The 72089-nt window shown below is 41.4% G+C and overlaps 1 protein-coding gene and 1 long non-coding RNA gene across 2 annotated transcripts; one reads left to right on the forward strand and one right to left on the reverse strand.

The window, feature by feature from the left end:
- Positions 1 to 23178: 23178 nt before the first annotated feature.
- LOC147903383 (uncharacterized) lies at positions 23179 to 25183 on the reverse strand. Its single transcript, XR_015540788.1, has 3 exons — positions 24863 to 25183; positions 24351 to 24436; positions 23179 to 24240 (listed from the first exon to the last, which is right to left on the reverse strand). It is a non-coding gene; the product is annotated as an uncharacterized LOC147903383 (long non-coding RNA).
- A 12808-nt stretch (positions 25184 to 37991) lies between these two features.
- Positions 37992 to 39899, forward strand: LOC147903384 (putative glucan endo-1,3-beta-glucosidase A6). The gene is made up of 3 exons (XM_087372872.1): positions 37992 to 38068; positions 38226 to 39533; positions 39742 to 39899. The coding sequence occupies exons 1-3, from the start codon at positions 38011 to 38013 to the stop codon at positions 39777 to 39779; spliced, it is 1404 nt and encodes a 467-aa protein (XP_087228998.1). The 5' UTR covers positions 37992 to 38010; the 3' UTR covers positions 39780 to 39899.
- The last annotated feature ends 32190 nt before the right edge of the window (positions 39900 to 72089 follow it).

A 72089-nucleotide genomic window follows, 5' to 3' on the forward strand; every position in this document is an offset into this window, starting at 1 on the left:
TGCCAAGCGTGTGGAAGGCATATGGAGGAGTGTGGAGTCAAGAGAAATCCTTCTAGAATTCCTATGTGGAATAAGGAGGATGTGGACATATGGAAAAGAGAGGGTCCCTATGGGCTCCATGTGGGGAGAATCTTGACTTTCTCAATATTTTAAGAGCTTTGAGCATCTTTTGATGGGACACATGGCAAGAGTAGCCAAAAAGGACATGGATGGTGATGGGCTTATGTGATTGATGGGAAAAAGAATCTATAGGCAACAATTGTAAATGGGTGAAAAAGGGTGACAAAATCTCTATAAAAGAAGCCCTCCTCTCCCTTGTTCATCATCCCTTCCACCATTAAGCCTCATGTTGCTATAGCTCTAGTCTCCTCAAGCCTCTTCTATGAGCCTTCTCTCCCTCTTGTAGATATTCTCTTATGTAGACTCTTGAGTCCATCTCTCTCTAGTTTTTTCTCTCTATATGAGTAGTCTTGGAGCTTCCGCTTCCTCTTGTACGTATGAAACCTCTTCTTCTCCCTTGTGTTTGTAGTATTTTGAGTGCATTTGAGTGGAGTCTTACTCTCATGGCAATGAAAGTCACTTCTTATCATTTTCCTTGAGTGTCCATTTCTTTTCTCCATTCCTATGTTCTTTTCTCTCTCTATTTAGGTCTCTAAAGCAGTTCTTGTTCGGCCGCTCACTGTGCACACATGGTCCATCCGTTTCCCGAGCCACCATGCAAGCTTCTTCCTCTCTTTTAGATGAATTCTAAGGGTATTGGATCATTGATAATTGTGGAGCCTTGAGGGAGTAGTTTGCTCAAGCGAAATTAGCATGGGTGGAGGACAGGTTTTTATGACAGTTTGACCCCTGTTAGTGTTTTGCTCATAACTTTTTGTTCGATAGTCCGATTTTGATGAAACTTATATCAGCGCAAAGCTCTCTTCAAGACACATGTTTTTATGTGATTAGATCTTGAATCAGATATACTACTGTAAAAAGTTAGGAGTCTTTGTGTTTGATAGTCTGTTTTCATGACAGTGTTTACTCCCTTTCAGTAAACTGTCCATATCTTTTCAACTCGTTAAATGTTTTCAACAAAACTTATATCAGTACGAAGCTCACTTCAAGGCACATCCTTGTATGTACTTTAATTTTTGATATCAGTTTTCTAGTGGAAGTTATAGAACTCTGTGTTTTCTAGCAGTTTGTAGAATGATTTTAACCATTTTTAGAGGCTTCTGTGAAGGAGGTGCCATGTTTCCCTAAGATTTACCCATCCAGCCAAATCAGCCCCTTCAAGCCCCTAGATATATATCAGTTTATGTCATATTGAGCCAAAAGATCTTCTTCTAACAACGCATCGCTCTTCTCTTTGGCGCCGACCGGCTTAGTGAGATAATGGTCTCTGCGGATCCTTTTCTTCTCCCGATGCTGGACTACAATGTCACTTGGGATGTTACCATATTCATTCTCCTCTAAGGGAAGCAAGGTTGTATATTTTATAGATAGAAGTAGAGTTGAATTGTAAAAATAGATCATTTAAGAATGTCTTAGTTATATTTATGTGTATTTGTGACAAAAACAATGTACATTTTGAAAGAGGTATATATGTATTACATTTCAAATAATTCAATGGTTGCATACAATAAGACAATAAGTGCTATCTTCTTATGCATGAAAGAGCCAAGTCATTGTTCATTGCAAACATTTTTTTGTTACATTAAATGACAACTATTGAGGAAAAATATTTAGCACTTAGCTTCTATCTACCCATTTTTTGGTTTACAAATATCTTTGAGTGCCTCCACTAAGCATGTCTCTCTGTTGCATTTAAGTTCTCCAAAATCTGCCTCCTTCTTTCCTTTTGAGCCAATCTAAAAGCTATCTTGACCTATGATGTATTGACTTTCTTCTTGGCTTGAAGCCTTTGTAGTATGCCTTGATAGAACAACTGAAAAACCTCTTTTAAAATATTGGCTTTGGCATTTATATTTTTTTACAAATAAAGTAAAGTGATTGTAGATTATATGCTATTTTTATACATAGGCAAGTGGGCATTAGAAATACACAAAAATATTATTGTTTGCTTTAAAAAATGCATGCACAAAAACAAGATATTGTTCTTACCATATAGTGAGTTATGCTACATGTTGTCCAAGCCTCTTTCATGCCTTTCCAAAAATCTTTACCACTTCTTCAAATGCTTGTTGATCATTCTTGCTCTAAGTAGCTTGGTCACAAAAAACAAAAAGCTTGTCTAAGCATTTTCACACTTAGAAGCCTTGACATCTCTTGCCAATCCGTCTGCTTGATTATCGTTGACAGTATTTTGTACTTTTCTCCACAAGTTATACTTTATCCTTGATAGATATGTTGTTTTACTGGCATTTATTTTTCTTTTCTCTGGATGAGATAAAAATCTTCTAGCCTTTATACCACCAATAGATGGCTTGATAAGGACATCTTTTCCATTTGTAGATTTTAAAAGATCCTTTGTAACATGTACATCTCCTCCATGGAGACCAATTTCCGATAGCACTAATTCTAATGATTGTAGTGTCTCTTTTCTTCTGCTCTCGAGGTGAAGTTTCCATGCAAATCCAATATATATGAAAACTAGTTTCTCAATGATCCTACATAATACATGCACTATACAAATGTGAACATTGCATAATGGGATCTCAACAACTGCTTTGAAATTTTATCTACTTTATCTCGATTGGGTGCTCTTTTCCACCATTTAGAATCTAAGACATGTGTTGCTTTGTTTGCAGTACAAGCAAGGAGACTTTGAGCTACCCCCTTTTGCTTATATTGAACATACACTTCAGTGTCTTCAGGTCACCTTCCATATGCCATTCAATTTAAAAATCACCCTTCCTTGGCACATGAAGATGACATTCTTGACCTTGACTCTTTATAATTGATGGTATTTCTATTTGATGAAATACCCAGTAAAGTATTTCATGGTCCTCAATCTTCACTTGTCATTTAAAACCATAGGTTTGTAAGACATGTTATATAAAATTTATAACATCTTGATCAAATACTAATTTGGAAGCCGATAGTTTACATACCTCAAATGAGTCCAACCACCATACATGCTTTTCCAAATGGACATTGAAGTACTTCGAGCTAGACTTTATGATCGATTGATCAAGTACTCGATTCATCAAAGTGATAGAAACTCTCTCTATCTTTTTTACCTTGACAATTTCACACTCATCTAGCTTCACAACAAACTTCAAAACTCCTTTACATTCTTCAAATGTGATACTGTAAAACTCAACGATTAGTCTCTGTAGCTATTCAAGATCTACAAAAAAATTATTCCAAGCATTATATGTAGTGCTTCCCTTTTCACTTTCATATATACTTTTGATATGAAAGTACTGTCCAATGAACTTATCAATTTCTTACTTGAGAAGACCTCGTTTCTTCCACACTTGTGCTAGTGTTGGTAACAGCACATGTTTTATCCATTGATTTTTAATGTAGATGACACAACTTGAAAAATTGAAGCATATCCTTTTCTACTCACTCCGCTCACTTCAAGAGCCTCTTGAATTTTAGTGACATCAGCTCTACTTTTCGGTACAAATTCTTCAAGAACTTCACGTTTTACCTTCTAAATGTTTTTCCTTGATCATGTTCTTTGCAACAACAGTGGAGACTAAACCCTTCATTTGTTTGATAGGAATTAAATTAGGATCAATGTTTTCTTTCTGAGGTCTCAAAATTTCCATGCAACAAGTACACTTTGCAATATCATAAATTTTCTTGCAAGAAAGATAGACATATACAAATACAATGGCTAAACAAGATGTGCTCTTACCTTGCTTTCTGTACTCTGCACTGACATCCTCCAATGCTACTTTCAACTCCACAATGTTTCAAATTCTCTTGCTTCGTTATTTGTCTCCAAGAACCATTCTCTTCATTCTTGCTCTTCGTAGCTCATTCTTTATCTCTGAATGCTCTTCGATTTTCCTCTGCAGTTGCTCTTTCAAGCCTGAATTTATCAACATTTCTTGCGCCTTCTCCATTATTTCTTGGACATACGATGTCTTGTACATTTATGCAATTGAATGTTGAGTCGAAATGTAGCCATACAATCCATTGTTCCCGTCACCCACAAACCTCAATAGTGTTGTCAGATTTGAAAATGGAGGGCTCGAATTTCTCAATGAGCATTTTGGGTAAATCTGCCCGTTGCACCATAAGTCGATATGCTAGGAGCCTGCTCTTCTCATATTTTCCTTTTGATCAACATTTACAAGCAGACCCTTTCTTCTATAGTGGTGCAGATTGTTCTTCCAAATCAATGTGCAAATGGTGTAGTCTCTTCTTTTGAGGTTCTTCTTTAGCAGTATGGTTGCACGTAACCATTTCTTGAGGTTTGGTTCTTCATCTCATCTACTTTTATAAAACTCATCATTAATCTTTCATGGTAACCATTCAAGTATTTGAAAAAATAGATTAGTTATGGGTTCTTTATGAGAGGCCGCTAGCATGCCATCTAAAGAGATGTAGAATCTTTATGGAGAGAGAATGTATATGGAGAGTTTAATGCAGCGTCTTCTCAGTTATTTAAAAGGACTTCTTTATTCCTTCCTAGACTGACACAATTGTAGTCTTGAACTGACATCTATCCGTATTTTATTGCTTTCTCCACATTTTAAAGAAGAGATAAAAGAGAAAATAGTGAATTTCTTACAGGGCCCCAAAATGAGCTCCCTTTTTTCCTAATGAGATTGATCTCTTGATCAATAGCTTTTTGAGACATTTGAGGGAAGTAAATGTGGAGGGATACATTGTATGTGTGGGTTCTATAGTCAACATTGATACTGTGACATGAAGTTGGAGGTAATGAAACTTCATGCACCTCTTAGCTTCCTACTCTTCTCAATCTTAATAATAGAGACCCTTATCTTGCAAAGAGAGATGAAGAAAATATTTTCATGCAAAGTTCTGGCTGGCGAATCTTCTGCTCGTACCGATCGCATCTGCAAAACTGTAACATTTGTGCTCCCTCTGAGTTCCTGCGCGCGCATTCGCACGTCTACTGTGTACACCCATGCGCATCGTGGACAGATCGCGATGATTTTTTGGGCTTCTGCGTCTTCTGGTCGCGAACAGTTTTTTTTTGTAAAATTGTAACAGATCTTGCGTCCCCCCTCTCTTCTCTTCTTCTTCTCCTTTCCTTTCTCTTTCTCTTATCCTTCTCCTCTCCTCTCCTCTCCTCTCCTCTCTTTTTATTAAAGAGTGGGATTTGAACCCAAGACCTCCCTCTTCACAAAAGGAAGACTTATCATTGGGACAGAAGATAAGTAATTAAAAATGTAATGATTTTTGCTTATATATTGAAATCTCGAGAACTGTAACTCTCTAACCATGGGGAGTTTTCACATGCAGTAAAAAGTAAAAGTACTTCACTTCATGTGCTCTACTCATATCTCCTACTAGATCGTAGATTCTAAACTTTTTCAAGTTCACTTCACGGACGCATGCTACACGATGAGGGTGGATATTTATGTCACTTCTCGACGAGTTCAAGAATTTGGTGCCTGGTCCTCCGCACCTTACGGCTACCAATGGACGAGAACTCTTTCTTGATCTTCATATCGATCTTCAACAACTAATTGTACAGTGCATTGCTCAAGGAGACGACGGGTGGGATGATATACCGTGGATGATTCAAGGTGAAGAACTAGTGATACACTGGGAGAACTTTAATTTCAATTCTACTTATTGTGCGGTGATCGAGCTACTTGCTGCTTCAGAGGTAATTAAAAGAGTATCCTTTGAAGAGTGGCGGGAGATTTGACGCATCTACTTATTAATTCTTGTGGATAAGCTCGTCTTGAATGGTTTATTCTCAATCTCACTACAAAGGTTTCTAGGACTCAGCTATGGTTGGTAATGTTTCGACCAAGGAATCCCTTTGTACCTAATCAACCCTTTGTGCCTCATTTTGAGCTTCAAGTTATAATTCTTTTTTGTCTAAAGATAAACTATCAACAAAGGATTGTAAGTTTATTTAGTGCTGAACGTTTGACTCAAGTATCAAATTCTCCCCACCTCTCCTACCTATCTTGGATTACCGAGAAACTTGGGATGTCCGGATTTTAGTCTTGGTATGATGACATCTTGGATCCTTCAATTTGATGGAGCTTACAAACCTTTGACCAAGGCTGCTGGCGTGGGTGTGAAGCTCACTTCACCGAGTGGTGAGGAGTATTGTTATAGCAAGTCTGCACCTATAAGTACTTGCAACCAAGCTGAGTACTCCGCACTCATTTTTTGGCTACAAAAAACACAAGAACATCACGTCAAGAAACTTGAGGTGCAAGGAGATTCTCAACTAGGGTGTGAACAAGTTAGTAGAAGGTTGAAGGTGGAAGGTGCGGAGCAAAGGCTTGGTTCCACGACATCAACAAGCATTGAAACTTTGCAACCAATTTGAAGAGGTAAAAATCCAGCAGATCCCTCGAGCTCAGAATCTAGTTACTGATTTCTTAGCACGTGAAGTTTGTATTTCAATCACGCATGACGCGAGTGGAAGCACCATCCCAATAAATCTGCAAGCCACAAAGGAGGGTGATCATTTGAGAGGAATGCAAAGGTTGTGGTCATCATGAAACTCAGTGTTGGGCATATTTGATATGAGTTTACCAACTTCGAAAGATCATCAGAAAGATTCTTAAGGACATTGCTCAAAAAAAGGATGCCAGATCGCATACCCCTTGAAGAAATAGCATGGCGATTACAAGAACTGGAAGAAGCTGAAGGTGATGTGCAAGCTCTCCAACTATTGACATTTGTCATGACATTCTTGTTTGCCTTGATGAACAACCTCATGCAACGCCGTGTCTCTAATCCTCACTTGTAAAGATGGATGTGATATCATGAGGATTGGTGCTTTTAAGATTGTCTGTGTGCTATTCTATGCTGAAGATTCTTCCCGTGTAGTATTTCACAATACACCAGTCACACCCTACCCTGCCTACGTGTGCTTTGTGGATGCATCTTCACCCAATTTTCAGTTCAAGCTTCCTCTTTCTATTGTTTGTTAATAGATAAGCCTCATTTCACCTCTCTTTTTCATTTTTCAAGCATGACAGACATTCCCGTGTTCTGTGGTTGGGTTGAAGAAAATCCAAATGAGTATCTTGTGGCCTTCAAGAGCCGTTGTGTTTCTCTCAACTTCTTACTAAAGATAGATGGCTGTTGGTTCTTCCCACATTTCTAAAAGATTTGACTCAAGTGTGGTATGAGAAGCAGCGTTCGCCAAAGCTGACCAAGGTTGACCACAGCGATGATTGAGTATTTCGACAAAGAAGAGGAGTTGAAAAATGTGTACCTACATGTGACAAACTTGAAGCAGTTAGAAGGTGAGACGGCGCGTCGATATGTGGATCCAGCGATCGTGCTCCTAAACCGTTTAATTGCCACGTAAGAGAACAATGTCGGATTTCAAGTTGGAATGACTCAGCATGTGCTGGGCTACCTTGTAGCAAGAGCAAGTGACGAATTCCGCCTCAAGCTTAAATAGGAGAATCCATAAACTATAGTGCTAGCACATGAGATTGCTCAAAAGTTTGATAAAGTTCAGTCTGATCTCGCTTCAAAGAAGACGATTATCCCTCCGCAACCCCCTCAATTCTTGCAACAACTTGGGGAGTCTAACTCAAGGGCATACCCCCCCCATCTCTTATCAGGGATGTATCCACCGCCTTCACCTCAAATATATGGTTCTACCTTACATACTTACCCTCAACAAGGAGTATATCCTCAATCTCCGCCTGAAAGATTTTCCCAATCTCGCCCATAAGTCCCCTTCTTTAAAAGATCCAAGAGTGCAAGTTAAATAATGAGAAAAGTAGGATGAGGTGACAAGATTCCTTGTGCCAACCCTCCACTTGTTCTCCTAGAGGTTTAAACGTATTATAAAATTGGGAAGAGACCAAGGGAGTATCAGACTTGAGATATGAAGCTTGCTTTATATGAAAAATGAGATAAAGGATTATCACACACAATTAAGAGTGCATAACCGCCTAGCCCACATGGGAGACTTTTCCACACACACCATGCATGTGAGAGGATGCATTTATTGGGAGAGACTCCCTCTCTTGACTATAAAAGGAGGAAGCTATTCCTTGATGAGACACGCTCATTCTTTGTAAAGCTATCTAACTAGTACTTTGATTTCTCCCTTCCCTTCCTTTGAAATAAAGGATGACCCTCTTCCCTTAATGTCTCCGTCTTTACATTCCTCCTCCCATCATGTACATGCTTCTCTTATCTCTCTCCCTTTCCCCTTGTGCCAGTCTCCCTTTTCATTCCCTCTCCTTCTAATCCCTTTTTTCCTCCCATGATAACGTTTTGCCCTCACGTTCTCGTTTCCTCTATGACCCTTGAGCGTCGCCATGCTTAGTGTCTAGTCTCTTGTCCTGATTTCTTTTCCGACTAACACCATAAATATTCAACCGCAAATAATAAAGACATCGTATGCACATTAAATCATGCTTATTAGAAAAGCATAGGATATGAAAAGCACAATCAAGACTAATGGAAGACATGATGCAATAGAGATGTTGAAGAGCTCTTATATACTAGAACACTTTTGAAGATGATAATCAATCATACAATCCATGTAGTAGTCTAATAAACTGAGCATATTTGATAAGAAATTAATTGCCACAAACATTAAACACCAAACATTGAAGACATTGTATGCACATTAAATCATGCTTATTACAAAACCACATGTATGAACAACCAAGACTAATCGAAGACATGATGCAATGGAGAGATTGAAGACATCTTATACACTAGAATACTTCCGAAGATAATAATCATACAATCCATGTAGTGGAATAAAACTGAGCATAGTTTTAATAAAAGGTTAATTGCCACAAACATTTAACACCAAATATTAAAGACAGCGTATGCACATTAAATCATGCTTATGACAAAACCACCAGATATGAAAAGCACAACCAAGGCTAATGGAAGACATGATGCAATGGAGAGATTAAAGACATCATATATACTAGAACACTTTCGAAGATGATAATCAATCATACAATCCATGTAATGGAATAAAACTGAGCATAGTTGATAAAAATTTAATTGCCACAAACATTCAATACCAAACATTGAAGACATTGTATGCACATTAAATCATGCTTATTACAAAACCATAGGATACGAAGAGCACAACCAAGGCTAATGAAAGACATGATGCAATGGAGAGATTGAAGACATCTTATACACTGAAGCACTTCTGAAGATGATAATCAATCATACAATCCATGTAGTAAAATAAAACTGAGCATATTTGATTTTTTTTTTAAATCCACAAACATTCAACACCAAACATTGAAGACATCGTATGCACATTAAATCATGCTTATTACAAAGCCATAGGATAGGAAAAGCACAATCAAGGCTAATGAAAGACATGATACAATGGAGACATTGAAGATATGTTATACACTAGAACACTTCCAAAGATGATAATCAATCATACAATCCATGTAATGCAAAAAAACTGAGCATATTTGACAAAAAGTTAATTTCCACAAATATTCAATACCAAACACTGAAGACATCATATGGACTAGAACACTTCTCAAAATGATAGTCAATTGTATAATATATATGTAATGAAATGAAACTAAGCATTATTGATAAAAAATTAATTACCACAAAAGCTTCAAGCTATGTCACAAATTAATTTCTATGCCACTTTTGTATTTACAACATAGATTACTAGATAGTACCTTCTCCATGTGAGAAGACTCGACAACTATGTTGTCAAGATCTGGCATGTGCGTAGATTCATGAAGCATCTCCTTCATATTGGAAGGCTCGACCACTCTTATGCTGTCATGATCTTGCATGTGCATAGATTCACGAAGCATCTCCTTCAAATAGATAAATACAAATATCATCTTAAATAAATTTGAGTAAATACAATATCATCTTAAATAATTTTGAGTATATTTGTTGATACATGCAATTAAGGTCTCGGGGAGGTCACTTAGTGTAATATGTCTATCAATGGATGATTTTTTCAACTCAGTTTTGTTAAGAATCTAACCTTTTATATCGACGTCGAAAGTTTGTATGCCCTAATGAAAAGAAATGTTTGAAACATTCACTAGGATTTTAAACTTTTATGCAAAAAAATTTAATGTTTCACCAAGATTTACATTGTTTCCTTCAAAATTCAAAAGAAAATTACTACATTCTACCAATATTGTGAAACTTAACCATGCCAAGGTTGTTCATATCATGTGATCAGTATAGAGACTAGGAGACAACATTCTTCACAAGAACCTCATCAAGGACTTGTATCCTTATCAACTACTCTATGTTACCATAGGCTTTTAAAATTCAAAACATCCACTTCTATTATTCAAAAGACACTCCTCATCATAAAAATCATTATATAGTAGAGCTACACTCTAATACTTCAAAAATAACGCATAAACATCATTGATATATTTGACATCATGTAAACATACATTTTCATCCTAACATAGGGTCAATACCAAATCATCGCATACAAGTATGCTGCATCCAAGATATGAGATCTTAAATTTGGATGATCTAGATCTATGGAGTGCACCTTGATGTCCTTTTCATGTGCAAGCAAGCAATCTCAACAACTCTACAAGATAGAGAACTCATCAATCAAGCTAGGAGAGAGCTCGACGTTCATCAAACACTTGGCATATATATCCACCAACATTGTGGGCAAGCAAACTCCTCTCTAATAATCTTGGTCATTCTTAGCTTCTCTACTACCAACTACCATGTAAACTCTCTTTTTTTTTTTTAACCATGGAAATTTTTCTAAAAGGTCAATTTTTCATGCCCATGAGTCTTCTAGATCCTAATTTATGATTCAATATCTTGAATTGACATTATAAAAGACATCCTACACTTGAGATAATAGAATAAGTTCATTATTACATCAGTAATTTGAGATCTAATAAGCTTACTTGTAATTAGCTTGTTAATGAGATATACTAAATATATTGAATAAAGAAAAATAAATTTTTCTTCCCATCACACCTCAATCCAAGCCCTACATGGTCCCAATAAACACCTTTTCTAGCTCCATTACTGGCAATAATCACATGCAAACAAGTTGTTTCTTTGCTCAATCCAATCACTAGCCTAGGCCCTATACGATGTTAGTCAAAGTCTTTTCTAGCTCTATTACTGGCCAAAATCCCATGCAAAACAAGTCATTTCTTTGCTCCAGGTATTGTACCTCTGTTTTGGATCTGTTCTAGCTTCTGTAATCTCTACCTCCAAGTCCTTGTAGCCTCTTGCAAACCTCTGTACCTACCTGTACACTTGCACTAGCATTCTGTACACTCCCTACAACATCTTGGGATGCTAACACCATGTTCCAAGCCTCCAATCCACTCCATAATATGATGAACTACTACTAATTGACACGTGGATATTTTGTACATTTTGTCCACCAAGGAGACCCAACCTTGCCATGTAATTTCCTAGATGTGCTGCCCACATGATACCCTATATGCTGCCCATGTGGCAACCCCTTTTCTTGTCTTCAACATTTGTTTGTTGCCCACATGACAACCAATGTGCTTTCCATGTGGCAACCCAATTCTACCCTCGTCCACCTCCCCCATGCTCTCCTCATATGGCAGATTACAGAGTGACCATATAATCTCCAATGTCTTTTTAATGGTCTCTAGAACCTATTTGTCAATGGTATCAACAACTGGACCACAAGAAGGACAAAGCCTATTGGTTAGCCTAGTTCCACATTAACTTACCTACAATTTTGCATTAGTTGGTAACCAACAGTGGATGCTTGCAAATGTAGCCCACAAATTGGAGGTATTTATACAGAATATAGATCTTTTTCTACAGAACATCTATTAGATGCCTTAAGTGCCTTCACTTTGTAGCTTTGAGACAGCTTATGCAACAATCCATACATAGATACAATATTGTAAACATAGCAATCGATCTTGTTTCTCATTTTGCACAAAAATTTCATCAAAATCTAAGTCCATTCTTGGTTTGAATGACCACATTGCCAGTTACCAAGTCTTGTTCCTGATAAAAATGTAGGAGACAATTTATATCAAGCACAAAAAATGTTGGAAATGTAGCCTTAAAATCATTCATGTTGCTTTACCTAATAGTAGAAACTTTAAACATGCTCCACCCATTAAAATCAGCCCACAAGCTTCACTTCTTTGATTTCATATAAAAACAATAATTATAAGATTAGTAGATCCAAAAAAACACTCAACACCTATGACCTATTGAATCTACATAATATAAGATAACAATATTGAATGATTTAATATGGGGGCTCACGAGTTAGGAGTTGACCCATTACCGCAACATCCATTGCTACAACTTTACCTGGGGCCAAGTATATAAATGGATTAGGCTCCCCACACTCTGGTGCTACTTGTGCTGGTCTTTGATCAACCATTAGGCAATAGTATGGCCCCATAGCAGACCTCTTTCTAGCCCCATAGTCAGCCTTAACTGTGGGCTCACAATCAGAGCATGATGTTGACAAGGGTGGCTCATCTATTGGAGGTCAACATCTCATGATGTCACCTAGAGAGAGAGGGCTGCTTTTGGGTGTGCCCACCTAGTCAGTGAGGCTAGGGTAGATGAGTGACGGCTTGTGTTGTGGGTTGCCCACCCCCCATGAGCATAGAGTAGGATAGGCTCTCCTAGAGGCCAGTGTTGTGGGTGTGCCCGCACCCTATGAGGGTAGAGTAGGATAGGCTCTTTGGAGGCCTACGTTAGGGCAATAGGTGTCATCTCTTGGAGAGGGGCAATGTAGCCATGGAGCAAGGCCTACGCCTTCATATAGGAGCTGCAACAGCCTTTAGATAGGCCACAAGGGGTCGGCTCATTAGTTGCCAGGTCCGCTGTCTAGGCTCAAAGGGATGCCTCTTGTATGCATGCCTTTTGTTGGCTAGAGGGAACCAGCCATATAGGCCTATTGGGTCAGCCACCTTGAAGGCTAGTTGGATAGCCTGACCTACCCGATTAGTGAGGGTCTAAGAGGCTATATATAGGGGCCCCCTTCAACCATCTTTTCATCACCTGGTGGAGCAGTATAACCAACTCAGTTGAGCAGTTATGGAGCAGCTTTGCCTACCTTGTAGACGAGTTCTAGGGCAGGGTTGTGGAGCAGTTCATCCACTCTTTGTGCCTCCAGTTGGTGAGGTTGTTCAGTTGTCCAGTGGAGCTCTTGAGCAGCCTATTTGCGCAAAGGTTTTCCCCCAATTGTAGTGGGGCTTTTTCCAGAGATCACTTGTAGTTCTTTTCTTCTTTCCTCTCCTTCCCAATGTGGTATGTGTGAGGCATGCTCTCTCTCTCTCTCTCTCTCTCTCTCTCTTTTGTTCATTTCCACTACACTTCTCACATGGTATCAGAGCAATGGTTGGATTGAGACCCGAGGAGCAGAGGGAGTGTTAAGCTGCCATACAGAGAGGAGGTTTAGGGTGCTCTTTGGAGGTGTCTTTCAGGAGGAGCATGTGCGGGTGTCCATTAACTTGGGTGACTAAAGGGTGTATTAGATCAAAGAAGACATGCTACCGAGGGATGAATAGCAAGGTGTGAAGGTACATTGGGTTGTAAGCCCCTTCATCCTCTTCCCTATCCCTCTCCTTTCTTCAACCTTATGTTCCCTTCTATCCCATCCATCTTATCTTTCAGTACAGCTTCCTCTTCACTCCGTCATGGCGACTTTGTCCGAAATGGCAGAAAACAAGACTAGAATTCTAGTGTTGCCCACGTTCTTGATTGATCGGGCAATTGGATGGGCTCAATTATGGTTTCTAGCGGGTGATGATGAAGTCTGTGTTACAGTCGTATGACCTGGCAGATTTCACCTTGATAGGTGTTGCCAGATTGCGGAGGACCTTGGCATCCTAAAGCAACAGGAGGCCATGACCTTGTCTCAGCACTGGGATCGTGTCAATGCACGTTACAATGCTATGACGTATACTCCAACCTTCTAGCAGCACACGGCAAGATGCATTGCTAGCTAACTTTTTGGATCCATCAGGAGGATTGCTGGCTTGTTGGTGGCAGTGATACCTACCAATCAGGTGCAAAGCGTGGGATCATTTGATAAGTTCATGTTAGTGGCTTGTGTGCAAACCCAAGAGCTAAAATCCATGCTTATATCGGTCCATTTACACTAACCAATAGGTGAAACTGCCTAGGTTATCCTCTGCCCTTCATGGACAAAGTTTGTATTGTTTAAAAAATAATCAACGACAGGAATCTCTGGGGCCATGGTTGAGGCATGGTTTATAAACTGACATTTTGGGAGTCCATTAGAGACAGGCTGTCTTCTTTCAGACAATGGATTCTCGATTTCATTTCTTGATGTCAGGCACAATTGTTGAGTTTGTATTCAGTAGGCCCATCCTTGGCCTCCAAGATCTTTGATCAAGGAGGGTTGATACTAGGCCCTCATAAAGGGTTGTGTGTGCCCTTCATATAGGGATGTGTGCCCCATGAGTAGGTGCGTGGGACAGCCACTATGCAGGCTGGTTGGCCAACTTGTTGCACCCGACTAGGGAGGGGCTGGGTGTTTGAGATTAACAGTGAATGGGCCTTGCTTGCGATAGCAGAAAGAAAAAGAATCCACAAGATCACACCCAGATCTAGAAGCTACCCATTATATGTGCACACAAGAAGGTGATAATTCCACGCACAGAACTGAAGTAGACAGCGATGTGTAGCAACCAAGTACATAACTAGAAAGGTTCACAGATAGGACCATGAACTCACAGCCTACACCACATGGACAGCGGATGCTGCTCCACTGGCACAGCATGTACCATAAATAAATTAGCTGAAAAATAACATAAATGGAGGAAATGTCCATGGGAAAACTGAAGATATGTTACAACACAAGAGAGTGCAGCTTTTGTACACAGACTGACCCATTTTGATGCAGTTTACTAGATGGTATTTTGGCTGTCCGATATGATATACATAGTTCTTCAAATCTGCATTTTTGCTTCAAGTTTACTTGCGCATATGTCATCCAATGTACCTGAGCTTTGGTAGAGTTTGGAAAAGTTTCCCACTATAGGGTTTTAACTATAAGAACCTAAATCCCCATTATGCTTAACACTTTTCAAACAATATATGGCAATTATTCGACTAACAAAAAGATGTGCTGGATAAAAGCATGCATAGGGACAACAGAAATAGTCTCTACACTTACTATATGCAATGTAAACCACACATTATATTATCATGTCATCACTCATCTTAATTACAATGACATAAATCATCGTTGATCATTACAGATGTGCATATATGTGATGTGTTGTCATGCTAGTCATTGCGATAAGAATGGATTGGCCTCCTGTTGCAGAATAGGATTAGGTGGGCTAGCGTTCTATCGGAGAATAGGGCAGCACACCTCACTATCCTCGCAGCAAAATATAACTTCCACAGGCCCTTACTGACGCTTAGAATTTTACTCCAAGCATATGCACACAAGTACATAATATAGACCAGAGAATATCTAGAGCAAGATAGGCAAACCAAAATGCATGACCATGCTCCACAAAGGTGTGGACTGGTCAAGGACAAAATTGTCACAAGTAAGCTCCATCCTGGCCTACTTATAACCCCAGATGGCTTCATAAACCGAGCAAACTGAGTGAAGATACCTGCTACTATCATTACGGCGACCCCACAGACCAAACTAGTCTGTCGACGACCAGTATGTGCAATGCACAAACTGCCCTTTGACTGGCCGACCAATCCCTCCTTTATGGCCTATGAATGGCCCATCTCCAGCACACCTTTGCTGAACTGTGCTATCCCAACTCCATTGCCCATATATAGGGCTATATGTTGGGTTTAATCCCAACCTTGACCTCTCCAAACAGGCCAATGAGCAGCCCCAATGAAGGGAAGCTCCATAGCAGTCCTACATGGACTGTTAAGCCCTAAACGGAGGGCCCAATCATATACAAGAAGGTAATAAGTATAGTGCAAACATGGCATCCTATGTTATGCCCTAGTGCTCTCCACATATGTGGGCTTACATGTGGGGACTCGGGGGCCCCCTCCTCCAAGAATGTCTTTAATCTTGTCCCTTGGAAGGGTAGTCAGGATTTATCAAAGGCACCCTTCAAGTCTGGTCCAGGCACCCGTATGTCAAAATCAACTGGATTACATCGGGGGTGGCTTCTTTGATGACGGACATGAGCATTGCAGCCTTCATGCTGCCTACAAAGCCAACGCTTACCTACTCTAGCTGTCTGGCTGGTTATTAACTCCAGTCTCTTCTCTCCCTATTTCGAACCCCAGGCCAACATATACAGCAAAAGCATTCCACTACATTGATAAATAAACAAGTGGCAAGATATACCCGCCTCCAAAGTGCCATCCCTTTCTGCATAGAGTTACTCATTCAGTAGACCCTCAAATCTAACAGTATCTTGACTCCAGATTTACACAGATCTTATTAGAGAACAAGACCTCCATCCTAGCTACCTAGCCCTCCCCCACCTTGACCTTGTGCACACTACCCAAGAGCATTTTGTGTTGGAATATCATGGCTATTGAGAGGCAAAGCCACACTAAAAATGCAAATCCATCACTGAAATGAGTCAAAATACTCATACTCACCTGGAAATAAATTCGTGCATGCCATGCCGCAAGACAGAGGCCCAAGCATTGCAAATGGACTGTTACGCTCTAGCCGAGGTAGCATGACCTCGGAAGAATCAGTCGACATTTCCCTTAAAGGATCTATGTTTGTAATTATTTGTTTGCGCTTCATGTAAATGATCGGGAGGGAATTAATGTCAAGGTCCTGATAGCACCAGACTAGGTGGATCTAAGGCTAAGGGCCTAATGCAAGGAATGTGCCTAGGGGCAAAGGATTTTAATGCATCCCAAGAGAGGGGTGAAATGTTGCGTTAGGAAGGCCCTGTGATGATGACATGTGGCATCTAGATCCATCTAGGGAGATGGGGCTTGTTGAAGCTCGAGAGAGAAGAGAAGGTGAATTTTTTCGTGTATGTTTTTGGATCGGAATTCTCTGTCTGCTCGTGATGCTTCAGCAAGGTTGGCTGGGAGGAAATTAACGGTGTTGCTCCCGTGATCTGTAGTAGGAATAGTTTTAGTGCTTTACATTTGGTATCAGAGCCCAAGGCTAGGACTTAGAGAGGGAACAGAGATACGTATGGAGCGATTCGGCTACTGCTGACCTGCGACGGACGGATTTCGAGCGGTGGTCATCCCGCACTGCCACCACGAAGCTGGACGAACTGGATGAGTAGTGCAGCGTGAGCTCGAGTTGCAGGCCTGGACCGCCCTGGTGGCTGACGACGTGCGGTTAATTCCCTGACAGGATCGACGCTGATTGACGACGGACAGGCGTGGAGCGTAGGTGGCGAGTCGACTACTTGTAACCTACGACGTGTTCGACGAAATCAGAGAGGGGTGATCACGAAATACGACGGAAGGATGGCTGTTGGCGCTGCCCTGATTGCGACGGAAGGTTGGCGCTGCCTGTAGTCTACGATGGAACCAAAGGATTTCGATGATTCGGCGAAGGTGACGTAGAACAGCGTGGAGCGCTAGTCAACGAACAGCTGCCCACGTATTCCGGATTTGGACAGCAAGCGCGTAAGCTGTGACTGCAAACTGGTCGCAGGAGCGCAGGGGCTTGAACAGTGCGGCAGACTGTTGGCGGGATCTGCATGGAACCAAGAAGGCTGTGACGAAATCGTGGATGACCAGGGAGCTCTCTTTGGCCTCCATCAGTTTCGTGTTTTTTTTTCCTTCTCGATTTAGTCGGTTGATGCTCTACTTTCATAGACAGAATCTCGTGAGTGATCAACCTGCATGAGGCTTTGATGTTGTAGCAGGGACAGATTATGCTTATGTGCTACAGTCAGAGTTAGTTTGCAGGAGCTTCCCTAGGATAGGGAAAAGCGCTATTTGGGATATATGCCTGTATCAAATGCCTAGTCAGTGTGCATGTGGGATTGCAGGAATTCCCTAGTATAGGGAATTGTGTCAGAGTGTCAGTACACTGAATTGCGTCAGTTTGTAAATACAGTTTTCTAGCGGTGTTTTAAAAAAAACAAAACACCCATTGGACAAAATGGAAGCAGAAGAAGGGGCTTCCAGGAGGGACCCTGGTGAGTCAGGAGTCCGGCCGACCCAGCAGGGGTCGCGCCCAGTAGCTCATACCTTATCTGGCAAGATTGCATTGCTAGAGGATGCCTTGCAACAGTTGTTAGCGCAGCAATTACAGGCCAATGCAGGGCAGTCTGAACTTAGGAGAGCGATACACAGTATGTCTACTACCAGACCTTCTCGAGAGGAGAAGGGAAAGGCTCCGATGGAACCGGAGTCTAGTGTCCATACGGTTGAGCCTAGGAAGGCTAAAGTGCCAAATATTGCCAATTACAGACCGGAAAAGTATTCTGGTCGGATGACCGACCGTAGCTCCGATGTCATTGAGACCTGGTTACACAAATGGGACGAGGCGTTCACCATTTGTGAAATCGGAAATGACATCAAGAAGATCCGCAAGGCCACCCACATGTTTAGTGAGGCAGCGGATCGATGGTGGATTAAACAACAAAAAGATGGTATAGCATCCACTACTTGGGAGGGGTTTAAAAGAGAGTTCAGGAAACACTTCTTACCTCCTGACGAAGCATCTCGAGCTTGGGATCAATATAGGAACCTTCGTCAGAGAAATTTATCGGTGGCAGAATACACTGATAAGTTTCGAGAGAGTGTAATGAAGGTTGATGAACCCCTGCCTCAATCAATCCAAGTGAAAGATTTTATATTTCAATTGAATGATCGAATAAAAATGGAAGTTCGGGCTAAGTACGCGAACACGTTAGATGATGCAATAGCTATAGCCCTGAACTATGAGGATGCCAAGGGCAGCAGGCCAAGTGGGTTTACACAGGTCGGAACCCAGTAAAGGTATCCGAAGAAATATGGGTTTAAGAAGAAATGGACTAGTAGAGGGAGTGGTTCTCAACCGAGTGGTCAAGCCAAGCAGGCGAAACCGGCTGAAACTCCTAAACCAAGTATCACCATTGGAGTGAAGAGGAAAGTAACCCCAATGGCAGCCCGGCTTGGTCTAAGTCTCCCTTAAACCCAGAGATGGTGATCTCAGAATGCGACGTGGAGATGGAGGGAAGTCCCAGAGCGGAAGAGATGCAGATTCAGCTAGCGGGATCTTCTCAGAGGTTAGTACCTTGTTTGTTATGTGTGTCTCTTGCTAAGCTAGTGACGAATGCACCTGATAACATCCTATCTAAGCCCGCAGCAACGGGGTATACAGCCTTTAATGATACGGAGTTAATTAAAATGAAAGAGCAAGTGGCCAATCATGATGTCATTGTATTGTTTGACTCAGCGTCAACTCACAATGTGATTAACTCCAAGCTCGTGAAGAGGCTGAAATTAAAGACAAGTCCATCTGACTATGCGTATACAGTCAGGATGGCAGATGGAAGTTCAACTGAAGTATGGGACCAAAGGGTTACCCAGTTGGAGCTTCGTATTCAGGACTATGCTGAGAAGCTTGATTTTGAAATGACCAAGCTTACTCATGCAGATATAGCCCTAGGTATGGCGTGGCATTCTAGGAAGAATCCAGCCATTGATTGAAAAAAGCACGTATATCAATTCAAGATGAATGATGTGCTTTATGTCTTGCGAGGTGAGAAAGATATACCTCAGGGCCGTTGGTTTCCGTGATGGAAATCCGAAAAGCTCAAGAAGAGTTTTTATTCCTTTGCACAGCATCGGTAGAGCCGGTTGATGATTCTTCGGCTAGCACTGATGTTACCCAAAGTGGTGAGATGGCCAAGCTGGCTAATCTTATAACAGAGAGGTTCTCTAAATGTTTTAGGGATGAACTACCTTATGAATTACCTCCAGAGCAGAATGTTCAGCATAAGATTGAACTGATTCCGGGGGCAGAACCTGTAAATAGACCTCCCTATAGAATGAGTTTTACTGAAGAGGAAGAGGTGCATAGACAACTGGAAGAATACCTCAAGTTGGGGCAGATTCAACCAAGTTTCTCACCTTTTGCTTCGCCAGTGATATTAAAGAAGAAAAAGGATGATACGTTTCGCCTCTGTATAGATTACAGAGCATTGAATAATATCACTGTTAAGCACAGGTATCCGATGACTCGGATTGATGATTTGCTAGATGCATTACATGGAGCCGTGATTTTCAGCAAGATAGATCTTAAGTGTGGCTACCATCAGATCCAGATTAGAGCCGAGGATGTGCATAAAACCGCTTTCAGAAGCAAGATTGGTCATTATGAGTTTTTGGTAATGCCCTTTGGACTTACCAATGCTCCAGCGACATTCGTCATGCTTATGAACGATTTACTACGTCCGTATATCGGAAAGTTTGTAGTACATTTTATTGACGATATCCTGATATTCAGTAAAAGTATTACTGAGCATCGTGAACACTTAAGAGTAGTGTTCAGTACTTTGAGGAAAGCCAGTCTTTATGTAAATAAAAAGAAAACTATACTGTGTATGGTTAGGCTTGAATATTTAGGATTCATAATTACTCCAGAGGGGGTAGAAATGGATCCAAAGAAAGTGGCTGCGATACTAACTTGGCCAATCCCTCACAGTCTGACCGCTTTGCGATCATTCTTGGGATTTGTCCAATTTTATAGAAGGCATATCAAAGGATATTCCGAAATAGTATCGCCATTGACTGATCTGACCTCAGGTAAAGTACCTTTTATATGGGGACGGAATCAACAAGAAAGTTTTAACACGATAAAACAAGCTGTGGTCACAGGACCGGTGTTAAAAATAGTTGATCCCCAGAAACCGTTGTTCCTGGAAACCGATGCAAGTGGCATTGCGGTAGGAGCAGTTCTCCTTCAAGAGGGAAGGCCAGTAGCCTTTGAAAGCAAGAAGCTTTCTCCCTCTCAAAGGAATTAGCCAACTCATGAATTGGAGTTATATGCTGTTATCCATGCTTTGAAAACATGGAGGCATTATTTATATGGTTCAGAGTTTTATGTGGATGTGGATCATGATACTCTGAAACATTTTTGTAAACAGCCTGACTTGAGGGCCCGCCAAGCTAGGTGGGCTGAGCTCATGCAGGAGTTTAATTTAACGATTCGGTACCGTAGAGGAAAGGATAGTAAGGTTGCTGATGCGTTGTCTCGCATTATGCACAACCTGAGTTTCACGATATTAGAGAGTGCTCTAATGACCGAGATTAGAGAAACTCAAAAAGTGGACGAGTTTGTCCAGAGCTTATGGCCTAAGGCTCATGTGTTAAAACCCGGGGAAAATGAAAAGGATGACCTGGCATCCAGAAAAGGCCAAACTTATGCAAGATATACCGTAAGGGATGGTATGCTAAAAAGAAATGGCAAGGTTGTAGTACCTAGTCAGAATGATCTCAGGCAGAGAGTCGTTAGACAGTGCCATGATAGCCCATGTGCGGGACATCCAGGAGTCGAGAAGACATATGATCTCGTGAAGCGAGATTTCTTTTGGCCAAAGATGAAAAAGCATATTCATGAATATGTGACACGGTGTTTCTCGTGTCAGGTAAGTAAGGCCGAGCGGGTGAAGCCACCCGGACTTTTTTCTGGGAGGGTATGATTCTATCCTTGTGGTGGTTGATCGTCTAACCATGATGGCTCACTTCATTCCGACTAGAGAGTCAGTTAGTGTCCCGCAAGTGGCGGATTTGTTTATTAGACATATATTTCGTCTGCATGGATTACCCAGATCCATAGTGTTAGACAGAGATGTCAAATTTACCGGTCATTTTTGGACAGCGGTATTTGAGGCACTAAGGACTGAGTTGGGAATGAGTAGTGGGGATCATCCTGAAACGGATGGTCAGACGGAGAGAGTCAACCAGATTTTAGAGGATATGCTTAGAGCATATGTGTCATTGAGGCAACATACGTGGGACAAGTGGTTGCCATTGTTAGAGTTTGCCTACAATGATAGAAAACATTCCTCTACGGAGTTTAGTCCGTTTGAATTGAATTATGGTTATAGACCAGCTAATCCAACTATAGTTAGAGTACCTCAGAAAGTGCCTAGTGCCGCGAACTTTGTGGTTCAGATGCGGGAGATGCTAGCACTTGCGAGAGCTAATATCCGCCAGGCTATGGATAGAGCCAAGGTGTATGCGGATGAAAACCGGTCTATAAGAGTATTTAAGAAAGGAGAAAAAGTTTTTCTCAGAGTTCCTTCGCACTCGAAGTCGTTAACTTCAGGAGAGTGTGCTAAGTTATCACCTCGATACTGTGGGCCGTGGTTAATTCTAAAGAGAATAGGCAAGATAGCCTATAAATTAGAATTGCCACAGGGGTGTAAGGTGCATCCGGTTTTTCATGTTTCGCGCTTAAAGAAATTTTTACATACAGGTGACTCACTAATCGAAGGTGTGGTTTTGTTTCAGGAGATAGAGGATATTGCGAGGCGCAAACCAACAAGAATCCTGGACCGAGGAACAATGCAAATACGAAATTGAAAGATACCCACGGTGTTGGTTGCATGGCATGGTCAGCCTCTATCCGAAGCTACCTGGGAATCCGTATACCAATTGCGGAGTGTTCCCAGATTTTATCATCGAGGACGCTGATGTCTGAAGAGGGAAGGAATGTTACGCTCTAGCCGAGGTAGCATGACCTCGGAAGAATCAATCGACATTTCCCTTAAAGGATCTATGTTTGTAATTATTTATTTGTGCTTCATGTAAATGATCGGGAGGGAATTAATATCAAGGTCCTAGGTGAGGATTGATAGCACCAGACTAGGTGGATCTAAGGCTAAGGGCCTAATGCAAGGAATGTGCCTAGGGGCAAAGGATTTTAATGCATCCCAAGAGAGGGGTGAAATGTTGCATTAGGAAGGCCCTGTGATGATGGCATGTGGCATCTAGATCCATCTAGGGAGATGGGGCTTGTTGAAGCTAGAGAGAGAAGAGAAGGTGAATTTTTTCGCGTATGTTTTTGGATCGGAATTCTCTGTCTGCTCTTGATGCTTCAGCAAGGTTGGCTGGGAGGAAATTAACGGTGCTGCTCCCGTGATCTGCAGTAGGAATAGTTTAGTGCTTTACATGGACTTCAAAGATCGGAAGGAATAGGACTACAGGAGTAGAAATGGTAGCCATAGTTATTGCGAATCCACATTGCTCGGCCGTGCACATCCTCGCTGGCATGCAAGCTGAATCCATGTGATCAAAATCTCCCACAAAAATGGACCGACCAATGAAGCAATGCCCTGGAAGAGACTGTCTGAGGCTGCGAGGAATTGATAAGTCGCTACAAGGGGAGAGGCGGGTGATGGCAGGGACTGTTCCAGAAGGCAAAAAAGGAGGGATGGACACGGTTCTGCAGGGTGCAGGAGCTATGCTAGAGCAAATCGGGAGTGAGAGAGGTCGTTGGATAGAGCTGGAAGGGAGGGAGAGGGGGGAGGGCAATGGAGGGGATGGAGGGATTGCCCTCGCGCACCCGAGACCCTGAAATGCTTCCTTTTTGTTATCCCTCCTTCCTTTCTGTCGTACCTGCAATGAGAGATTCTTTAGTTGTCCATGGCTTGGCAATAGGAATCTTGATCGATCGCCTGGCAACATCACCGTCTTGCTCTAGCGGGAGAATGAACGGCACCCATCTTGTATCCTCCTCCAGGATACACTCCAAGATACATTGCTAGAGGAGTGTACCTCTCGTGCATCAAGGGAATTTTTCAAAATGAGGCCTGCAAGCCTTCGACTCTCAGGAGGTTTGTCATTGTTCGCAAGCTCATGTGCCAACGATAGAAGAAATGCAGGCAAGTCCTGCGCTGGAAACTGCTTTAGATTATATTCTACAAGCTTACGAACGGATCCATCTCTTGACTAGGCGTTTAGGAGGATTTGGGTGACCTCCAATGTAGACTTAACAAAGGAAATGAAACACTAGCATTAGAAACTATCGTCAGTGAAAACCGAGTAAAACTATGAGTGAGTTGAAAAATTACATTGGCAAGCTAAGTGTCTCCTTCCATGTACATCTCTAAAATTCTGCTTTTGTTGGGCATTCCTTCTCTTAAGAGGCACATCATGGATTCAGCTTGGTTACCGCTCAGCGAATCGCCAATGAAAACCATCCGTTTATGCCTCAACGCCTCCAACAAAATCGTGGCATTGAATCTACAGAAACATTGCCAAGATTCTGATGACCTGGAAACTGCTTACTGCGAATTGCAGGGAGGGGCAAATAGCAGAAAGACTTCTTTGATCGTCGAGCTGGGGGAGGTTACCTTGGAATCTGGCAGTCCTTGGGTTTCCATCTCCATCTTAAGCACCCCAAATTACGCCTATCATTAGGCTGGTAGTTGTATCATTCCTGCACATACGGACAGGAGCCAGGTTTGTAAAGCGGGTAACCGTCATCGTGTACCCACTTTCCCACAGTGACATCGCAAACTTTGGACAAAACATCTTTTGCAGGGGCGTTTCCATCGCGAATCGTAATTTCAACAGGAAGCTCCCTCATCATATTGCCACCATTTTTGGGCTCGAAGGTTGATCAGTCAAGGAAAAGGTGGAAATCGAGTCGACAAACGAGAAGAGAAAACCTTATGCAACACTCATAGGAGAATCTGAGTCGGCGCAATAGAAGATAGTAAAGATTAGAGCAGGATGGAAGGAGAACTGGGTGATACCTGGGGACGAGAAACGCAGACGAGAGACCCAAAAAGGGAGGGAAAAGAAAGCCCTACCTCGAGAGGAGAAAAAGACGAAGCTTCAAACTGAGAAAAGATGGGAGTACCTAATGAATGTATACTCCTCCAGGAAACAATCCATTGCATGAAAAATTCCTACTCCCCTCCACTCGATCTCCTCGCTCTGCCTCCTCTTTTGCTTGCCACCGCAGCTGCTCTTCCTCACGAGCTCCTCCTTTGCGTCAGTCTATTGAGCGCTTCACCACTTCAGTCCCCCATGTGCTCGTGACGCTTCCACTTGCTGCTCACCAGTGACGCTTCAGTCCCCCAGTGCTTTTCCACTTGCTGTAGATGGTGTAGCTTAAGTATATCGTGTTGGTAAGAGCATCGGAGCAAGAGCTTCCAAGGGGAGAGAAAGAACGTGGTTTTTTGTTCCCAAAATCTATTTCCCCCCACAAACCCAACTTCCACCCCCCCTTACCTCTGCAATCGACTAAAATTAGATTCAAATTAGCGTAGTTTCTCGATTTCCCCCCACCAAACCCCCCCCCCTTTGACTCTACAATCGACTAAGATTAGCTTCAAATTAGTGTAGCTATATGGTAGGTATTGGAACCCCAAGTTATACCCTAGCAGAGTCTACCCTAGTAGTGACATGATATGCTCAGGTTCTCCATCCCATTCAATGAATCTTGAATCCATGGTATGAATCTTCTTTGGGTTGTTAAAAGATTACTTATTATCTAGCCCCACCTAGGAATCTTACTTTCCCAACCATAACATAACAAAACATAGCATATCTATAACTTAACATAACATACGTGCATAGCATAAGCATCACATAACTTCATATACACACACAACAAACATGAATATGCGACAAATATTAATTCGGTGTTTGATGACAAACAAACCGTATACTCTTCTAGTTCCTTAGCACATTTTTCCTTTTCCTTCCTCAATCAAACTTTTTATCATGATGTTTATTCACTGCCTAAACAATTGTTTGCCTTAACATTAGGTTGTGATTGGCTTGAGAAAAATCATGTTGTCCTAGATTTTTGAAATCATACTGTAGTGGTAAGTCCATTCCATGGCAAAGTTGGGGAACATTTGAGTCTATTGTGTGCTCTCAATTAGCCAAAGTTGTGTCTGTATCAATCCGTGTCCAAAAATACGTAACCTTCTAGCCCAGTTTCCTAATGTTGTGGTGGCTGACCGATCAATTCCCTCCCGAACAACTGCTCCTGTACACCATTCAATTTGAATAGAGGCTGCTTTTCCAATCAATGTGGCTCGTCATTCACGTCAATCGCCAAAGCAAATTGAGTGCATTAATAAACCTGTTCAGGAGATGCTCTAGAAGAACGTAATCAGTCCATCTTCCAGCCCTTGGGCAGTTGAGCCTCATCTTACATAGAGAAAGGCATACATAGATAGAAAAGAGCAGATGGAGTGAGTTGTTGGTTGTGTGCATAAGCTATATATATATGTTCTAGCTTTAGAGTTACAACAAAGAGAAAATGATGAATCATGTATAGAAATAACCATATATGTATATATGAGATACTCAAAAGATATATATGATACATGTATAGAATCGTATAGTGTCTCTCAAACCTATTAAACAATTCGAGTCTTCTTTATTAAACATGGTTGATAGTAGATACAAGGCATGTTTTGGTATTTAACTCACAAATTATAATTTAAGCTTTATAGATGAGAGTTGCAAAAGATATATATCCTACGGTTTGCTTTGAGTTACAACAAAGAGCAAGATCCTAATATAACCATTCAAAATCAATTCCACTCAAATTTTAACCAACCATACATTTCATCTACTGTCTTATCATTGACGAGTTCATGTTAGTGGCTTGTGTGCAATGCAAAGGGCGGGATCATTTGAGAAGTTCATGCTAGTGGTTTGTGTGCAAACCAAAGAGTCGGATCATTTGATGAGTTCATGTTAGTGGTTTGTGTGGTTTTTTTGAATTTCCTTCCAAAGTATCAGGTGGATTGGATGTCGTATGTTCCACCAAGAGCAAGAATACACATATTTGTGTGTGGATGCTACATGATCTGAAGGAAAAATGTGCAACGGACATCGAGATTCGTATATCCCACCATCAGATCAGCACCAAACTTTGAAAGGGTCTTAAAACATGTTGTTTTAATGTCCTTGCATAGTGTAAGGTGCATCAGATGCCGAATGTGACACCAGGGAACAAGAATGCCCATATTTGAATGTGGATGCTATGTATGTAAAGGAAAAATGCACAATCGACATCAGCATTTGTATATCCCACCATCGGATCAGCACCAAACTTTGACAGGGTCTTTCAAATTTTCATTTTTAATGTCCTTGCAAAGTATCAGGTGGATCGAATGCCATATGTGCCTCTAGGGAACAAGAAGGCAGATATTCACATGTGGATGCTACATGATATGAAGGAAACAAGTGCAACGCACACTGATATCTATTAATCCCACCGTCGGATCAGCACAAAAATTTTCAAGGGTCTTAAAACAAGTGGTTTTAATGTCCCTGCTACAAAGGATTAGGTTCATTGGATGCTGGATGTGCCACCAAGGAACAAGAATGCTCATATTCGCATGTGGATGCTATGCATGTGAAGGGAACAAGCGCAACGAGCACTGAGATCCATATACCACACTGTCATACCAGCACCAAAATTTGCATGGGTCTTAAAACAAGTTGTTTTAATGTCCTTTCAAAGTGTAAGGTGCATCGGATGCCGGATGTGACACTGAGGAACAAGAATGCCCAGGAGAGAATAAGAGGTACTTGTGGGGAGGTGGAATCCAAGAAAAAAGGATGCGCAAGGACACTCGTTGAGGAAGGCAACACGGAAAGTGAAGGCAAGAGCCAATTGGAGGCAGTATATAAAGGAGGCAAAAAGTTGGACATCACACGTACGTGGGCGGTGGTGCATGCAAAGGAGATACATCGTGAGAAAACTACCAAGACTATGAGGAAAACTGCCAAGACTATGTAAAGTACAAGGTGAGCGGAAAGGCGAGGGCGTGCAAGATCAACGCCAAGCTGTAGGCAAAATACCTGCAAAGAGAACATCAATTTCAACAACGTAAGTAGAAAGGCACACAAGAGGTTGAGGCGAATTGCAAGGGAAAGTCACAGGCCACGAGTGGTTAAACCTAAACTTTAGTACACAGCGTCAAGGTTACGAGTTAAATTTTGAAAATGAAAAAAAGGGGGGTCCCAAGGTTCGGAGTTAACTAGGTTAGGGTGAAAACATTGTATGCAAGATTAGAGAAAAAGAGGGGGTTTAAGGTCGGGAGTTAATTAGGCTAGGGGGATAAAAGTGAATGTGTGTGCGCGCGTGTGTGTAGGAGAAAAGTGGAGAACTTGCAAGATGTTAAGCAAGGGAGGAGGGAGTGCATAGTGGAACTCATTAAGGTGGCAATCATCACTACTTAAAGATAAAGAAAAAGAGGCCTCCAAATGAATTCACTCTACAATGTGTAAGAAATGGTGACATGAAGAGGCTATCAATAGGGAGATCTTTGGCTGTTACACTAGGAGCACAATCCATTTACTTGAAAAACAATGGGTTCTCCCCAAGGAGCAAAGGTGTCTCCTTGTAGACACACGTTGCATGCTGCATGAGGATTTGTAAGACTAAAGCCTTGAAACAAATACTAAGTACAAGATGACCAGATCAACATCCGTATATCTAAGAGAAGGCAAACTTAAACACCGACAATTGCAACCAAGCACCAAAGGGGAACAAAGGTAAGCTTACTAGTTAAGTGCTTTGAGAGAGAAGAAGGTCCGAATAGTTTTTGTTGTACTTGCCTATCTAGGAAGGCCTATGCATATCAGCAGTCATGAATTGAGGTTAAATTAAGGGGTGAGGATAGTTATATTTAGGGGTGTTTGGGAAGTGTTCTTTTGAGGTGGACAAATTAGCTATATATATATATATATATATATATATATATGTTAATAGATTAAGAGGATAGAAATAGGCTATGAGTAGCAAGGGGGTGCTCAAGGAGGGATGGCTTGAAGATGGAAGGGGTTGGCCAAGAGGGGTGAAATAGAGGGAAAGGGACCCAAAATAGACTATGGGCAACAAGGGGGTGGAAGGGGCTGGCTATGAGGGGTGAAATGGAGGGGAAAAATACTATAATGGGATGGAAGGGGCTAAGAGCAATACAAGAGGGAGGGGTGTGGGCTGAGCAAAATGCAAGAAAGAGTGTGTGGAGTGCAAGAGAGAGTGATTCCACATAGAATAGGATGTGGGCAGCAAGGGAGAGGAAGGGGTTGCCCAAGGAGGGGTGCAATAAAGAGGGAGAAGAAGGAGTTGGCTATGGGCAACAAGGAAGTGGAAGAGACTATCCAAGGAGGGGCAAAATGGAGTGGAAGAGGACAAAAATGGGATGTGAGCAGCAAGGGGGTGGAAGAGGTTGCTCAAGGAGGTATGACTTGAAGAGGATGAGGAAGGAGTAGGCTATTGGTAGTAAGGGAGTGGAAGGGGTTGGCTAGGAGGGGTGAAATAGAAGGGAAGAGAACCAAAACATGCTATGGGTAGCAAGGGGGTGGTATAGAGGGGCGAAATGGAGGGGAAGAAAAGTGGAGGCAAAATGGAGGGTAAGAGAACCAAAATAGGATGTGGGCAACAATGGGATGTCAGGGGCTAAGAGTAATGCAAGAGGGAGGGGAGTGGGCTGAGTAGAATGCAAGAAAGAGTGTATGGAATACAAGAGAGAGTGATTCCACATAGAACAGGTTGTGGGTAGTAAGAGAGAGGAAGGGGTGGCCCAAGGAGGGTGAAATGAAGAGGGAGAGGAAGGAGCTAGCTGTGGGATGAGAAAAATACAAGAGGAGATGGTGTGAGCTACTTGGAGTTGCTTAGATGCTTGATGTCTTGGTTGTGAATTGGAAACTTGCTTAGGTGTCTCATGTGTAGCTAGCTTGCCATGTGTGGGTGGCCTTTAGACTTGCTACCCATTTGTAAGGTGAATTGCTATCACCAAACATAACTGAATGTGGTGATGCCTAGTTGATTGGGGGCCGAGTGTTTGCATGGTAGGCCCGTGGATAGGCAGGCTGATCCACATCCTCCTCCTTGAATTGATAAGCTTCCTCCTCCTTTTGGCTTGGGCCTGAGTTTTTCTCTCTTCTTTGTATGATTCTTGGGTAGCACTTGCTGCACCAAGTCCTCCAATCGGGTACCCGTGGGAGTCCTTCAAATCAACACCTATCCCCCCTTTGAGATTATCTTTCTTATCAGATGTGAGTGGCTTCCAATCAGTTAATCCCACCATGTTTATGGCCATAGAAAATTCCTCCTCTCTTAAGCTTTGAATTCCTCTTAAGATACTCCAGCCTATGATGATACTCTCCTGTGACCAACTGAATGACCAAAGTTGCCACTCCTAATGGAAAAAAACTACTGGACACCCATACTTCCATGGTTATTGATATCCTAGACCATGCATACCATAGCAAGGGGGACTAGTGATGGTGAAGAAGCTACCTTGCTTGTTGTTTTTTGGTTGATTGTGTTGCATGCTTGAGATTTGTACATTGTTCAAGATATGTGTGTCTATATATATCTCTATCAACATCTGTGTGCACAAAGGAAAGGAGTGACATTTCATTTTAGCATTGTGTGTTTCCTGGTCTACATATCTACATTATTTGGCTATCAAGAGAGATGGCTAATCTAGGAACATCTATCCCTGTTGTTGAACATAATGAAAATACTTCTCATTCAATCTGTAAACAACCCCCCCCCTTCTCCTACTCCCCTTGCTGCCCCTTCCCCTGCCCGTTCACCACGTGGGAGCCTTTGAACGATGAGGAGCTTTGATCTAGCCTTGTATAACATAGTGTGGCCAACTAGGAGCTTGTGTCATTCACCATACTATGGCTTGGATTTTGAACTTAGGTCACCTGAGCAAGATACTTTCTCAGAGGTTGGAGTGGGCTTGGACTGACATTATTTTGACTCTTACAATCAGGTGTTGCTTGAGGAAGTATCACCCACATGGTCTCCAGAGCCCCATCTATGACATGCCATGCTCGGCTTAATTCCTTACTACTGGTGCTATTGCAATCTCTTCATTGACGTAGGTTGTCTTTTTTTAAAAATATTTTTGATACTCTAAAAGTGTAAAAGAAACATTTATTTCTTGTTTGTTTGTCAGATCATGTTGTAGCACATGCATATCTAATGCTTGTGCTAATCCATTTTAGGGGAATGTATTGTCTACTTTTATTTTGTAAGTAATATTGTCCTGCATGTAGGGGACAGTATTATTTTGCTTATTATAGTTTGATGTTGACTATTGATGTTTTGTACTTGTTTTATAAAGTTCTTTGTAAGTTTCTTTCATTTAATAGGATTCTCAATGGAGGCCAAAAACTTGGAGGTCGGTGTAAAACATGTGGACTTCTATCAACAAATACCAACAGATATGGCTCAACTCTACCTAGAAAATCCTCTCAAATGTTCTTTCAGTTTCTATGGACAGTGGAAATATTCTCCATCCTTTGGCAGCGCTTCAGTAATGATCAACCTGGGAACAAACAGTGCTAATGCTAGGACACAAAAAGGGAAAAGTCTTGGTAATGATCTTGAGTTTCCTGACTATCCAGGGTTAGTATGGTTCTAACTCGTTTTAACTGGACTAGAATGTAGCATTGGTTTTTTGAAATAGTGTAAAAAAGGTTTTGTACATTGCCATTTTCTGTGGAATGCTCAATTCAAAGGTGTAGGTTGGATTATGTTAGTGCCAATGACACATCATCGAGTTTTTTTTCATATGTTATTGTCACTTGATGTTGTATCTCTTTTTATCCAAGGTTGAGGTCTATTGTTTACTAATGCCTAGTCGATTATCGTAATGGCTATCAATGTGGATTGTCTCTTTGATACATTGTTTATGCCTTGTGTGACATTGAAATTCTATCACAAAGCAATGTGCTTAGGAGAATACTCTCTTAACAAAATGATAGATTTTGAGAGAGTGTGCTTGTTGGAATCTAAGTATTGTTGCAACCCTAGGGAAACAAAGTAACAAATAATTTGAAGAAGAGTAGAGAGAAGCACCTACTGCCTTGGAGAATCAATTAAAAAATAACCCCCAGCATATAGTTAAATGAATAGGGGATCTATAATACTAGAAATAAAAGTAGGAAAGCTTCATTCTATGCTTTTATTAGATAGTGAATATTCTTCCCATATCATAAAATTATGTGGGCCAATGCTCTATTTAGAGAAAGTTTCTCTCTACATAGTGAAATTGTCTCTATATAGTAAAATTTTCTCAAGGATTGTCTATGTAGTGATTTTAGTTTCCAATATAGTGAAATATTATCTATATAGTAACATTCTCTTAAGGACTCTCTATATAGTGACTATTTTTTGTAATGTGGTAAAATTCTCTCTAGATATACTATTTAGAGAGTCTCTTGTTAGGAATTTCTAGATATGTGTATTTTCATATAAATAATCTAGCAAACCCCTTTTTTTGCTATATAGAGAAAGGTCAAAAGTTCCTTACGAATTTGTTGATATGGTCTGCAACTCCCTTGGTAGAATGCTCATGAGAATTAAGTCACCTAATCCATGGTATATAAGGAATCTAGCCTCAGGATCACTTTGGTCTTTTGACACAACCTACGATTCCCCTGGTAGAATGCCCACATAATGAAGCTAAGTAGTGCATAGTCTCTAAGCAATCTAGTCTCAAGAGCACCCCAATCTTTTGACACAGCTTGCAATTTCCCTGACAGATTATTCATAAGAATTCAGTCTTCTAATGAGCAGTCTCTAAGCAATCTAGCCTCAGGAGAACTTTGGTCTTTGGACATGGTTTGTGATTCCCCTAGCAAGATGTTCATAAGAGTGAATTCGTTTAATACATAGTCTCTAATAAATCCATTCTTTTCTAAGCAATCTAGCCTCAGGTCTTCTAATGCGTAGTCTTGAAGCAATCTAGCCTCATGAGCACTACGGTCTTTTGACACAGTCTGCAATTCCTCTAAAAGATTGTTGACAATAATTATGTCCTCTAATGAGCAGTCCCTAGCAATATAGCCACATGAGCAGTCCGATCTTTAGACATGGTCTGCGCTTCCCTTGGCAAAATGTTCATAAGAAATGCATAGTCTTTGATTCTTCTGATGTGTAGTCTTTAAGTAATCTACCATCAAAATTACTCTGGCCTCTTGATATAGTTTGTGATCAAACCTAAGGAGGATTACAATCTATAAGGGGTGGTGTTTATAAGGTTTAACAAATCTGTCATGAGGACACTTCTGAATCTCTTGGTGCCTTGAACTTGCTAAATAGTCATGAGAGTCAAATCATCTAGTTCAAAGAGAGAGAGAGAGAGAGAGAGAGAGAGAGAGAGAGAGAGAGAGAGATTCTAGCTTTTCTTGTGGTACTGGTTTTGCTACCTATTGCTTGAGTTTGTGACCCTAGTTGTCTATTAGGGTTTGAGTAATATTCCAAATCTACTACTAAGACAACTCATTTTTTACTTATGTGTGGTGTCAAATCAAGAGGGGACACATGGGCTATTCGAAACTTTGAAATAGAGTAGAAATGGAATAAAGAGTGGTCTCTAGACTAAAATATCTTCATACACACAAATAATCAGAATCTAAGTTCAAAAACTTTTTGTAATCTTTCTTTTTTTTGTAACTTTTCCTTTTACATCATGTTCATATAGAGTATATTTTGGAAGTTAGGATCTCTGAAAATTTATTTAAAAAATTCATATGTGATTGCATAAATATAAAATCAGATAAATTGAAGAAAAATCAAGGGAGGAATATTGAGAAAAAGATATTGATTGCCATGATAGTAAGTGATTTGTGTGCTCTTTACATTTTAAGTATCATGTCGTTCTAATGAGCTAATGAGTGTCAACAATGTAATGCTAGAATATGCATCATATTGGATATAAACACTCTCGTGGAATCAACAGATGAGGTTAAAACAATTTGTTTGTGTACATCTTCTTTTATGTTTGGTTCATTCTATCCATGTTTCAATTCAAGTTATTTCACGTAAAGCTATTACTAGGGATAAATTTGGGAGTGTGAAACGGAGATAAATTGGAAAATGGAGGAGAAAATTCATGAGAGTTTGGGAATCGGTTAGTGAAAATAGCTTCTATTAGGCACATGTGTGTGTGCGCGTGCATGCGTGTGTGTGTGTGTATGTGCACCCACGTGTGCGCACATGTGCATGCCCATTATATTAAAAATACAGTGTTTATTTGGTTTCACAACAAAGCTTCTCATAGGTGGTGTCGCTTCAACTTACACTAAAATATACAAGAGGAGGGCAAAAAAAAAAAGCTCTTAAAGTTTCACATTTATAGAAGGGATATAATGTAGGGGTACATAAAATAGGGAGATTGAGGTTACAAAGGGGTTTTAAAAATACCTTTCGAATGCACGTTCTATACTTGATTTACACAAGGTGGACCTACTGAGGGTGGACACTTATAATCATGATGATGGAAATCGGCCACCGTGCTAACACTACTAGTTACTACTAGTTAGCGATCACATGCATGACCTTATATTATATTCAACTTCATAGATTTGGTTATGTAATGTAACATAACAGTAGTTGTAAAAAATGATGGAGCGACGAGCGTCAGATCTAGGAGGATGAAGTGGAAGCCCTCAGAGTTCATTTAAGATAATGTGGGATGATTTAATTTTGTTGTTTTTTAGCCTTAAAGCATGTAGGTGATTGCCTTACTATTATAGAGAACATGTTGGACTTGTATCACTTAGGAGTTGATTCATATAGACACACAAACCCATCCTTTTATTTGTAATGATTTATGGGACTCTAGCCAATGCATGATAGATGCATGCGTTGACTATAAGCCATGATGAAAAAGGATTGCTATTCACAAGGAAGAAGCAATAGATGTGTAGTTGGGGTGTACAAAAATGTGTTCTTTTAATGTGTATTATGAATTAGATTGACCAAAATGGTTTGTGATTTTTCTTGGCCATCATCTCATTCTACATGTTGGAGTCATTTGTCATTTATGTGCTTTATAGGCTATGTCTCCCCTAGCTAGCTAGATCCACTTGATTTCATAGAGCAAATACAATTCGCAAATGATAAGATCATGGTACCTCCAAAATTGTGCTAAGCTATTATCTTAAGTATAGCATTTTTAACTTGTAATTCTTGCTTGTCAAGGTTTAAGATATGCAAGGATTGAGGTTATTTGGAAGACCCTTTGCTCTTCTTACAAGCTTAAGATATGCAAGGTTAATATTTGCAAGGTTAAGGTATGCAAGGATTGAGGTTACTAGGAAGATTCTTTGCTCTTTTTACATAGTGCCTAGGAGGCAGAAAAGGCAAGGGACAACAACATATACCAACTTATACTCAAGTATTCTTTCAATGAATGACATGTGGAACCTGATTGAAAGAAAGGTTTGACCAAGGCATGATGCATGCAAGATGTGATCGTTGTGTCTGAGAGGCTTGAATGGGTTGTGGATGGTAGCATAACAATCATGGAAGATGCAAATGATGGTTATCACAATGGGAAAAGCCCATAAAGTGAAGAGTTTGTGTGGGGACATCTAGGCCTTTATTGTTTACATCCAAAGTTGAAGTACTTTTCATAAGAGTCCACTCTTTAGTATTGATGGTGTAAGTACATGCATTCAAATGTGGATAAGGATGCAATTGGACTATTTGTCTCCCATGTGGAGGAGTTAATTTTTAAACCCTTGAGGTATATTTGATATGCCTTTGACTAGACCTAGAGTATAGATCCCCACAAGTATAACACCAAAATTATATATGCAAGCAAGGGGGAAGTAACAGTTAGTGAGTGTGTATTAACATTGAAGCAACTAGTGAAAATGCACCCATTATCAAAATTGTTGTACATAGTGATTTTGCTCATCCTTTGATATCTCTGCTTAAGTTAATAAGGTTAGGCTCCATATTTAATTTATTACATAAATCTTGTCTTAAGTGTGCCCAAGTGGATGCCATTATTGCCTTGCTATTATAGAGAACATGTTTGACTTGTCTCCTTTAGGTTTTGGTTTATATGGAATGCCATGCCGACCCTTTTAAAATTCAATAGCTTCTTTTACGAGACAAGTTCTGAGATTATAAAGGGTCATGCGGATTGAGTCTATGGCATGATATGAATGTATCGGCATGTATGAGGAAGAAGCAGTAGCTAAGTAGTCGTACCAGCTTGCAAGAGCAATCCTTCAATATATTTTCCTAGTTAGATAGACAGTTGGGTGTGATTTTGCTAAGTCATTATCTTCTTAGACTAGCATTAGAACTAACAAATCACGTATTTTAAGCATGAAAAGCTTGTGCCATTTCTTAGGCTAGAAAGAAAATTTAGTTTCTTGAAGTATCTTAGAGGCAATGCAAACATAGTAATATGTACCATATGAATTTTAAATTGTTCGAAGAAAGGGAGGTGGTTGAAAGGCATATTATGTGCCAGCTAGAAAAAAAGGTTGTGTCTATCACTATACTGGAGGGAGTGGATTTTAAACTGAGTGTTCATGTTGAACTCTAAAACCTACATATTTCAAAGCATTTTATATTTGTGCTTTAAGCCCGCCAAATTTCGACCAAAACCTTGAAAATTTTCAACATTACTTAGAAGGTTTTTGGCCTGCCATAGGAAGGCCTTAGTGAAGATGTGTGATAAGAAAGGAAAAATAGGTAATTTTTTAGACATTTCTTTTTATTTTAAGGTGATTGGTCCAAGTATGCTCCTTGTAAGAGGCTTTCAATGCATGCATTTAGCTCTCTCTCTCTCTCTCTTCTTCTTCTCTCTCCCCTCTCCCCTTTCTCTTCTCCTTCTTCTCTCTCCTTCTCTTGTCCTTCTTCTCCTCTCCCCTTTCTCTACTCTCTCTCTCTCTCTCTCTCTCTCTCTCTCTCTCTCTCTCTTCTTTCTCTTCTCTCTAGGCAAGGCCCGCCCTTCTTTCTCTATATTTTTAAAGCGACCATTGTATTCTCGATCAGAACTTGGAGTTCTTGCAGCTTCTCTCTTCCAAGATTAACACACCTATGGGTATATAAATGCACATCTGCATTACATACTTGTAAATAATTGTACAAATGATCAACTTGTATATCTGTATATAGGAGCTCGGGTTTTTCCCTTGTGAGCGCTCCCCAAGGGTTTTTTTAGCCGTAGCTAGAGACCTTTGTTTGAGTGGGGGTGTTAAAGCTATATATAGCTTTCCCTAACTTGAACTAGGTCTCACTTATATATATGTATTCAGTGATCAATATGAATCAGTCTTTGGGAGTCTATTTGGTGTGTCTATTATCTCTTCTTCTTCTCTCTCAACAAAAGTTCTCTCTCTCTCCTCTCTCCTCCTCCTCCTCCTTCTTCTTCTTCTTCTTCTCTCTCTCTCTCCCACATGAATGGTGAAATTCATCTTGTTGTATTGTTATTAGATAAACAAGGGATAGAGACGTCTGGGTATTTACCAAATGGATAGTGTGCGTGGCCTGCTAAAACGAAGGTTCTAAGGGTTTGACTTCATCTAAGTTCTGACTTTGTTGGGTGTAACAATGTCAAACTTTGTAAGTGGAGAGCTTTGAAAAGTTCGTGTGTAAGAATGTCAAAGCAAGGTGTGCCTAAAAGTGAGATTCATAATTTCATACCGGAGAAGGTGGCAACTGCCGAATCCTTAATAAGAAGCGATGAAATCGTCAAATGCAGCAAACGATTGCGTTAATCCGTCTAACGATTTCGTCAACTCCATCAATATTTGCATATTCCATCGAGTTGCACTCCAATTGTGTGGTGCCTTTGCTAGCTGTCTCATCTTTTCGAGACGGAGGAGAGTGATGATCGGAAGTCGCATTGAATGCATGAACGCAGACACACGTAACGATCATCGCTGTTTCGTTCTGAGCAAGCCATTGGTTTTATCCCTGAATAGCGAGCGCAGATTAATGGTATATATCGTCGTCAATGTGCAGAAAATCAGAGTCGGAACGTCGGAAGATCCTCCTATCTTGCTCGGTTGCAGACGTCGGTTCTGCACTTCTTGGATTGGGAAGAGCAAACGCTTACAGTTTTTAGTGAACTGTATGATGTTTGTATCGATTGCTAGCTGCTGCCATTAGTAATTCCGTCGTAGCTCTCATCTGTACAAATAGTTTGAACTCGATCAGTTCCAGATATTGAGGTGCACGGCACCTTTCGCAGTTTCACCATGGCTCTTCTGATGGCCTTCCTCCTCTTGCAGTTGCTAGCCTTTGCATTTTGTGCAGGTAACGGTTTACATCTGTGGTTCTCTTGAATTTCGATCTCGCAATATTAAATTTTCTCGCCGTTCGATTCCGTTTGTCGAACTACCGATTTCTCCGTCCACAATCGTTCTAAATAAGCTTTCTTACCATCAATTGATAATGTTGCGTTCTTGCGTAGACGGCAGACACACCATCGGCGTCGACTACGGGCAGCTCGGGAACAATTTGCCTTCGCCCGTCCACGCCGTAGCTCTCATCAAGCGCCTTCACATCGGTCATGTCAAGCTCTACGACGCAAATCCCAGTATCCTCCGAGCTCTCGCCAACAGCTCCATCACCGTTGCCGTCATGGTCACCGATGCAGAAGTTCCTGCCATCTCCGCGAGTCAGGAGACCGCTGATCTCTGGGTGAAGCACAACGTTTCTGCTTACTTCCCCCACACAAAAATCCGCACTATTTTGATCGGGAACGAGCTCCTTTCCGATCCGAGCCAGATGCAAACTTGGTTCGACATAGTTCCGGCGATGGAAAAGCTCCGCAAATCGTTGGAGAAGCATAATCTTCACCATAAGATCAAAGTGAGCACGCCGTTGGCTTTGGACATGCTCGCCGGATCCAGAATATTTCCTCCCTCGAACGCCACGTTTAGAGACAATGTGAGAGAGTCGGTGATGAGGCCAATGCTAAGGTACTTGGACGAGACTCATTCGCCACTGTTTGTCGACGCCTATCCTTACTTTGCGTGGGAGAACGATGCGAAGAACATCTCGCTGGATTTTGCGTTATTCGGGAGCGACAACGAAGGCTACGAGGACGAGGGTAACGGGCTGCATTACAGCAATCTGCTGGATGTGCAGTTGGATGCGGTGATTGCAGCTATGGCGAAGCTTGGCTACGAGGACGTGGAAATCACTCTGAGCGAGACGGGGTGGCCGACGCGCCAGGATATAGACGAAAGGGGTGCCAACATACACAACGCTGCTCTCTACAACCGCAGATTGGTGAGAAAAATGCTGGCAAAGCCTGCTCTCGGAACGCCTCGCCGTCCAAGAAAGTTCATCCCCACCTTCATCTTCGCTCTCTTCAACGAAAATCAGAAAACAGGACCAACGACGGAGAGAAATTGGGGCTTGCTCTATCCCAACGGATCTCGCGTCTACGAAGTTGATCTCACCGGCAGGCTTCCCGATTCTGCTTATCCCCCTCTTCCCCCTGCTCCCCCCGAGCCTCCTGTGGGATCCTTGAAGTTTTGGTGCGTTGCAAATCCCAACGCCAGTGTTGCAAACCTCGCCGGAGGTCTCAGCTACGCTTGTAATCAATCCGCCTCCATCTGTGCCGCGATTCAGCCTGGCCAGCCTTGCTTCAATCCCAACACCACTCTCTCTCACGCTTCCTACGCGTTCAACGGGTACTACGTGCAATTCAAGGCTGCGGGAGGATCCTGTTCGTTTGGAGGCGCAGCGAACCTCACATTCCAAGATCCCAGTAAGTCTCGAACGATTAGCTTCATGGGTGGGGAGTAACTTTGAATGTTGTGCTGCTCAATGATATGGGTCCAAAGTTCTGATTCATAGTTTGCTTCGATTGGGAGGCGGATTTCAATGCGTGTCGAGAGCTCATCTTTAGCAGATGATGAGACATTGCTGTTCCAATTCTTTACTGTGTTTTCTGAAGCTTTTGAATGTAATGGCAGGTTACGGGTCGTGCAAATATACACCACTGGTGTTCTAGCGGCATGTCGAAGAGATCAGAAGCTCGTAGAGATCAAAAGTCGAAGGGATGCAAAATCGCAAATGGGAAGACAGCAAATTTTTTTGCAGACGGAGCTCTCCACGATCGTGTCATCTAATTTGTCTCCAAGATTTTGAAGACGGAGCTTTTCATGCTCGGTTGTCTCAGAGCTTCTAATGAGGCAAAGCTTGTAACATGACCATACTTATCGAGTTATGATCTTTCTTTCTTTCTTGAAACGAAAACTATTCATTATCTTTTATATTACAAGCGAGTTTCTTTTCACAAGAGTCAAACATAAAAAAGATCACTCACATCCAAACTTACAAAATCCTACTTAAATTGTCTTGGAGTTCTCAGTCAACTGCATCGGCTAAGAGAGCCTCCTTGCGTGAGCCAGTTGTTCTGAGGGAGCCCTACTCACAGGTTTTATTTGCAGCCCCATGGAGCTTGAGAGCTGGCTCAACAGGGCTCCTTAGCAATCAAATGCTAGCCCAGAGAGCTTGAAATTTGGGATTCGAGCCTAGCAATGGACTGTTGGGAGGAAAGATCCTCTCCTATTGGTTGACAGGTGGACTAGATAGCAGGTTTAGGGAGGAGGAGCCCACTTCAAGGTATAATTTGGTCGGAGTTGCCACACATGGGGACATAATTCTTGTTGAGGTTGGAATGCTGGACTCAGCAGCTCCCTCCATCTCCAGCATCACGCGGGGAGCTGCTCTAAGAGGGCCTCCCCGCGCCAGCCAGTGGTGCTTGGGGAGCCCTTCTAGCAAGATCTTTTAGTAGCCCCGCGCTTGTAAAATGATGAGTGATGCCACTTTCTTGGGAGTGGACTACTACCCTGGTTGCCTGGATTTTCCAAATAATAACCCAGCATTCCACTGCTAGACTGGCTGAACTGGTAGAATGGAGTTTTATTCTGTGACACTGCCAAGAATGTCCTTCATTCCCAAGTGTTGGAGACCTACAAAGCAAGTTCCAGGAGGTGCAGCCAATTGGCTCCTGCCTGCAGCTCATCAAGTAGACACGCGGGGACGTTCCCCCTTGATGGTCATCAGATGCTGAATGGGTAGCCTCCCCAGCCTTAGCAAGACGTGGGGAGGCACTCTAAGCCAACTGAATTGGCTCTATGAACTCCATGGGCTCATGCACAAGTTTCAAGTGAAATCTATGGATGACTATGCCCTTACTCTATCTCTGAATGGTTTTGCATTGATGTCTTTGTTCAACTAGATGTCTTCAAATTTCTTCCTATACTTGATTTGAGCACCCATAAGTAGCCAATAAATTGCATAGCTTTTAAAAAGTGACAAGTGGGATCGTAAACTAGTATGCAACACCACCTAGTCGACTCCTCTTGTACCCTCACATGGAGCTTGAGTAGATGGTTGCCAAGATAGTTAGAGATTTGCTTAAATTATTGAATAAATTTAGCCAACTCTTCCCTTTGAATGTTAGTCTATTCTCCATAACAAATTGTGCGTGCAATGCATGAACAAGCATTCTTTTGTCTAAAAAAATCACGAATCAAAGCAAGGTGGCATTATGCCCACTTGAATGCATTTTCAATTTGAGTGCACACCAAATGTGAAGACACCACTTTGCTAAACGACACTTGATTTTGATGTTGCTTGGATATTGTACCTAGGAATATGTAGCCATACAATGTGGGTTTAATAAAGGACTCTTTAATATAATAAATTCACATGAATATGCATTATAAAAGGTCTTTTAATTCACAAAATTAAAAAGTTGGACTTTTTATAAGAGCAAGGAAGCATCTAGGATCCATACATAACTAGGGGTTTAAATATTAGTACTCCTTAAATGCATGTGGTATGCACGTTTCTAGAACTTAGATATTATCCTTGAACACACATTCTATGCAAGTTTTGCTAGTCGTGCACCCCTTTAGATTAGTTGTTGTCAAACAACTCTTTAGGCTTATGAGAGTGACTTTTGAGCTTTTAATTGAAGATAGTGTCATTGTCCAATCATTTACTCCCTTGGCATGCCTTAGGAATAGTCACAACCACAATCAATGAAGCCATATTTGCAACTTTGCATCTACCCTTTGTGAGGCATGCGACAAAGACCATGTGGGTATGCAAAGGCCTAGAAAATGAGTTACTTGATAATATTCTATACCCAATGTGGGATGTTAGGGACGGTTTGCAGAAGGGAGACCATTTTTTATGTATACTTACTAAAGAAAGTATAGTAATAAGATATCAAGTAGTGTGGAGTATTTGCTGCATGAGATACACTTATAGATGTTGGAAAAATAATCATGGAACATGGATACCTATGGATTGTGATGTAGTGGACACCACAGAGGTAGAGGTACATATGCCCAATTGGGATATCCAATATCTTGAGGTCACAGGTAGTTGGAGCTTGAAGCACGTTCGAGAATACATCGCTGTCACCTTTGATGATAGTGATTTTTTCTTTACATTAAATGGGAAGATAGTAATAAGGTGACTCGAAGGAACATCAATGCTTGAGAAATGGAAGCCTCCTTGTAACTTGTCCATTCATACTGGTATTGAAGAAATGTAATAGTTTTTGAAGTGTGATGCCATTTGTATTGGCAATGAGTATACTTAATAAAATTAGTAGTTTTTAATGTGTGTTGTAATAGTTTTGAAAATATGATATAGTTTTTGAAGTGTGCTGTAATAGCACTTGAATAAATGTTGAAGTTTTGAAACTGTGTTGTAATAGTTTTTGACTAAATGTAATAGTTTTTGTTAAGTGTGATGTCATTTGTACTAACATAGGGTCCCCTAAATTCCCAAAAAAATTCCATTATTTTGGGTGGCGGGGGAGGCAGGAGTGGAATATGATGGCAAATTATTTAGACCAATATATTACATTGTCCAATATTTTATTACCTAAATTGTAGTCGGACTTTTAAGGTATTTAAAGAGATCGAAGTCAACTATATAAAGGGCCATTAGGTATGACAAAGCCTTTATTGTCCTCACCTCCTAGACAGCCGCATCTAGATCTCTTTAGAGATGTAGATTTTGTGAGAGAGAAAATCAAGCCTTACCTGATGCAGCTAGACATAGATAGAGTACAGTGGGTTCATGTGAATCTCCTCATTGACTGTCTCCGGGCTGATAGCACTTTCAAGTTTAGGTTACAAAGAATTTGCAAATCCCTTAGTCCAAAAAGTTTTAGAAGGATTTCCAAGGATGAAGAGTTGGATCTACAAGTGGGTCCTATAGGAACTCGTTTTGTATCCCTGAAAATAGCTTATTGTGTAATTCTTTTGGAATGGAGGACACAGACGCACCTCCATTCATCAATGTAGACCCAACTTTTTTTCTAGCAGTAGGGCAAGATGTGGACAGTGAGGAGAATCCTAATGTGGTTGCAAAAGCCGCCATTGCTCTAGATTGGTCTAGTGCAACTTTGGACAAGGAAAAACACACATCAGAAATAGAGCAGACGATAGAGTTGATTGTGGTTCCCGAAGTAGGCGGGACATACAGGATAGCTAGAAGAGGAAGAAGAGGAAGGAGAGCAAAAAGAGGAGGAAGAAGGTATGATGGATGAGGTTTTGATGCAAACACTTTGGAGCATCCGATCTTAACTATGCGGGAGGAAATGCATGACTCTACTAATGCAGTAGTTATAGAGACGGAGTTCCATGAGGTCCAGGAAAGATTGGAGGTAGAGAGGGCACAAAAAAGCCAGAGACTTGAGAATACTGCAGAGGCCTCATCATCGGCACCACCTCTAGCAATTGATGAGAGCAAAAGCTCCATCAGTATAACTCGACCGGGAATGGACAAACAAGATGCTGCCCACATGGTAAGTTCATGATATTTTGTCAATATGAATGAATTTACGTTCTTAGTTTGGCATTCAAAAGATTACTGATGTTATCTCAATTTTCAGGACGTCCTCAAAGTTGATAAGTTTGCAACACGTAAAGGGGGTCGAGGTGACAGCATTGATGTGGATTCAGCACTAAGACATTACATGGGAATGTTCGAGTGCCATAGCCTAGTGTGCTTCCATACTTTGTTCTCCCCTTATGGGAAGGAAGAGATGATAAAGTGCAAGGCACTTTCAAATCTAGTCTTCCTTGTGCCTTTACCCCCTTCTATGCATAAGTGTATTTTGGTGAGGCGGGACTTGGCATTATCTACTTTTGGAGAGAAACTAGCAGGAAGAATCATGGCAATTGCTGCTATGGATGCTTCGATAGGTGTTTATGATGCTAGGAAGCTTGTAGAACCTTTCAGTGAACCCACTATTTTGTCAACTCAGAGGAGAGCAGCAATAGTAGCTAAAGCTAAGCAAGCAAATATTTTGTAAAAAGTGCATTTATTGGATGCAATATACAAGAAATATTGTATAAACATAATATATATATCTCTTGTTTTCCAAATGGGTGGTGTTTTGCATTATAATTGAGTTTCATTTCTTGGATTTTAGTGTATCCTTAATTTAAATATAGAGTTGATTTTGAAGAAAAGTGCATTCCCTTATCAAAGGTTTCAAAAATTCTTCAAGTTACTAGGTGTATGAATAGACAAGATCAAGATTGCCAATGAACTCTAATCAAGATAGCAACAAAAGGTTAAATTGGATGCACAATCTCAAACCCTTCCATATTTAGATTCATCTTGGGACTAGGAATGTTTTGCATCCCAAACCTAGGAGGAAAATAGAATAATAATATGGTGGCTAATTTAGTTATGTGCATGGTTAGTTGGAAGGATTAATGTAAATTAAGAGAATATATGCTCCATGATTGAGATGGCAAGCTCACTTATGCCAATGGTTCCACATGGAGATGGCAATAATCCATACGTATACTTGGTTGGTGTTTATGTATTATCAAATTTGGATAGAGAACAAGCATATGACTGAATCAATCCTAGCATAGGAGATTGGGTTTTGACTTTTATGGAAATTGTGGCTAAGGTGTGCTACATACAATTGAAGATGTAGGCCCTTATGGTGTAAAATGTTGTAAAGTATGCTAGGAATGGCCAAAATCTCTTTACAAGTGTGCCTTGATATTCTGAAGGCATTGGTGATGACTGCAATGAAGTTTGATACAAAATGGTAAGGTTGACAAATGCACTGATAGCTATGAGCAACAATGGATTAAAATGGTTGCAATGGATTAAAATGATGTGAATAAGATGACATATGAAACCTTATTCAAAGTGGGTCCCAACTTTGAATGCTAAGGATCAAGATATGGGTTTATAAATTGGGACACATTTCAAGCATGAAGAGGCAAATTGATTTGGGCAAAAATTTTGCATCTTTGATCAGAAGGTGGCCATGACATAGGCACTTTTTTAAAAAAAAACATGTTAGGACCATCGATGGCACAAAGCGATGGAAGGATTTTGCAAGCCATAAGAGTTAACCTGATGAGTGGCATCACCCAATTGTCCAAAAAGGAAAAGGCTACCATACGAGCTGCATGAATGCTAATGCAAGCTAGGTTAGCATCAATGGGGAGAGGAAAGGAAAGAATACAGGATCTAGGTGGAGGAAAGTGGAAAAACATGGGGGAGAAGAAGATAGAGAGAGGCCCCAGAGATCTGAGCTCACACGACAAGGAGGTATAGGTATTGCATGCTTGTGAGAGATGTAAGGTGGCTGGTGTCCTTGCGTGACAAGTAATGGAATCCAGGCTTCGCTGGCTGCTATTACATTCGCTTTCCTCATGAGTGCCACAACTAGGATATGTACTCTTAAGGGTATAATTAAGTGAGTGATCCAAAAGAAATGTGAGGTCCTTTATTCAACATAGGGTCCTTGTAAGCATGAAATGTATTAATTTCGAAGTAACAATTATCTTACCATAGTCCCTTTAGTGGATCTAGTGGTAAAATGACCCCAAGGATGAAAATGACATCTTAATTATCATCCTTAACAAATGAAGCCAACACCTAGGGGAGGGTGCTAACATCCGTTATTATCTAATTCCCCCTACTGTATTTCTTGTGTGTGTGTGTGTAAGTGATGGGGGATGCATCCCCAAGTTTAAAAAAAAACAGAAAATAGCCCCTGAGAGGCCAAGTGCGCACAAGCACGACTTTGGGCTAGATGAGGTCTCTCCTCAAAGCCCGCTCATGCTCCTGAAGAGTCCTCCTCCACCTAAGGGCATGAGTTTGCAACTCCTAAGTGCTCCTCTGAATGGCATCAGCCACCCACATAGCCCAACTCTTGCACAGTGTCATCTCTGACTCCTCCCAAAACCTTGCCATGACTTGGACCCCGTCTGGCCCAAAGTCGCACCTGGGCCTCTCAGGGGCTATTTTTTAGTTTTTATTTTTTTTGGGATGCATCCCCCATCACTTACATACACACACACAAGAAATATAGTAAAAAGAATTAGATAATAAGAGTCCATTCTACTAGTAATAAGAGCCCACTGATCTTATGTTTGCTTAATAGAAACAAAAAAAAAAACAAAAAATAGCCCCTGAGAGGCCCAGGTGCTGCTTAGGGCTATACGGGGTCCCCATCTGGCCCAAAGTCATGCCTGCACGCACCTAGGCCTCTCAGAAGCTATTTTTTGTTTTTTTAAAATTGGGGGATGCATCCCCCATCACTTACACACACACACACACACCCATCACACACACAATAAATACATTAAAAAAACAAAAAAAAGTCTCTATATGAAGAAATACACAAAAAAAAACAAAAAAAATCCCCTGAGGGTCCCTGTCTGTGGCCCAAAGTCACGCTTGTGTGCACCTGGGCCTCTCAAGGGCATTTTTTGTTTTTTTAAAATTGGGGGATGGATCCCCGATCACTTACACACACACACGAGAAATACATTTAAAAAAACAAAAAAAAAGTGCCTATACCAAGAAATACACAAAAAAATCCACCGAGAGGCCTCTCAAGGGCTTTTTTTTGTTTTGTTTTTTTGTGAATGCATCCCCCATCACTTACACACCCATCACACACACAAGAAACAAATACACCCATCACACCCTCAGGGGCTTTTTTTTGTTTTTGTTTTTTGGGGGGATGCATCGCCCATCACATACTAGTGTCTAATCACATAATCACATTGTCTAATCACATTCTACCATGATTATTGACTAATTACATACTAGTGACTAATTACATTCTACCATGATTATTTGCCACCATCAACAATCAGTTACATTATGTACATGCATCAGATATGGAAGTAAATAATACATTGCAAGATTCCACTAACCTTATAGAGTGCTATAAAGGAAAGGGTTAGATCCCCTAACCCTAACCATATGTGCATAGCACTAACCTTATAGAGTGCTATAAAGGAAAGGGTTAGATCCCCTAACCCTAACCCTAAAAGGGTTTGTATATATTCTATTTTTTCAACTAAATCTAGTGTACAGTTAGTCATTTGTGGTGTGCTCTCTAGTTGTGCCCTCTCTCCTCATCTCCACTCTTCTCCTCTCCCCTCTTCATATTTTGTCACCTATGATTGTAGTTGGAAAATTATGATTCAATTTGAAAATCATATTTTCCAAGATATTAATGAGATTTGATTGTGGTGAGGAAGGGTGTTTATAAACATTAATGATTGCAAAACTTGGACCTTTATATGTTTTGAATGTAGTCAATAAATACTCGCACCTTGTTTTTGTTATGTATTCCTGCATTTATACTTGCACATTATTTTTATAACATGTTGCTATTCCAATTCCATTCATGTATTGCAAAGTTGTGAAATTTTGAAGGGAGAGCGAATCATTACTTGAAAATGAAAGCTCAAAGTTGAAAGCTGACTCTGAGGATTGGATTTCTCCCCATGATCTTCTTCATCGTCATCTATTTGCTCATTAGTTTCTGTCCTCTCCTCCTCCTCCTCCTCCTCTTGCCTCCTCTTTCTTCTCTCTTTGATCATTGCATTGTATACATTGGGAGGGATTGGGAGCTTTGTTCAACCGGTCTTCTAGTCTGCTTTGTTCTTGCCATGTCAGTGATGGTGGGGCTATGGGAAATGTGACAGTAGGAAGGAATGTACTAGTATGAGAGAGTAGTGGTGGTACTGAGAAAATGAAGGTATTTGCATATATATAGGGGTATATATATTTTGTGCATCATTATTAGTACTTAGCTCCCCCCCCCTTCCCCACCATGTGCAAAGCTTTATTCCTTGCATAGGAGGACCCGACTATACCATGATAGAACCACTTGAACATCTCATGAAGAGCATTACTTCCATTAATCCCCCCTCCATGTCGCATACTTTTGAAATAAGCACCTCGAGCTCTATAATGAGACTTTTCCATCCCTTGGGCATTCCAAGCATTCAAGGAACCATATTGGCAAAGAAACCATGGACCGTGAGCATAAAGAATGTGATGCATATGTAGAAAAAACACATGAGGTAAACAAGAATAAATTGATTGCAATTAAAATTTTGAAAATAGCAAAGACTAAACATAGCATGTAGTGAGTAATGTGTGATTCACCCCATCCATCTACCATGGCTTCAATGAACTCTTTCATGATGACTTTATATCGTTGCACATCATCATCGTCTATGGAAGGCTTCCTCAAGATCTTTACCAGAGTATCCAATTCTTTCCAAACACGTATTCTCAAGGTTCTGACATGAGGTTCAGCTTCCAAATTAATCATGCAATCACATAACTTTTTCCAATAATTCCAATGCAGATTTAATCAATGTTTTCCATGATTGGACAAAAACCTTTGTGCCTTAGAGCCTCCCATGGATACTTTATTTGGAAGATTTCTTGATTTTCGTGACAATTGTACGTCTTTGATTAGCTTTACATTCCCCCCATGTAGACCCATGCTCGAGAGTAAAGCTTCGACCCTTGCTATACATGATGCCGCTCTCTCCTCCGGTTTCATGTTCCATGCATATACAATGTGCAAGTAAAGCAATTTATCAACAATGAGCCGCATCTCCGCACATGTAACACACAAAAATGCACTCTTTGTAATGGAATATTTAAAATTGGATCCCAATTTTTATCGTTCTGATCCTGTTGGGTGCAGCATCCTGATTGTAGCTCATTACGCCATTGCTCCAATACATTTTTTTGTTAGCCTCATCATATGTGATGTCATTCATTACATCTTTAGCATTCCCAAAGTCTTTTCCTCTTTTTACTTGCTCTTTCCATCTATGTATTCCTATGTAACTACCTCAAGTTTGGTGTGAGTGCATACAATAAAGACATGGATTTTTGCATTTGCACTCAATTCCATTCCAAACATACACTTCAATGTCGAGATCTCCTGCCATGTGCCATTCAACTTTAAATGATCCGAACCCTTCAACTCAAAGCAACTCTCCTTTCATTTGTGCATCTATGACACTTGGAATTGGAGATTTATCAAATACCCATTTCAAGAATGGGTGTGTCTCTTTAGGAAGTTCAAACGTGGCAAGCCACCAAATGTGCTTTTCCGATTGCACACTAAAATCTTCCCTAATTTCCTTATCTTTGGCATGTTCGAGGGCTTTATTCATCAAAATAATACTAACCCTCTCCAACTTGTGGCCTTTTACAACCACACACTCATCCAATTTGATAACGCATACTAACTTTTCTTCACAATGTGAAAGATTAAAGATTTACATGATTAGAAAAGATTTCATTAAAAATTCGAGCTCTGTAAACAATATAATTTTAACATACCCCATGCTTTCGTGTTGTAAAACTCCACCATTGCATCTTGGACCCTACGTACATCCAAAAAAACATTATTATGCTCTGTGTACTCAAAGATTCTTGGTCCTTGCTTTGCCCCTTTGATAGTTGGTCCTCCTTTTTTTTTGCTATGTTGGACATTTGTCTTGTTTGTGCCTTCCAACATCATGCTTTCTGAGATGTGTATAAGTCCACCCAACAAATCTTGAACATCAGAATTTGTTTCTTTCCTTGTATTTCTAACGTATACTGGTCTCGACAATAGAGGGTTCTTAATGCCTTGACCTCGAAGTGCATTTACAAAGACATTATACACAGCTAAGTACCCTTGTCGACTAATGCCTAGCAGCATCGAATGCATGGACAACTTCCGATGGATCTACAAGATTCTCTAAATCACTTGCAACCTCTTGTGATATTGCATGTTGCAATGCATGCCGATGAGGGTCCCTAAGAATGGAAATGAATTCTTTCTTCTTAATTACACTCTTTACAGCACAAAGTTTGTCAGAGGAATTTCTTCCAATGACCTCCTCCATAAAATTTCTATAGAAATCATGATAACATTAGAAAAATAAATGACTCATTTGTAAGTAATGCTTCATAATTACAAATAGTCCAAATATATGTACATATCTTGTAGCTTTCACCCTGCATTTCCTTGCTCAACCACCATATGCCAAGCTCTCCATTGGTTGCATGGGCTTGATCCTATGCTTGTAACCTAGAGGGGTTCTTTTTATCCTTTCTAATCTCCTAGTCAAAGTAGCAAGCTCTTGTTGGATACACCAAGCCTTTTTCAACAGTTTGTTCTTCTCATCTATTAATCTTGTGATTGTCTCTTGTGACCTCTCTTTTGCGAGTCAGTAAGTTTTTTTGGTTCTTGGGTTAGTTGTTCTTGGAGGTTATGCATGGGATCTCTAAGTATATTTGTCTCTCCTTCCATTCTCAACAAGTGAACCTTCGCAAAGTGTGCTTCAGCATTGGAATGGTTGATGTGTTTACAATATTCTAGCAAGCCTTGAAGACCATCACCTACATATTGAATCAAACTTGCCACATTTTCAAACAAAGGTGGAGCACCTGTTAAAGGATCCACTGGATAGAGTCCACCAACACTCCATAAGTCGACATGCTTTGTTCCTTATTGTCGTAATTGATCTAGTCTATCTTTGCCGGCAACCTTGTGGCAATAACATTGATGAGTTGTGGCATACTCTAGTGCAACTTCGATGTGCAAGGTGCTTTTTCGTGGCTTGTTGGTGCAATCTTCCAATGAAGCCATGGGAGAGGGATTTAGAAATAAGGCCTTGGATCAATTCAAAGAATAGAATAGCATCAATGGAAACAAGTTTGGGACAATGGAAAGATATAATAGGATCAATAGAAGCAAGTTTGGGACAAAATGATGAGAAGAAATTGGATTTGGGTGTTGCCAAGTGCTTACGATAGAAGAGTATGAATGTGGGATTGGAAGATAAATACAGTGAGAAAGAGTAGGATTTAGATGTTGAAAAGTGATTTGGGTGCATAGGCATGGTTTGGGAGAAAGTTTTGAAGAGTTTTGGGCCATTTTGGAAACTTTTGAAAATTTTTAAATTTTTGGGCTAGGGTGTACCCGCGAGATACTTTTTGGGAATGTGGACCACTAAAAAGATTGTTAAGAGAGTTAACTTTTTGAGAGTAGGGGGGCCCTCCAAGTCAGAGAAGGTGCACTTTTGGGGACCACCAAGGACCTAGGGAGATGTACTTTTTTGTTCCCATATGGGGTGATGGAACCCTTTGTAGGGCCTTATTAGTTCTTAATCCATTTTGCTAATCCACTCCTTATGAGGCCCTTTTTGAGTCCAAAATGTTGTAGGATGAAGAGGTAATCTTGTTCCATGTAGTGGGGGAATTCATAATTATTATTTGTTCGATTCACAACACCTGGAGGCCATCCACCAAAGGTGGTGTGAAAGGCTATTGTTGCCATAGGAGGGATGGGCCTAGATACTAACACAAAAGATTTGTGCCCATCCCATAAAGGCCACCCACTCCATGGCCAACTCCTCCAACCCCTAAATGACGAAGGCCACCCACTCCATGGTAAGCTCCTCCAACCCCTAAATGATGAAGGCCACCCACTCCATGGCCAACTCCTCCAACCCCTAAATGGTGGGCCCATTCCATCTCCTCTGATCATTTCACCAATCACATGTTGGAGACATAAATTAGTAGGCTAGTTTATCGAGCAGCCACCAGGTTATGTTCATGCTGTTCATCCTGAGTTTGTTTGCAGGTTGAAGAAAGAGGTTGAAGAAAGCCTTGTATGGCTTGAAGCAAGCACCTAGAGCATGGTCTGACAAGATAGGACAATATCTTGTCACTATTGGCTTTCAGATTTCTAAGGCAGATTTCTCACTTTATGTGAGAAAAACAGAGAAAGGTATTATGCTGCTTGTCATTTATGTTGATGATTTGATCATCACAGGTGATAGTGATGAAGATATCCTTCATGTGAAAATGCTATTGAAGCAGAAGTTTGAGATGAAGGATTTGGGAGAGCTGCGTTATCTCTTAGGCATTGAGGTGATTAGATCACCAAGTGGGATATGGCTCTTGCAGAGGCAATATGGATTGGACATGCTGTCCAAATATGGGATGATAGGCTATAAGCATATTTCAGTTCCTTTGGAGCAGAATGTGAAGCTAAGCATAGATGTAGGTGAGCTTCTGGAAGACCCTACTATGTATAGACGCATAGTAGGAAGTTTGATTTATATGACTATTACTAGGCCAGATTTGAGCTATGCTATTGGATTGGTAAGTCTATGCAGGCTCCAACAAAACAGCATTTGGATGCGGCTAGACGCATACTCAGGTATGTGAAGTCCACATTGCAGTATGGACTATTTTATGAGGCTGGGCTTCAGATACAGTTGCATGGATACACTGATGCTGATTGGGCTGGTAGTATTTCTGATAGACGATCTACCAGTGGATATATGTTCTCTTTTGGGAGTGCTGAACTCACTTGGAGCAGCAAGAAACAGCCTATAAGGCAACCCTTGTCGACCACAGAGTCTGAGTACAGGGGTACAGCAATGGCTGCATGTGAGGTAGCTTGGTTGCATAAGCTACTCTATGATATGCATCAGTCTACAGATGGGCTAGTTGTCATTTATTGTGACAACATGAGCAATATACACTTGGAAAATAACCTAGTCTATCATGCTAGAACAAAGCACATTGAGGTGCATTATCACTATGTGCGGGAGAAGGTTTTACTAGGTCTTATTAATCTAGTTCATGTCAACATAGAGGATCAGGTAGCTGACATATTCACGAAGGCATTGGGCACAGAGAATCTGCACAAGTTTAGAGACCTACTTGGTGTGCAGGAATTGGGATTGAGCTCGAGGGGGAGTGTTGAGATATCGAGCTCCACCCATGATATGCCAAGGTGACCGTTGTGCATTTATGTCACCGACTTGTTAGCTGCAGATGCGGTTGGTACACCGCCCATGAATAATAAATGGATGACATCTATCCTTATGTACTCTAGTTCATGGCTCAGTTAGTATGCCACCTTAGTTAGCTGAGTTTGGTTTGAGACCCACATATAGGTTTCTCCTATTTCTTTGTACTAGAGTTCTTTTGGCTTTCACAACTAAGAAGAGGAAAATAGTTTTTAGCCTCCACCTTTGTGTGTATTCCCCCATTGTGTATGTGAGAGCCACAAGTGAGACTCCTTCCTTCTCTCCCACTATCTTCACATGGGATTTTGAGTTAAAGGAGTAAACTCAGTGGCTTGCTCTTGGATGGACTCGTTTCTCCCTTCATTTTTGAAGGAAAACTCCCTATCAAGAGATTCTTAAAGGAGAGATGAAGATAATTCTATCCATGGGTTATCATACTCAATATGTCTGTAACTCTCATCTACATTATCCTCTTCAGGAGGAGGAGATGGTTTTCTCTCCATATCTCCTTCTGGTAGTGGAGGAAAAAGGACAAGTTCGTTATTAAATATCCCTTCTCCTTCCATTCTTTCCTTTTAGTAATACAAGAGAGAAAATGACTTGCTAGAATTTTAGAAAAGGGGTTTATTTTATAGTAGAAGTCAAGTGTTCTAGAGTTGGTGGTACTTATCCAACTCCCAGTTTGCTTGTGTCGAAAAACCACTTCAAATGACCTCTTCTTTCTTGTCTTTTAGGCTTTTCTTCTTGTATTTCTACTATAAACTAGTACACTCTGTTTGGCATACTTATTTTGAGTGGATTGGAGCTTTAGATACAGTTATAGGGGGTGCTTAGTGGGTGATCACCCCCTTAAAATCTTGTTCCGATCCGACTTTCCATTGGGGAGAATGGGGGGGTCTCTTTTCCCGACGGTTTAAGGGTTTAAAGGGTCTATTCGCATGGGGGGAGTCACCCCATTCCTCATCCAAACACCCAAAAAATCAGAGAAAGCCCTTACCTCAGAGACTCTATAATTCAAAGGTTGAATTCTGAAAAACCCCTTCAGCAAAATAGGAGGACGATCTGCAAAATCTTTGCATGCATCCTTTTTGCCACCACACTAGGAAATCGCTCCTAAGTATATGCAAGAGCCTCCAATGCACTTTGTAGCTCTAGAAACTTTGATGGTTGAGGAGGAGGCATCACAAAGTTCTTTGAGTCTCTCCTTGACACAACAAAATGAAGACCGCCAACTTCAGGATCTGAACTCTTTATGAAAATATCCATAAAAGTCTGTTTTGTCTCTATCATTATGCCTACTACAAAGCTGAAAGTCATATCTTTATTAGAGAATGTAGCATCCCATGGATCATCATCGTCATTGAACTCCCTTTTTGACATAAGTAGAAAGAGTCTCTTTTCCTTTTGATGAAGAAACCAAGCTCTTTTGCCCATGTGATATCGAGTCCACCTACCAAAGCCATTGGGGCTATATTCCTTTCCTTTCAAATTCAAAGTAACATCAGAGACCTATGCTCTAATCTCAGAGTCATTTAGACTAGCCCCCACATTAGTTGATTGCTCCATAATCCTACAAGAAAAGACAATGAAGAATTTAGATACATACAAGTAAAGTACAATATATAAGGCTTGATACAATAAATGTGGCAAATAGCCCAAAAGGCTTTACAAGGCTTCATATGGCAATAAATGTTACCAATAGTGAAGAGGGCTTTACAAAGTATTTTATAGCAATAAATGTGGAAAATAGGCTAGAAGGCTTTACAAGGCTTAAATGCCTGTACAAATGTAAGAAAATTAGCCAATAAAGCTTTACAATGAAATAAAATGCCCACTCTATTGATAAAGCTCCAATCTTCCTGATGACATGTAATATGTCCATCCATTGATACCCAATTGATGCAATCTACCCACTAAATACTGATCCACTAATATCCACTTATGCAGCCCACTGATACTCGTTACATAGTGAATGGTCGAGTTTAATACAAGGCTCTTCATATGGAGATAAATGTCTAAAATAGCCTAGAAGGCTTTACAAGGTTTTTTATGACAATAAATGAGCTTAAATATTTGTACAAATGCAATAAAAATGGCCAATAAAGATTTACAATGAAATAAAATGACCACTATAGTGATCAAGCTCCAATATGCCCCATGACATGTAATCTGTCCACTGATATCTGCTATCTTCTCATGCAATTTGCCCACTGATAAGCTTCTTGACAAATGGTAAAAGGTCTTATTTAATAGCATGTTATGAGTGTGAAACCACATGTGAGCGAAGGGACTGAGAACAATTATGAACTAGTCAGAAAAATTTGGGCATGGCTTCGACTAGCAACTTGGAGAATTGTCTCTCCTCTAAGGCAATCTAATCTATGCTAAACCAACCGTTGAAGCGAAGAAAAGCAATAAATAATTTCTTTTTCTGTGTTCATTTTAATGTGCTGGGGTTTTAGAGGCTTAAATATGCAAAGCAATAAATAAGTTCTTTTTCTATGTTCATTTTAATGTGCCAGGGTTTAAGAGGCTTAAATATGCAAAAGAAGGGGTTTTGATGTAGAGGCTAAACCTGCATGTGAGAGAAATGAAGAGCAAGTATCTAAAGAAAAGTTAACATTTTTTAATTTAAAAGATGAATATATATAAAAATATTATCTCACCTTCAAAACAAACCATAAATTCACTCTTTTATAACTTTTTAAAAGTATAATATAAAACATGTAAATATATAAAACTTTCTCTCTTTCCTCTGAACTCTCCCTCTCTTTCTCTCTCTCTCTCTCTCTCTCTCCTCCTGATTCTCTTTGTAGCCATAGTCAAGACACCTCATTCTCTCTCTTAATCTCTCTCTCTCTCTCAACTCTTATGTCTTTCCCTCTCTCTCCTCATCCCACTCATTCTCTCTCTTAGTCTGTCTCAAGTCTCTCTTTCTCTCCCTCCCATGGCTGCTAGGATTTATCATTTTCTCTCTTCATTTCTCTCTCTCTCTCTCCCCCTAGGATTTGTAATTCTCTCTCTCTCTCTCTCTCTCCACCTCTCTCTCTTGAGATTTATTATTCTCTCTCTTAATCTCTCTCTCTCTAGGATTTGTAATTCTCTCTCTCTCTGCCCTTCTCTCTCTACCTAGGATTTATCATTCTCTCTCTTCATCTCTTTCTCTCTCTCTGTCTCTCTCTCTCTCTCTCTTTCCCCTAGGATTTTTAATTCTCTCTCTCTCTCTCTCTCTCTCTCTCTCTCTCTCTCTCTCTCTCTCACCCTCTCTACCTCCCTCCCTCTATCCTCTTGGCTGCTAGGATTTGTCATTCTTTCCCCCTCTCTCTCTCTCTCTCTCTCTCTCTCTCTCTCTCTCTCTCTCTCTCTCTCTCCCCCATTCTCTCTTAATCTCTCCCTCCCTTCCTCCCTCCCTCCCTCCCTCCCTCTATCCCTTTTTCTCTCTCCTCTGTCCCTCTTCTCTCCCTTAATCTCTCTTTCTCTACCTCCCCTCTTCTCTCTCATTTCTCTCATTTCTCTCTCTCTCTCTCTCTCTCTCTCTCTCTCTCTCCCTCCCTCCCTCCTTCCCTTAGCGGCCTCACTCCCTTGGCGGCCATGGCTGCTAGAAGTTTCATTCTCTCTCTCTCTCTCCCTCACTCTCATTTCTCACTCACGCTCTCTCTCTCTCTCTCTCTCTCTCTCTCTCTCTCTCTCTCCCTCCCACCCTTGGCGGCCACGGTCGCCAGAAGTTTCATTCTCTCTCTCTCCCTCTCTCTCTTTCTCTCTCTAATTCTCTCTCCCTCTCTGTCTCTGTCTCTCTCTCTCTCTCTCTCCCTCAGTCTCCCTCCTCTCTTCTCTCTCATTTCTCTCTCTCTGTCTCCCTCTCCCTCCCTACTCTCTCCCTCCCTTTGGCAACCACAGCTGCCAGGAGACCTTCTTCTCTCTCTTAATCTCTCTCTCTCTCTCTCTCTCTCTCTCTCTCTCTCTCCCTCTCTCCTCTCTCTCTTTCTTTCCCTCCCTACTCTTCTCTCTCATTTAAGGAGCCCCTCTTCTCGCTTTGAATCTCTCTCTCTCTCTCTCTCTCTCTCTCTCTCTCTCTCTCTCTCCCTCTCTCCTTTCTCTCTTTCTCTCCCTCCCTATTCTTCTCTCTCATTTCTCATTCTCTCTCTCATTCTCTCTCTCTCTCTCTCTCTCTCTCTCTCTCATTACTCATTCTCTATCTCTCTATCTCTCTCTCCCCCTCCCTACTCTCTACTCTCTCCCTTTGGTGGCCACGGCTGCCAAGAGCCCCTCTTCTCTCTCTCTCTCTCTCCTCTCTCTTTCTCTCCCTCCCTATTCTCTCTCATTTCTCATTCTTTCTCTCTCTCTCTCTCTCTCTCTCATTGATCATTCTCTATCTCTCTCTCTCTCTCCCCTCCTTAGGAGCTCCCTCCCTACTCTCTACTCTCTCCTCTAGCGGCCATGGCCACCAAGACTTTTCATTCTCTCTCTTTCTCTCCCTCCTACCTCTTCTATCTCTTAATCTCTCTCTCCCTACTCTCTTTCATGCTTTCTCTTCCTCCCCTCTTCTCTCTCTTAATCGCTCTCTCTCCCTCCCTCTCTTTCTTTCTTTATTTCTTTCTTTCTCTCTCTTTCTCTCTCTCTCTCTCCCTCCCTCTCTCTCCTTTTCTACCTCCCCTCTCCTCTTCTCTCTCTCTCTCTCTCTCTCTCTCTCTCTCTTTCTCTCTTTTACAAACTCAAATTTCAATAAGAAACTAATTGAAATAGAACTCAAAAACTCAAATGAGAAACTAATTTAAAAAGAATTGTAATGCCTACTAAAAAAACTCCCTCCTCTGGTGCCCACCAGGAGTTTTCACTCTCTCTTTTCCTCTTTGAGTTCTCATTCTCTCTCTCTCTCCCTGTGCCCCTCCTCTCTCTTAATCTCTCTCCCTCCCTCCCTCTCTCCTCTCTTTCTCTTTCTCTCCCTCCTTTCTCTCTCTCTCCCCCCCTCTTCTCTTAATCTCTCTCTCTCTCCCTCCCTCCCCTCTTCTCTTTCTTAATCTCTCTCTCTCTTTCTCTTCCTCCCCTCTTCCCTCTCCCTTTGCCTATCTCTTTTTTCTCTCCCTCTCTCTCTCTCTCTCCCCATCCCTCACTCTCTTTCCTTCTCTGTGTGTGTGTGTCTCTCTCTCTCTCTCTTTCTCTCTCTCTCTCTCACACAATCTCTCTCCTACTTTCTCTCCCTCCTTTCTTTTCTCTTTTAATCTCCCGCTCTCTCTATCTTCTCTCTCTCTTTTCAAATTTAAAACACAAATTTCAATAAGAAATTAATTGAAATAGAACTCAAAAACTCAAACAAGAAACTAATTGAAAAAGAATTGTAAGTAAAGAAAAAGAATTACAAGAAGAATTGTAGAATTGCGAGTAAAGAAAAAGAATTGCAAGTACCTGGAAAAAGTGAAAAAAGTAAGGCTCTGCTTGTCCTTGCTCTTCTGCTCGGTCTTGGTTGCTTCAATGAAATGAGAAGAGAATGAGAATGAATGAATGGAAAGAAGAGTATATATAAGAAAAACTAGCTCACTCCTCCCACTCACCAATAAATTTGAATTTTAAAAAAAGAGAGGGAAATTTGAATTCATTCTTCTCAATAAATTTGAATTCAAATTTGTGTTCAACATTCTTCTTGGTACGATTTGTGTTCGACATCCTTCTCGTACATCCCTCTTCATTCTTCTCGTACGTCCCTTCCTATTTGTCGCTCTTGCTCATGGTAGGCTCTTGTTTGTCACTCTTGCTCGTGGGTCGTTCTACTCTTAGTTGTTAGAATTCGACCTCTCTCCCTCTACTCCTCTCCTCTTCTCTATGTAGTGTGCTCTCTCTCTCTCTCTCTAATGAGCTCGCTCTCTGTTGCATATCTCTCTCTCTCTAGTCGCATACCTTCCCCTCTCCCTCAAGTCTTCTCATCTCTCCTCTCTCTCTAGTCACGTACCATCCCCTCTCCCTAAAGTCTTCTCATCTCTCCTCTCTCTCTAGTCGAGTACCTTCCCCTCTCCATCATGTCTTCTCACCTCTCTTCTCTCTCTATTTGCATGTCTTCCACTCTAACTCACCTCTCCTCTCTCTCTCTCTCTCACTCTTCTTTCTCTCTATGTCCTCTTCACTCCCTTCCCTCTTCTCTCACCTGGGGGCCGCGGCCCCTAGGCGTCCTCTCTCTCTCTCTCTCTTCCTTCTCTCTCTCTCCTCTCCTCCCCCTCCCTCCTCTCTCTCACTCCTCTCCCTCCCTTACTCCTCTCACTCTCCTCTCATCCTTGGGGGCCGTGGCTGCCAGGGCTTCTATCTCTCTCTCCTCTCCTCCCCTCACTTTCTCTCTCTCTCTCTCTCTCTCTCTCTCTCTCTCTCATTCCTCTCACTTCTCTCACCTTCTATATCTCTCTCCTCTCCTCCCCTTCTCCTACCCTCCCCTCACTTTCTCTCTCTCTCTCTCTCTCTATCTATCTCTCTCTCTCTCCCCTCCCCGCATTCCTCTCACTTCTCTCACCTACCCTCCCCTCCCTTTCTCTTTCTCTCTCTCCTCCCCTCATTCCTCTCACTTCTCTCACCTGTGGAGGCCGTGGTCTCTAAGGCTCCTCCTTCTCTCTCCTCTCTCTCCTCTCTCTTCCCTCAATTTCTCTCTCTCCTCTCCCTCCCCTCACTCCTCTGTCTCTCTCTCCTCTCCTATCTCTCTCTCCTCCCCTCCCCTTTCCCTCACTCCCCTCTCTCCACTCACTTTCTCTCTCTATCCTCTCCTCCCTCCACTCATTCCTCTCACCCTTGGGGGCTGCAGCCGCCAGGGCTCCTCCTTCTCTCTCCTCTATCTCCTCACTCCTCTCTCTTCCCTCACTTTCTCTCTCTACTCTCCCTCTCCTGACTCCTCTTTCTCTCTCCCTCCTCTCCCTCCCCTCATTCTCTCTCTCCTCTCCCTTTCCTCACTCCTCTCACCCTGGGGGCCCTTTCCTCACTCCTCTCACCTTGGGGGTCGCGGCCGCTAGGACCTCTCTTTCTCTCTCCTCTAGCTCCTCTCTCTCTCTCCCCCCTCACTCCTCTCTCTCTCCTCTCTCTCCTCACTCCTCTCTCTTCCCTTACTTTCTCTCTCTACTCTCCCTCATCGTTCTCTCCGATAAGTACTTGGTCGGATAGAACACCTAAGGGCATGTTTTTTTAGGGATGTGCATAATACTAGGGGAAAAACGGTGTATAATGCGTGATCGAACATGCAAAGCATATCTGATGGGCATAATAATTTGCACGCACGTCAACCTAGTTGAACTTGACTTGCGTGCAAAGTGGATCCCCCACATCTGATAAGTACTCGTTTGAATAACACACCTAGGACCGTGTTTTTTTAATGTTGTGCATCGCACTAAGGCAAAAATGGAGTTTTATGCTTAATCGACAATGCAAATCATATCTTATGGGCACAATATTCTGCACGCACCTTAAACTAGGTGTAATTGACTTACATGCAAAGTTGCGTGCCCATCCCATAAGTACTTTATTGGATAACATACCTAGCAGTGTGTTTTTATACGAATGTGCATGACATTAAGGCAAAAATGGTATTTAATGCTCTCTCGACCATGCAAAGCATATTTGATGGGCACAATATTTTGCAAGAGCCTCAACCATGGTGGTATTGCATTGCATGCAAAGTGGTACACCCATCCAAAAAGTAGCTAGTTAGATAACACACCTAAAGGCATGTTTTTTTATAGTTGCGCATGACATTGAGGCACAATGGTGTTTAATGCGTGATATACCATGCAATGCACATCTGATGGGCACAATACTTTGCACCCACCTCAATCTAGGTGTTATTGAGTTGCATGAAAGGTGGCGTGTCCGTCAGATAAGTACTTGATTGGATAACACACCTAGGACCGTTTTTTTTAATGAATGTGGCTGACACTAAGGCAAAAACAGTATTTAATGCTCAATTGCCCATGCAATGCATATCCGCTGATGGGCACAATACTTTACTTGCACCTCAAACTAGGTGGTATTGACTTGTTTGAAAAGAGGCACACCCATCTGATAAGCACTTCGTCGAATAACACACCTAAGGGCATGTTTTTTTACAGTTGTGCATATCACTAGGGGAAAGATGGTGTATAATGCGTGATCGACCATGGAAAGCATATCCGATGGTCACAATACTTTGCATGTGCCTCAAATTAGTTGAACTTGACTTGTGTGCAAAGTGGAGCCCCCATTTTTTAAGTACTTGTTTGAATAACACACCTAGGACCGTGTTTTTTTATGGTTGTCCATCACACTAAGGCAAAAACGGTGTTTTATGTTTGATCAAAAATGCAAAGCATATTTGATGGGCACAATAATTTGCATGCACCTTAAACTAGGTGGAATTAACTGACATGCAAAGTGGCTCACCCATCCCATAAGTACTTTATCAGATAACATACCTAGCAGCGTGTTTTTTTACGGATGTGCATGACACTAAGGCAAAAATGGTATTTAATGCTCAATCAACAATGCAAAGCATATCTGATGGGCACAATACCTTTCCCACACCTCAACCTAGGTGGTATTGACTTGTTTACAAAGAGGCACACCCATCTGATAAGTACTTGGTTGGATAACACACCTAAGGTTGTGTTTTTTTATAGATGTGCATATCACTAGGGGAAAAATGTTGTAAAATGCATGATCGACCATGCAAAGCATATCCTATGGTTACAATACTTTTCATGCACCTCAACCTAGTTGAAATAACTTGTGTGCAAAGTGGAGCCCCCATCCGATAAGTACTTGTTGGAATAGCACATGTAGGACCGTGTCTTTTTACAGTTGTGCATGACACTAAGGCAAAAACGGTGTTTTATGCTTGATCGACAATGCAAAGCATATCCAATGGGCAAAATACTTTGCAAACACCTTTAAATTGGTGGAATTGACTTACATTCAAAGTGGCGCTCTCATCCCATAATCACTTGTTCGAATAACACACCTAGGACTGTGTTTTTTAACGGTTGTGCATGATAGTAAGGCAAAAATGGTATTTAATGCTCCCTTGACCATGCAAAGCAAATCTAATGGGCATAATACTTTGCATGAGCCTCAAACATGGTGGTATTTAGTTGCACGCAAAGTGGTACACCCATCCGATAAGCACTTGGTCGGATAATACACCTATAAGTGTTTTTTTATGGTTGTGCATGACATTGAGGCACAAACGGTGTTTAATGCATTATATACCATGTAAAGCATATCTGATGGGCATAAAACTTTGTATGCACCTCAACCTAGGTGTTATTGAGTGGCATGCAAAGTGGTATGTCCATCTAATAAGTACTTGATTAGATAACACACCTAGGAGCGTGTTTTTTTATGAATGTGCTTGACACTAAGGCAAAAATGGTATTTAATGCTCAATTGACCATGCAATGCATATCCAATGGGCACAATAATTTACCTTCACCTCAACCTAGGTGGTATTTACTTGTTTGCAAAGAGGCACACCCATCCGATAATTACTTGGTCAGATAACACAACTAAGGGCGTGCTTTTACGGATGTGCATATCACTAGGGGAAAAACCATGTATAATGCATGATCGACCATGCAAAGCATATCCGATGGGCACAATACTTTGCACGCATGTCAACTAGTTGAACTTGACTTGTGTGAAAAGTGGATCCCCCATGCAATAAGTACTTGTTTGAATAACACTCCTAGGACTGTGTTTTTTTATGGTTGTGTATCACACTAAGGCAAAAACTGTGTTTTATGCTTGATCGACAATACAAAGCATATCCAATGGACACAATACTTTGCACACATCTTACAATAGGTTTAATTGACTTACATGCAAAGTGGCACGCCCATCCCATAAGTACTTGTTCAAATAACACATCTAGGACCTTTTTTTTTTGACAATTGTGCATGACACTAAGGCAAAAACAATGTATAATGCATGATTGCCTATGCAAAGCATATCTGATGGGAACAATAATTTGCATATGCCTCAACCTATGTGGTGTTGAGTTTCATGCAAAGTGATGCATCCATACCATAAGTACTTGCTCGGATAACACACCTAGAAATGCATTTTTTGACGGTAGTGCATATCACAAGTATGAAAATCCAAGTTGGCATCTGCCACGCAAAAGAAAAACTTTTATTGCTTCTGGATGAGTCAACCAAGCCATCCACTATTGTCCCACTGCTCACGAAGGTGCGCAAAAGAACGTATGTCGCTTGGACACACGAGGTTGAGGCAAAAATTAGCTAGTTGATGGATGTGTTTCCAAGCGAGCTTGGATGAAGAATAGCTGAGATGTTTAGCGACAGGAGTGCACCAGCCAGATATAGCAACAAAAGCATCTGTAACAAGTTTTACAAAATATGCACGCAAAAGCACGGAACACGTCCTTTCGGGAAGAAGCTCTATACTCACGAGCAACCGGACAAGTTCACCAAGGGAACCACAAAAACAACAGACATGACCTGGAGAACCCGTGCGAAGCACACGGATGCCTGCAACAATGCACAAGCCCGTTATCGGCAAAAAGTGAAGGACACGCCAACCTTTGAATGTTGTTACTATAGGGGTCTTTCGTTCAAGTCCAAAATGAGAGTTACAGCCAAGGATGCTGAGGAGCACTTTCTGCGAGCGGAGAAACTATGCCCTCAAGATGCCTCCATCACAGGTTGTCTTATTTGCTCCCTTTGCCATGCCCATATCAAAAAAGGCCTTCATCTTAAGCTATCGTGCCATGCGTTAGCCCTCCCAGTGCTACCGAAACACACATCCACGTTGACCAAAGTAGAGGAACATCTCATTTCCATTAGAATACCCTGCACCCAGATTATGGAGCTGAACTACAAAGGCCAACTGGGGCTGCATGGAAGTGTTGTAAATGTTTTTGTAGACACTAACAAAGCACAAAATTTGTTATCTCGCTTTATTGATGACAGCGCTACAATGGTGCTCACCATTAAATGCCATCTCCATTACAGCCACAATTACATAAAGGGGCTTGTATGCCCTACAAAGACGATGCTTACACTACAAGAACTACTGCACAACCCATCGCAGAGAACAATGTATGTATAAACACACTCTGGTTGCAACATATACAGAATCTCCAAAAAGATGAAGAGCGCATCTCGACCTCCTCGCATGTATTAGATACCCCTTGCGATGACAACATGGAGGGTATAGACACTCTATTGCATGGAATATACACTGCGTAGTAGGTCATAGAATTTGAAGACAAAACAGTTGTTGTTGCTCCATCAGAAGGCTTCAGCCCCTTGAGCATCTTCTTCGACAAGCATTGTGAAGAATTTGGATTCCCAACCTTGTTTCACCGGCACAATAGAACATACAAAGATGTACAGGGAATGACATACCATGACATTGTAAAGTGGGAGCTAAGGCACAAAGATAGGCGCTTTTCTTTTGACATTAAAAGCATCTTCTTCAAAACAATGAAAGTACTATTGGTGCAGCAAGTTCTATCATTCTCTTGGGTGCGGATGCGCAAGGCGCAGCCACAAGGGGTAGGTCTGCATGCGAGGACAGCATTAGAGGACACTAACATCGAGCAGATACTTCATTCGAGCATGGGATATATAGACTTTGTCTGCCTTCGAACCTTAGCAGACTACAAACAAAGGTTGAATAGAAACATTTTTGTAATGCTCTGGCAATTAGGGCCTCCAACATGAGTCCAACATTCTTTGTGACATTCTCGGTAGCTGAGAAACGTTGGGAGCCCTTGCTCATCGTGCTTCAACAACTGTAGCATCCCCAAGGGTACCAAACGAGATGACAACAGCCACAACACGATACATGATCAGGTTAGACCCGGCCATGATCACGCAATACTACACCCACAAGTTTCAGGCAACGAAAACTTTATTGAGGCAGGACAACACCATTTTAGGGCACATGAAAGACTTTTTTTTTGTAATAGAGTTCCAAAACAGAGGAAGCCAACATGACCATGGCCTCCTATTGGCAACTGATGCACCTGCGCATAAGAAGTCAAGGGTGGCACCATGGAACACTTTGTGGACTTACATATCACCACAAACAGCACCAACCTACGTCCCCACATGAGGGACATACAAACCCATAGCCATAGAAAAGCATGCAAGAAAAACAGGAAAGAATGTTGGTTTGGATTTCCACATGTACCACTTAGAACCACACAAATATTGCAACCATTGCCAAACTCCACAGGTAGATCTAGCCACAAGAGCGACTACAAGCGGATCTCAAAAATTCTACTTGACAAGGAAAAGATTGCACTCAATTTTGAGCAACTCTTGGGCAAGGCTGGTTTAACAGAGGGGGACTACATACTCTTTGTTCGAAGCAATATCAACGAGCCAACTCTGTCCTTGAGAAGAGAACCAAAGGACATCTACACAAACAATTTCAACAAGTCCATCTCTAGCCTATGGGAAACAAACATAGATGTCCAATTTGTCATGAACCCACATGGGGCCGCATTGTATTGCACATCGTACATAACTAAAATTGACAAAGAGACAAATAATGCTATCAAGGCAGCAATGGCTTACAACATAGAGAACAACGTGCTAGCCAATGACCACATTCGAAAGGCTGAAAACACAATCTTGAACACGCAGCATATAAGTGCACAACAAGCAGTCTACCTCTACCTATCACTGCCACTCACCAGTGCAATAAGGGAATTTGTGTACATAAACACCAACGCACCTGAAGAGCATACGATCTTACTAAAAAGAAGATGTGAACTAGAAAGGCTTGACCTTGATAGCACCAACATTTTTTTCAATGACATAATCTCTAAATATCTCAATCGGTTGGACACCTTAAAGGAGGCATGCCTAGCAGCTTTTGCCAGTAACTACACAATGAAAGGCTCACTCATCCAAAAACAGAACATCGCAAGGTAATACGGTTTAACAACTACAATAGCAAGACCAAGCTAGAGGAGGACTTGAGAGAAGAGTGTCTATTGTACCTACCTTTTCTGGGAAAGGAACACACACTTGACGATGCTCACCTGACATGGTAGGACTTATGCAATGCCATAATGGACACGATCAAGGAGAACTAATCACTCTTCAACAACATGTCCTGCGCTAAGAAGAAGATAGTGGGAAGTAGTCACACGTGCTCAAGGACGATATCATCACTAGCAACATGCTCTATAGAAGGGCAATTCGATCTCAAAAGAGAAATGAACACACGAACACAAAAAGAGATTGCTCATTGGGATACACAAACACCAGAGTACGTTATACCAAATATAGCATTCCATAAAATTTACTACCACACAAACAAAGGCTAATGCACAGTACTTGATGACATCTTGCTGAAGAAAAGACTATGGCCAAATGAGCAATTTCACTTATTCATTTTCGGGAATGCAGGTTCAAGGCAAAATTACACAACAAAGGTCATAGTGCAAGCACTCCAGTGCCTTTACTCTTGAAACATTAGACCCATATCTATCACAGGTGCGTTGATGGCATATACAGGGAAGGCAGTCAGAGGAATTGGAGGAAGCACTTTGCATGCAACACTCCACCTATTGTTGCTAATGTTAGCTCTCTCAGCAGAGACACTACAACAACTAACTACTAGATATAGGAACGTTGAGCTAGTCGTCATAGATGAGATCTCCCTGGTTGGAGTTAGTACCTTCGTTGCTTCGAGTTTGCAAATGCGTGAAATCAAGCACAGCCATCAACTGCCATTTGGAGGGGTGGATCTTCTTCTGACAAGCGACTTATTCCAAGCGAGCCCCATTAAAGATTCATGGATATTTACCAGGCTGATGGGAAACACCAATGCCATGAGTTCGTGCTGGGAAACACACATATGTTGCTATGAACTAGAAGAGCCCATGAGACAATTAGATGGTCCATTTCTAGAACTTCTAAATAGATTATGCATGGGCAAGCAAACAACATCAGACATATGCATGCTAAACCTAGTGCACATTTGCCAAATACCGGGCAAACTTACAACACCACACTTGTTCTACACCAACAAAGCGAAGGATAAACACAATGAATATGTCTTTGCGATGACACAAGCCAAAGAATATGTTCTGGTAGCCAAAGACCATAGGCACAAAACATGTAGCAAAAAAATAATCATACCCACGGACCCAAGGAAGACTGTAGAGCTGCACAAAAACCTAAAGCTCAAAAAAGGAATGATAATAGAAATTTGTTCCGAAAACCTAGACATAGCAAATGAAATCGTGAATGGTGCAGATGGGGTTTTCAAAACAACAAACAAAAAGGAAGGGGAATTAATCGTTTGGGTACAATTTGCGGACACAATATTTTGTGGGGGTTAAAGGTCACTGTGCCTTAACCCTGGTTATGTACAATACTCAAACACATATATAAATGAATGAAAAAAGAAGATTAGGTGGTTCTGCACCCACCAAACTTGTGTGGCTCTCTGTCTCTCTCTCTCCTTCTTCCGTTCTTGCTTCCGTTGAGAGCACTCTCAACTGGTATCAAAGCCCGGATGATCTAGCTGAGCGTGCATGAATGCTTAGAAGCTCAGCAGCTCTGTGGGAGGAAGGAGAAGCTTTGTGGGAAGCTTTGTGGGTGACTTTACTTGCATCCGAGCGTGCAGAGACCTTGGAGGAACCTTTGGAAAAGTCACTTTGGCTTTGCGAAGTGGTTTTGAGAGCCTGTTAAGAGCTTTCAAAGAAAAAGTCGTTTTTTGAGCTTTTCCCTGTTCCGTTGGATGACAGAGACTCCGTATTGACTTGTAGAGGCAACTATTGCTTGCTTTTGGTGTCCACATTACTTCAGGAGCCTGGAAACACCTTCATTCCTGAATCTGGGATCATTTCATTGGATTTTTGAGTCACTGTGTCAGTTCCTGCGTTTTTTGCCCAGGTGTTGGAACTCAAGTTTGGAGCAACCATTTGTAGATCTGTCAATTTTGGTGGACTCAGGAGGTCCTAAAACTTCTATGTTGCTCATCATTCGCACTTCGGTGGAGTTTACAGATAGCTCTGTTTCAAAAAACGTTTTTCAGTCCGTGTGTTGGACCCAGTGATTGAGACCACGGTTTCCAAAACCGTCTATCCCATTGCGTTCCAGACACCCAAAAACCCCTACCTATCAGTTCTTGTGCGATTCGGTGAAGGATTTTCAGAGTTATAAATCTCTGTGTATTCGATTTCGTCTCTCTGTTATGCATTTTTCATACTAAGGTTTTGAAACCTTAGATTTATGCCACATGGCAGTGGATAAGTGTTGACTCCCATTTCTCACTCATCGGTTGGGATTTTGGAGTTCTGGCAGAAGAGAGATATTTGCAGATTTTCTTGCTGAGTCCGATTATGCAATGGCGCCCATGTTTTGAAGCATCTCAGGTTCTATTTTCAGTAGCGCTCATTACCGTGGGACTATGATTTCTTGAGCATACCTTATGCAGATCACTCTGGTTGCAGTTTGAGCACTGTGCGCTCATTCGTGGTATGCATTGGGTTGCAATGAATGATTTATAGGCCATTTGGATGCATTGCGGTCCTTGTTGGATGCGCTGATAGGCCCAAATTGTCTTGTGGGATGCTATTTTTTATGGACGCTTTGCACATGGATGCTATTTTATGCTGAGGTACAGCTTTGACACATTGTTGGTGATGCACTGATAGTGCTATGCTCTCTTGGATGAGACATTATTGATGCATATGCCAGTGGACAGTGTTTATGCTTGAGTCATTTGGCACTTATTAACATTTTCTTTTGGGTCAGATTTGCTCATATGGATGCATAGTATATGCACATGAGTCAGATGCATCTTTTTTATGCTTTGAGCTTTGAATTTTGGTGATATTTCACTCTATTGTGGCATACACATTTGGGTGCACCTAGTATTTGGTGTGATTCTCTCTTGCAGGCACTAGCATTTGGGATTTTGTTCCATTTGCATCATGGCATCCTCTTCCACGTCTGAAAAGGAGTTTTTCAGCATTAAAAAGCTTGATGGGACAAACTTTTCTTTGTGGAAAGAACAAATAAGGGATGTGCTTATTCAAAAGAAGCAGATTAAACCCTTGGCAGGGATTGAAGCTAAGCCTGCAAATATGTCTGAGGATGATTGGAATGAGTTGGATGCATTAGCAAAGTCTACTATTAGACTTCATCTTGCAGAGTCAGTTTATTTCACAGTAGTAAATGAGCAGACTACGGAAGATTTGTGGAAGAAACTGTGTGCCACTTATGAGAAGGAAACTACCTCTAATAAAGTTTACCTCATGAAGAGGTTGTTTGAGCTGCAGATGAAGGAAGGGGTCTCCATTGCTTCTCACTTGAATGAATTCAATATTATTTTCAGCCAGCTTCAGGCTCAGAATATGAATTTTGATGCAGAGACTAAGGCAATATTTCTCTTATGTTCATTGCCATCCTCATGGGATACCTTTCGTACAGCTGTTAGTAACTCTGCACCTGGTGGAGTATTGAAATTTGATGATGTTGTGGGTAGCTTGTTGGCCGAGGAGATTAGACGGAAGTCTATGGATGGCAACAAGCAGGATGCAACCTTAAATGTGCAAAGGGGCAGATCACAGTTCAGGGGGAAGTCCCAAGAAAGAGGGAAGTCTCGTAGCAAATCCAGGGCACGGAACATTGAGTGTTACCATTGTGGCAAGAAGGGCCATATGAAAAAGGATTGCTACAAGCTAAAAAGAGAGCAAAAGGATAAGAAAAAGAATGCAAATTGGGGTGCAAATCAAAAGGAAGAGAGTCCAAGGGAGGACAAAGGAAAAGTGAAGATCGAGGAGATCAATGCAGTCACACATGATGGTGACAATGATGTTCTCTTCATGTTTACTTTATCTGCAGAGTTGCTTACCACTTCAGATGATGCATATTCCCAGGATTGGATTTTGGATTCTGGTGCTTCATTCCATGTTACTCCCCATAGGGAATGGTTCTCCACTTATGATAGTGGAAAGACAGGTTGTGTGCATCTTGGAAATGACTATGCATGTGACATAGTGGGAGCAGGTGACATAAAGTTTTCTTTTGCAAATGGGTCTGCATTTGTTTTGAAACATGTGAGACATGTGCCTAAGCTGACCAAGAGTCTTCTTTCAATGGGTCAGCTAGATGATGCTGGTTTTCACACCACTTTTGGCTTTTAGAGTTGGAAAATTCAGAAGGGCTCTATGCTTTTGGCCAGGGGTGCCAAGTGTGGGACTTTGTATCCCTTACATGTATCAGGGGTGAGTCAGGGGTATTTGATCATGTTGTTGCAATAACCGAGCAGCCAAGCACTTCTTTGTGGCATTGCAGGTTGGGGCACATGAGCCAGAATGGAATGAAACTCTTATGCCATTTGGGTTATGTACCGCATTTGAGTTTCTCTGATTTTGAATTTTGTGAGCATTGTCTCTATGGGAAGCAGACTAAATCAGCCCATAAAAGAAGGGGAAAGAAAGAGTTTGAAAAGCTTGATTTGGTGCATTTAGATGTATGCGGTCCCATGCCTACACGGTCATTGGGCGGGGCTGAATACTATGTGACATTCATTGATGATGCAACTAGGAAAGTGTGGGATTATGCTATAGCTCAGAAGAGTGATGTGTTCTAGGTATTTCAGAAATGGCTGGCCTTGGTTGAGAATCAGTCAAGTAGAATGCTTAAATGCCTATGGACTGACAATGGTGGAGAGTATCTCTCTCATGAATTTCAGCATTTCTGTGATACACGTGGGATTAAGAGGGAGCTCACATCCCCTCATACTCCAGAGCAAAATCCAGTTGCAGAAAAGATGAAGCGTACCATTCAAGAAAGGTTGCAATGCATGCTTTCCAATGCAAGTCTTTCTGGTGGTTTTTGGGCTGAGGCAATGAAGACTGCAGTGCATGTGATCAATAGATCACCTAGTAAGAGTTTGGATGGTGGTATTCCTGAAGAGGCATGGAGTGGCAAGAAGCCCTCTTACTCTCATTTGCATATATTTGGGTGTGAGGCATATGCACATGTGCCAAAAGAGCTTCGAAAGAAGCTAGATCCTAAGTCTAGGAAATGCATCTTTCTGGGTTATGGTGAAAGTGGAGAGATGGGCTATCGTCTCTGGGATCCAGAAGCAAAGAAGATCATACGCAGCCATGATGTGGTCTTCAATGAGAAGAAGATGCATAAGGCACCCATGAGGAATGTGGAAATGAGGAGAATCACTTTCCAGGATGTGAATCCACTTGCATATGTTGATAGACAGCAAGCTGTCCATGCACCAAATGTGCAAGAAATGGTACAACCAAGTACTCCCACAGGTATACAATCAAGGGTAGATGATGGATCATCTATTGGTGGAAATGATGAGCCAAATGTGGTTGATATGCAAGTGGGACAGCAAGCTGAAATGCCCTTGAGAAGTTCATCTAGAGTGTCTAGACCACCTGATAGGTTTGTTCCAGGGGTAGACTATGTGATGCTTACTGATTGCGGGGAGCCTTCTTGCTACAAAGAGGCTATGATGCGTGAGGATCAACGCAAGTGGGAGTATGCTATGCAATCAGAGATGAGTTCACTTATGAAGAATAAGACTTGGGACTTGGTTTCTTTGCCACATGGAAAGGAAGCATTGCCATGTAAATGGGTCTACAAAATGAAGGTCACAGTTGATGATGTGCCTAGGTACAAGGCCCGTTTGGTTGCTAAAGGGTTCAAGCAAGAGAAGGGTGTGGACTTTGATGAGATATTCTCTCCGGTTGTGAAGATGACCACACTTAGATGCATGCTTGGACTAGTGGCATTAGAGGATATGGAGCTTATGCAGATGGATGTCAAGACAGCTTTCTTGCATGGGGATTTGCATGAGGAAATTTACATGGTGCAGCCGGAAGGCTTTGAAGAAAAGGGCAAAGAGCATTTAGTTTGCAAGCTGAAGAAGAGTCTCTATGGTATTAAGCAAGCACCTAGAGAATGGTATCAGAAGTTTGATGCTTTCATTCGGTCCCAGGGTTTTAGAAGGAGTGAAATTGATCACTGCCTCTACACTAAAAGGGCTAAGGATAATAGCCTGATAATCCTGGCACTATATGTGGATGATATGCTATTGGCTAGCAAGAATACTTATCAGCTAGATGCATCAAAGGCCAAGTTGCATGAGGCCTTTGATATGAAGGATTTGGGATTTGCAGGTCATATTCTTGGTATGCGCATCACGCG

This window comes from Dipteris shenzhenensis, chromosome 3, assembly GCF_047967505.1.
Source record: "Dipteris shenzhenensis isolate YYH24624 ecotype China chromosome 3, Dip_SZ_1.0, whole genome shotgun sequence".
NCBI classification, from domain to species: domain Eukaryota; kingdom Viridiplantae; phylum Streptophyta; class Polypodiopsida; order Gleicheniales; family Dipteridaceae; genus Dipteris; species Dipteris shenzhenensis.

Bases quoted from the DNA above. Each gene is read 5' to 3' on its own strand.
- LOC147903384 (XM_087372872.1), top strand. From the start codon at position 38,011: ATGGCTCTTCTGATGGCCTTCCTCCTCTTGCAGTTGCTAGCCTTTGCA. The intron at 38,069-38,225 runs GTAACGGTTTAC...GTTCTTGCGTAG, and splicing joins AGCCTTTGCATTTTGTGCAG to ACGGCAGACACACCATCGGC. The intron at 39,534-39,741 runs GTAAGTCTCGAA...ATGTAATGGCAG, and splicing joins CCTCACATTCCAAGATCCCA to GTTACGGGTCGTGCAAATAT.